Source organism: Phytophthora cinnamomi, assembly GCF_018691715.1.
Source record: "Phytophthora cinnamomi strain GKB4 chromosome Unknown Contig19, whole genome shotgun sequence".
Classification (NCBI taxonomy): domain Eukaryota; phylum Oomycota; class Peronosporomycetes; order Peronosporales; family Peronosporaceae; genus Phytophthora; species Phytophthora cinnamomi.
The window spans coordinates 960,853-1,032,051 of NW_027150952.1; the positions used below are offsets into that span (position 1 = coordinate 960,853).

The 71,199-nt window shown below is 52.4% G+C and overlaps 7 protein-coding genes across 8 annotated transcripts; 5 read left to right on the plus strand and 2 right to left on the minus strand.

Moving 5' to 3' along the window:
• Positions 1-183: 183 nt before the first annotated feature.
• IUM83_13083 (uncharacterized protein) lies at positions 184-1,077 on the plus strand (the record flags this gene model as incomplete). Its single annotated transcript, XM_067937741.1, has 1 exon — positions 184-1,077. One exon carries the CDS (start codon positions 184-186, stop codon positions 1,075-1,077), a length of 894 nt encoding a protein of 297 aa, XP_067795835.1.
• Positions 1,078-9,827: 8,750 nt separating this feature from the next.
• Positions 9,828-10,208, plus strand: IUM83_13084 (putative retroelement; the record flags this gene model as incomplete). The annotated part of the gene is made up of 1 exon (XM_067937742.1): positions 9,828-10,208. One exon carries the CDS (start codon positions 9,828-9,830, stop codon positions 10,206-10,208), a length of 381 nt encoding a protein of 126 aa, XP_067795708.1.
• Positions 10,209-25,010: 14,802 nt separating this feature from the next.
• Positions 25,011-25,418, plus strand: IUM83_13085 (putative secreted RxLR effector peptide protein; the record flags this gene model as incomplete). Its single annotated transcript, XM_067937743.1, has 1 exon — positions 25,011-25,418. One exon carries the CDS (start codon positions 25,011-25,013, stop codon positions 25,416-25,418), a length of 408 nt encoding a protein of 135 aa, XP_067795709.1.
• Positions 25,419-25,490: 72 nt separating this feature from the next.
• On the plus strand, positions 25,491-26,249 carry IUM83_13086 (Secreted RxLR effector peptide protein; the record flags this gene model as incomplete). The annotated part of the gene is made up of 1 exon (XM_067937744.1): positions 25,491-26,249. The coding sequence occupies one exon, from the start codon at positions 25,491-25,493 to the stop codon at positions 26,247-26,249; it is 759 nt and encodes a 252-aa protein (XP_067795707.1).
• A 288-nt stretch (positions 26,250-26,537) lies between these two features.
• Positions 26,538-29,879, plus strand: IUM83_13087 (ATP-dependent chaperone ClpB; the record flags this gene model as incomplete). Its single annotated transcript, XM_067937745.1, has 4 exons — positions 26,538-28,766; positions 28,866-29,046; positions 29,124-29,177; positions 29,269-29,879. 4 exons carry the CDS (start codon positions 26,538-26,540, stop codon positions 29,877-29,879), a joined length of 3,075 nt encoding a protein of 1,024 aa, XP_067795837.1.
• Positions 29,880-30,841: 962 nt separating this feature from the next.
• On the minus strand, positions 30,842-52,628 carry IUM83_13088 (the record flags this gene model as incomplete). Of its 2 annotated transcripts, XM_067937747.1 has the most annotated exons (3): positions 30,842-31,141; positions 51,476-51,504; positions 51,578-52,628. In XM_067937747.1, 3 exons carry the CDS (start codon positions 52,626-52,628, stop codon positions 30,842-30,844), a joined length of 1,380 nt encoding a protein of 459 aa, XP_067795833.1. The 2 variants fall into 2 exon arrangements, with proteins under 2 accessions (XP_067795833.1, XP_067795834.1); XM_067937746.1 differs by lacking the exons at positions 51,476-51,504; positions 51,578-52,628 and adding an exon at positions 31,264-31,588 and having other exon boundaries at positions 30,842-31,116.
• A 13,583-nt stretch (positions 52,629-66,211) lies between these two features.
• IUM83_13089 (putative secreted RxLR effector protein) lies at positions 66,212-67,591 on the minus strand (the record flags this gene model as incomplete). The annotated part of the gene is made up of 1 exon (XM_067937748.1): positions 66,212-67,591. The coding sequence occupies one exon, from the start codon at positions 67,589-67,591 to the stop codon at positions 66,212-66,214; it is 1,380 nt and encodes a 459-aa protein (XP_067795705.1).
• Between the last annotated feature and the right edge of the window lie 3,608 nt (positions 67,592-71,199).

Consider the following 71,199-nt stretch of genomic DNA (forward strand, 5'->3'; position numbering starts at 1 on the left):
GCGTCCTCCCCAATTGTGGCCCGCGGCCTCACTGACCTGGACGCTTCCTCAATTAAACGGCTTCTGAGAACACACACGACAACTAACGCTGAAGAGGGTGAAGAGAGAGGGATCTTAGGTATCAACCTCTTTGATGACATTGTCAGTGGCGTGATGAAGAAAATAGACGATATCAGCGACAACATGCACGTGACGAGTCTGCTCAACGGCTTAAATCAGGAAAACACGCACCCGAACAAGGCCTTCAATGCACTGGAGGTGGGCAAGGTGGAAGGCAATCTTCTCGCGAGTAAGGAGTTCCAGTTGTTGCAGAGATACGTGAAGATGAGCAATAAACAAGACCCCGAGGAAATTATCGCCGCGGCAATTACGGCCAATCTAGGCGGTGATGGCTTCTCGCAAAAGATGGCTGAGGCGATGAAGAATCCAAACACCAAGGAACTCGCCACATCACTTGAGGCAGCGCAGCTTAGGCGTTGGTTGGAGAGTGACTTCCCTCCACTTGACGTACTGAAGACGCAGAAGCTGGACAAGGCTACGGGTGCGCTGTTTGACAGCCCACAGTTTGCTACGTGGTCAAACTACCTCGCGCCATACAACAAAAAGAATCCCAGGAAGGCGATGACTCAGTTGGACGCCTTCACGGAGACCTATGGAGAAGACGGTATCGTTAAGCTTTTGGGTACATTGGATGGCGGTCCCGGCGCCACGAAGTTTAAGGACGAGGTGGCGACCTCGCTGGCTAATCCAGAGCACGTAGATATCGTTAAGCGGTTGTGTACATTGGATGACGGAACGAAGTACCAGGACGAGATGGTGACGAGCTGGCTCGCTAGCCCAGACAACCCAATTAACATGTTTGAGCGCCTTAAACTTGACAAGGCTGGAGATGACCTCTTCACTAGTCCACTTCTCGATATTTGGGCCAGGTACTGGGAGGTGTTCAACGATAAGTATCCGTTCTATAAATCGACGATGCTCGAGACGTTCGAAAAGTTCTACAGTGAGAAGTCGGAGACAATGATTAAAGAGGCCATAAAAAATCCGGAGACTGAGCAGCTGGCGACATTTATATGAAAAACCCGGAGGCTAAGCGGCTTACGAAGAAGCTGCAGAACGCTCCCTCGTTCAAGGACTGGATGAGTCTGTAGAGCTCTCCTTCGTTCAAGCACTGGACGTCCTAAAACAAGACCCCGGACGTCATCTCCATGAAGGTACTGAAGCTGGAGTCCGAACGCTGACATTTGGCGAGCGTACTATAATGCGTACCCCGGCAAGGTTTTTCTCATCCAACCCGTAAGATACGGAAGCACTGCCAAATAGATCCGTACTGTATTGTGTTTCAAACCTCGAGTACCATAATATATTCGTGATGAAGATCCTGTAGTGTACTCCGCAAACATGTATACACTAACTGGCTACGTAAGTGTTGTTTGCATACGTGTTGGGCCCTGAGATTGCCTCCATATCGGCTCCGAATTATTTGTCCGAGATCACAACTTGAAGTAGTACTTTCGTATTCAAGTATATGTCCCTTATGGAGGACGATGCGCGCAGCCATCAGGGGCATCTGTACCAAGTGCAGCGAACTTGATCTAAAACATATCCACATGTCTCCCAAGAAGTGCTTGTGGACTAGAGAGAGCTACAGGTTAAACCCGTCTAACTCCACCAACACGTTAGTAGTTTTTGCTGGACAGTAACAAACAGTTTGCAAACGCTAGCGTTTGCTATACCAGTGTTTGTTCGAACGCTATAGCAGATAATTATTACTTCGAAGTAGCTATTAAGCTGGTGATCCGGGCATACGCAAAGTACATGGATAATGAAGAAGTTGCTGCAACTTGAGTTTAAGTCCACAACGCTCACCTTGCCACAACCGCAGGTTGTATAATGTAGTTTCTTGTATCTACCCGTGTGCTCAGCATACGTCAAGTCCGCATTTCACACGGGGTCTGGCACCCGACTGCAATCTCTGCTACTAACATGCACACGGGGACCGCACAAATGTAGCAACAGACAGCATGCACCAACGGAAACTATTACTTTGAAGTATATTCAAAGGAAAGATGTGCTGAATAAGCGTTCAAAGTTTAGCATTTATTCGTCCTGTGATCCATTACGAAATGGTGTTTCCCACGATTGTCTACAGTACAAGCCTGCACACGAGGAGCAACATAGAATGTGCTGCGCGTGTGACTGAGTATACGGCGAGGACGGCGTTACTACAACATAATTTCGACAAGACGAAACGCCTTGCCGCACCATAGTGGGGCATGTTTACACAACAAGCACCACAGCATGCAACCTAGTGCTGGGTTCATCGTGATCTATCGAGAGTAGGTTATGGGCCTAACTTGGCTCACTACTTTAGCTTACACGTTGCCCTACGTGTATGAAGAAGCGTAGGTATTAGTAATAAATTGAGTTAATTATACTTGAGTACACAAGTATAATATAAGACTCCAAGTAGCTAGTTTAAGGTAAAATGAGAACTGTATTGTTGGTAAATTGATATTCCTCCTAAACTTCTCTGGATATTTATTATCCAGAGCTTTAGGTGGGATCGCAGACCCTCGCCAAACTTGTTTAAATAGATATTGCAGTACACACTGTAATTTAACGAAATTTGTCTTTCTATTGTGAGAAATCGAAAGCAGTCGGGAAATCGAATATCTGTCTCGATTTTTATCGCAAATGGGTGAATGTTGACCCATCCGGACTCTAACGACCTTCGTACGACCTATCATCAGGCAACATTTGTGCAGCTTACCGACAGCCGCGATCGAGACCCGCTCAGCGTGTTAGTGAGCGTCAAACTGACCGACGGCCTGCTTGCTTCGGCCGAGATTACTGTTGTTAGGGGCGAAGATCGCAGGTGAGGATGTGCAACACGCACTTCCATGGCGGAGATGCCACAATGGCGAGACAGTACTACACGCTGCGTACTGACTGCGTGCTCGATGGTGGCCTCGGGTGTTTATTCAAGAAGTATAACCACCTGTCCCGCAGGGTCAATTGAGAGTGTGCGAATGAGGCTTGGTAGTTGAGTGAGTAGTTGGAAGGAAATCCGAAAGTGAGCTCGATTTAGGTTAGTGTCTTTACCAGCTAGCAGTCCCTACTGTATGCAATGTTCCCTAGTAGGTGAGGCTTGTAGATGTGGTCCAAACGATCTCGGCTGCGGTCCAAACGAAGTTGCCAGTCGTAAGACTGATCCGCCTAGTCACGGCTGCGGCTCAAAACGGTTGACTCAACACATGCAAATCATAAGCACCCAAATTGAAGTTGTCGTCCAATCACATTCCAGTATCAGAGATAGTCCAGCCAATCAGGTTGCGAGATCTTCCCATCTTCAACCACAGACCCCGGTGGCACGTGCCAGCACGCGTAGGCCGTCTGCCTCGCGGTAGGGATCCAGTCGATCAGACAGCGAAGTGCAACCTCAACACCCCCACTCAATTCTATGTCTCGAGCTTGGGTCCAACGTTGCTACACACATCAAGTAGCAGAGCGTCTTCGACGATAGACCCTTCGTCATGAAGTCAGCGAGCTGGTTCTTGGTCTCCACATACTCCAGCGCGACTTCGTTGCTCACCACCTTCTCGCGAATGAAGTGGTAGCGTATGTCGATGTGCTTCGTGCGAGCTTGGTATCCAACATTCTTCGTCAGTGCCGTCGCGCCTTGGTTGTCTTCGTAGATCACCGTAGTCCCCACTTGTTCAGTGCCAATGTCCTTCAATAGACGGCGCATCCAGACACATTCCTTCACGCATTCGCTCAGCGCCATATACTCGGCCTCTGTAGAACTTAACCCGACAGTCTTCTGATACGTCGAACGCCACACCACAGGAGCACCGCACATCATTAACATCATCCCGCTTACGGAACGACGGTCGTCGCGGCTGCCGGCCCAGTCCGCATCCGAGTAGGCGACGATCTCGGTTCCACGTAACCCATCGTACGTGATGCCCACGTCCTTGGTCTTCAGTAGATAGCGCACTACCTTGATTCCGGCGTCCCAGTGCTTCTGGCCAGGGTTCTCCGAGAAACGGCTCAACTTGGCAACCGCGACCGAAATGTCAGGTCGTGTTCCACATGCCAGGTACATCAGGCTGCCCACCAGCGATCGGTAGGGCTTCGACTTCATCTTGGTCTTCTCTTCTTCCGCCTGCGGTTCGTCGGCCTTGGTCAGATGAACTCCATCTTCCATAGGCGACGTGCACGACTTCGCGTTCTCTTGCCCAAACTTCTTGATGATCGACTCGGTGTAAGCTTGTTGAGAGATCCTCAGTGTCTTGTGATCCATGTTATAATCGATCTCAATTCCAAGAATGAAACGTGCGCGCCCGAGGTCCTTGATTCGAAACTTTTCCGCGATTCCAGCCTTCACCGATGTAATCACCGCATTATCCCGCGATGCGATCAGCATGTCGTCCACGTAGAGACATACAATGCAGTGGTCGCCTCCATCCCCTCTTGTGTACACACACGGGTCGGCATCATCAGGTTTGAATCACATCACTTTGAGGTGCGCGTCAATCGTTTCGTTCCATACTCGTGACGCCTGCTTGAGTCTGTACAGACTTTGCAGCAACATACAAACGACATCCTCTTCACCATCTTCTTCGGCAAGTGTCAAGAGGTCTCGGAGTCCCTTTGGCAAGTCCATGTAGATCTCTTCTTCTAGCTTGCCGTACAGGAACGCGGTGCCGACATCGCATTGCTCGATGTCGTATCCATCTACGACGCACTTTGCCAACTTAGCACGAATCGAGTTCAGGTAGGCCACCGACGCGTCTCTTCATAGTCCACTCCGTGACGTTGCGAGTAACCCTTGGCTACGAGACGGGCCTTGTGACGAATGACTTGTCCCTTCTCGTTGCGTTTCAATGCGAATACCCAACGACAGCCGATCGGTCGTTGGTTAGCTGGTCTCGGCACCAGCTTCCATGTCTTGTTTGCTACGAGCGACTTCAACTCGCTCTGCATAGCCCTCTTCCATTCCACTTGGTCCACACTCACCATAGTTCTTCATATGACGTCGGGACCTCTTCCGTTGCAGCCATTGCTTGGCCACCTTCAATTGCATGTTGGTCCTCGTTAACCTGAACTCTGTCTTGAATCATCTTCTGGCGCTTCGTGCCAGTAGTCGACGGTGCCACGACTTGCTTCTTGCGAGCGCCTGCCTCTTCAAGATCCGTTGTCTCGTCAATGCGGCGAGCACGTGATTGGGTAATCATATGATGTGTCGATCCGAATGGCACGATCGCATCGTTTATGCCCATGTCACGTTGAAGTGGGATAACGTCCCCAACTTCAGAATCCATTGGCACGACTTGTTCTGAGTCGTCCGGTTGATACCCACCATGGCTGGGCTGCTCCACCTTGACTTCATCGTCATTCAGCCCCATTTCCTCCGCCATGTCATCCAGACTTGTAGTTTCCACGAACTTCACGGTGCGCACGATTTGCACCTTTCCCGTCGCCACGTTGAGTACTCGGTATCCCTTGACACCATCCTCGTAGCCCACGAAACGACACTTGAAGGCCTTGGCATCAAACTTGCGGCGCTTCTCGTCGGGAATGTGCGCGTAGCCGACTGAACCAAATACCTTCATGTTCTTAAGCTGCGGCTTGGTTCCATGCACAATTTCGTAGGGCGTCTTGACGTTCACCGAGTTGGGGAGCTGGTTGATGATCCACGCAGCCGTGTTTACGGCTTCGGCCCACCACTTTTTCTCGATGGCTTCGTGGTAGAGAATACAGCGCGCCATCTCCACCAAACTTCGGTTCATGCGCTCAGCCAGTCCATTCTGCTGAGGCGTGTATGGCACCGTCTTTTCATGCTTGATGCCACTGCGGTCGAGGTAGGCCTTGAACTGCTTGCCCGTGTACTCGCCGCCATTGTCAGAACGTAGGCGCTTAATCGTCTTGCCTGTTGCGTTCTCCATTGCTGCCTTGAAGACCTTGAACTTCAACAGCGCTTCCGATTTGGCCTTCATGAAGTAGATGGTCACGTGACGTGAGTAGTCATCAATGAAGGTTACCACATACGTGCAGCCACCGGGTGTCTTGGTCTGCATCGGACCCATGACGTCCGTGTGCACCAGATCCAGTACGCCTGCACTATCGACGAGCTTCTCCGGGTGTCGCGGATAGTCGTCCGCTCTCATCTTGCCCATGCAGCAGCCTGCGCAGACGGCACCACTTGTGACACCATCCGAAACGCAAGGCACTCCGTCTGCCATGGTCAACAGCTGTTCGTAACGTTTGAACGGGATGTGGCCGAGACGGGCGTGCACAACGGCCCATGGCTCCTTACGAGATGCCGTCGCCGCACGACACACCTCGCCCCCCACTGTCTTCAACTTGTAGACGTTTCCAAAACGCTTGGACTCCATGACGGTAGCATCGCCATAGCGAAAGACACATTTGTCGTTGCTGAACTGCGCGACGACGTTCTTCTCGGCCAGCTTCGCAACCGAGATGAGGTTTCCATCAACTTCAGGGATGTACAGCACATCCGACAGCGCAACAGACGTTCCGTCCATCAGCTTCATTCCGACGGTGCCCTTTGCAACTGCGTCGATCTTCGTGCCATCCGCGATCGTGACGCGGACTGGCGTCTTCAGCTCCTTCATGGACACGAACTTGTCCCGGATGCTGGTCATGTGTGAGCTGGCACCGGAGTCCACGAGCCACTCCGACTTGTCCATCGCACCCGTTGCCGTAAACGCGAAGTCGGACGCAGCTTGCGCGACTTGCCCACGTTCGTTATCGACCTTCTTCTTGCGGCACTCGAATTCCTTGTGGCCAGTCTTCTTGCAGTAGAAGCACTTGCCGTTGAACCGATGCTTGAAATTCTCCTTCTTCTTCGTAGCAAACGCCTTCTCTTGAGCCGATGACGATTCATCCGAGGCTTCAACGCCAGCGAGCGCTTGGATCGCGTACGAGAGCGTCATGTTCGGCGTGTTCTCGAGCACGGTACTGATCATCCGGTACTCATCGGTCAAACTGCCGAGCAGCAGCACGAGTTGGCGGGTCTCGTCGAGAGGCTCACCAATCGTCTCCATTTGGAGCACGATTTCCTTGAATCGGTCCACGTGCATCGTGAACCGCGTACCGGGCTCCATCTTGAAGTTATGCAGCTTCTTGGTGACGAGGAGTCGGTTCTTGAGCGTGCTCCGGTTGAACTGCTCCTGGAGCATGGTCCATGCGTCCATCGCAGTCATCGCACCACGGATGTAGACTTGGAATGTGAGGCAGACGTCGCCAGCGATCACCCCAAGGGCTTTCAGATCGTCGGTCTTCCATGCATCCGTGGCGCGGTTGCTCACCGGGTCGAACTCCGCCTTGATGATGTGAGGCAGCCGTCCCTTGCGCGAGAGCTTCATCCGCATGTTGAACTCCCAGTGGAAGTAGTTATCTTCCACGAGCTTGACGGTGTCCGTGTAGGTTGGGCTCATAACCAATTGAGAGTGTGCGAATGAGGCTTGGTAGTCGAGTGAGTAGTTGGAAGGAAATCCGAAAGTGAGCTCGATTTAGGTTAGTGTGTTTGCCAGCTAGCAGTCCTTACTGTATGCAATGTTCCCTAGTAGGTGAGGCTTGTAGATGTGGTCCAAACGATCTCGGCTGCGGTCCAAACGAAGTTGCCAGTCGTAAGACTGATCCGCCTAGTCACGGCTGCGGCTCAAAACGGTTGACTCAACACATGCAAATCATAAGCACCCAAATTGAAGTTGTCGTCCAATCACATTCCAGTATCAGAGATAGTCCAGCCAATCAGGTTGCGAGATCTTCCCATCTTCAACCACAGACCCCGGTGGCACGTGCCAGCACGCGTAGGCCGTCTGCCTCGCGGTAGGGATCCAGTCGATCAGACAGCGAAGTGCAAGCTCAACACATATTCCTGCTTCAAAGTACAACGAACTTTACGTGTACAGTTTCGTGGGTCAGAAGTGGTTTGCGGTGTATCCTTCTATCGTAGTACATATTGTGAGGCACCACTAGCGCGTAGCTACGGCATATTACAGTATGATTTGCTGCAGAGCTCGATACTTGTTCTCTGAAATTTATTTCAGGGTTGAAATCCCTGGTCTGATTAATCGATTACAGTAGCGACTTGATTGGGGGGCAGACTTGCTTGTGTTATTTAATAGATAAGCATTAACGAGGCTGCTTGGGCTGCATTTACTCTGTCCCCACGTGTTTTTCGAAGGCGGCTCAAAAAATGTCACTCTTGCCTTCCGTTCGTGTAGTAACTCAAGTGGTTTCAGGAAGAGTGCTGACAAAGGCTACTGTTGTTGTTAAGTGGCCTTCTATTTGAGCTTATTCACTGGTCTATAGAAGCCTTATATGTAGGGAGACGTGCCTGCGTGCTGGTCGTCTTTGGATGAGTTTGTTACTGTTATATCTGGGGTGTGGAGTCGGCAATTTCTTTCCTGGGCATTGGTTTGAAGATCGAAGCTCCTCGAATGTTATTGAATGTCGGAGATGATCGTAGTCCTTGTTCTTGCCATGAGTGTCACTGCTCGGAGCGCTGTTCCAGTTCGTTTCCCCCACTGCACGAAAAAAAAAGAGTTGATATTCTGGGCGAGTGTAGCTACTGACCCGAGGCTCGATTTTCCTTGATTTGTTCGAGCTGCACCTGCAATTTCTTGTCAAGGCTGTCGATGTGGGTAAGTCGCACCCGAAGTGGTCACCGGTATGAGTTCTGTGGCTCCGTGGTTCAGCGTCCGTGCCATGCCGACCATTGTTGTAGTTTTATACCCCATGGATAGGTTTCCTGCTGTTGTGGTCACCCATTTTCGCGTGACTGCTTGATGATACACGACCCATCCTCCTGTTTTTCGTGGGTTGTGTGCTGAAATGGATGTTTCGGACGCCTAGGTCTGGAGTCTCGCCGTCTGAGTTGAGATCATGATGCTGTTGCAAATTTCAAGACAAAGACCTTGAATTCACTTTGCCGGTTGCTTTTCCACGCACTGGCAATCACCCGTGCCTGGCACGCTCGTGCAGTCTTGATGGCCGCTCGTCTCTCTCGTTGGTTAACTTGTCCTTAAGACCACGTCGTTGAAAAGTCGCCAGAGTAGTGCTAGTTTTACGGTTGCTCATATCTGCCATAGGAGCTTCATTGCTTCCATGCCATCGGCCGATGCTTTGGTGCGCTTTGACCAGTGGTGCTATTCTCACTGCTGTAGCAGCTCGACGTTCTGCTTCTTGGCCTGGTTGGGTCGAGTATCCCTGTAGTGTTCGCCGATGCCGGGGGCGTCAGCCGGCTGCTAGTCCAATGAAGTGTTCGGGTATGAGTCCAAGCGGGGCGTCTACGAGTACCCAGGACCGTGGGAGGACTGTCAGTGTGTCAATCGACACGCCTACTTGCCAATCAGACGGAGGCCGAGCGCGACAGCACGAGGACAGCAGTGATCACAGGGACGTGGGCGATGCAGAGCAAGAGGGCGACAGATCACGCGGGCAGCGTCACCAGCGGTCTCCAGCCTGCTGTCCATCTACATGAATGCATGTTACTGATCTTCACAAGACGTAGGTCGCTAGAGGTAGCGGGGCTTAGGACTTACAATCTAATTGATTCTGCAATTCTCTGTCTGGAGCACAAGCGACACTACACTTGGTAGCACTTGCTTCGCGGTGGGGAAGGGATTCCCGTCTTCGGCTCCGTTCTTCGGGTGACTCGGTTGCCACTTTACTCACTTCTGACTTCAGGGAAGTCACGGCTAGTTGACTACCCGGACTTTCAACCAATCAGCAACGCCGCTTGGTGTATTTTGACCAATCCGTGAACTTCAACTTCAACTTTGGCGTGTACCATGGCGGACGCCAACATGGAGCACAATGCTGGGGGCATGCAACCGGACCAGTTCAGGCAGGCTATTGAGCATGTCGCAGCAAGTCTGAGCCAGGAGAACGCCCAGATCTATCAAGATTTTCAAGATTTTCAGGCGTACCTGCAAGGCTACCAACAACAAGTGCAGCAACAGTTGCAGGCACATTCAGGGCAGCGCGAGCACAAGATCGAGGGCGTCACCATGCCTACGTACCACGGTCGTCCACTCGAATCCGTGGACGAGTTCATCTTTCGGGCGAAGCTCTTCATGCAAGGGAAGTGCATCGACTTCACGAACCTACACAACGGGCCGCGCGTTGTGGCTATGCTCGCCGCCAACTTTCGTGACGACGCAGCGTCATGATATCATGCGAAAGTTATGGTTGAGTATGTTACCTACGCTATTTTGGATGAGCTGCACGCAGCACTTCCGACTGCGTTGTGAGCTGCGCCAGTGCAAGCAATATGGCTCCGTGGACGACTTTGTAACGGGGTTACACACACAAGTGACAACTGTCACTTGTGCATGACAATTGTCACTTATGGTTTAACAGATAAATATATGTTAAAGGTTTTAGATACTTCCTCACATTGGTGTAAAGCACACCAATGGATACATTGAAGTGGGCCACCACAATGAGTGGTCCACACCTACCCAAAGATCCTATTGGTAGAAAGCAGCATCTTTCTACCAATTAGAGACGTGCATATTGCCGAGGCTCTGACAGCCAGCCGCTGCCAACCCCTTGCATAGATGATAAACAGTTTAAGCAGATTTAGGAGGAAGATCAACTTACAAACAATACAGTTCTCATTTTACCTAATCTAAGTCACTTGGAGTCTTATCTGATTTAAATTATATTTGTGTATTAAAATATAATTAACCTAAGTAATTACTAAGTACTTACGCTTCCTCATACACGTAGCGCGACGTGTAAGCTAAGTAGTGAGTCAAGTTGGACCTACTACACCTGGTAGCACTTTGTAGTCCGTCCAACGACCGACTGCTTGACGTTCGTACGAGGTGTACGAACGCGGAGCCGAGAACCACATGAGCACGGAGGTGCCCATGGAGAGCTCCAACACGCCTGCAACGCATGTTGCACGCGCTGACTGCCTCCACCGGTCGGACCCAGAGTGGGAGGCCCTCCAACGACTGTCAACAATCATTGGGGAAGCGGCGATAGCTACAATGCTGCGTACGCTATCGCCGACGGAACAACATGGTGTTGCTCTGGGGTTCATCATGAAGGAGCAGCGTGATGCTGCTTCCTCAGTGACGGCGTCGTCAGGGACGACACCGTGTGCTCAACCAAAGTTGAGCGTAAGCAATTACGTGGGAAGAGAGGGCGAGCCTCTCCTCCGATGGCTTGTCGAGCTCGACACAGCCATAGCGGCTCGACGCATCGTCGACCCGCTGTCGAAGGTCGCGTTCGCCATGTGCTGCCTTGGAGGACGCGCAAGGAGTTGGGTGAATGGGCGCCGACTCTCCGATCCTACGTGCTTCAGCACGTACGATGTGTTCAAAGAGGAGCTCAGACAAGCGTTTGAGCCCCCGCAAAACGAGTTCCGGTCGAGGGCGGAGTTCCTCGACCTTCAGCAGGGTAGGCATGATGTCCATGCTTACGCGCAGCGCGCACGATACTTGGTATCAAATATCGTGACTAACCCGATTGACGAGGCGACCAAGGTCGTCACGTTCATGAAGGGACTTAGAGGTGGGCCCGTGAAGACCTATCTCTTCCGAGAGTACCCGAGTACTCTCGAAGCTGCGATTACTCTCGCAATGCAAGAAGTGTTTAGCCTGCGGCAGGCTAAACTGCATGCGAACGTGCAGAGGTCGCAACCACGCCCGGTAGTGAGCACGGGAGGTCCGGAACCAATGGACCTCTCGAATGCAACGGCTGCTGGTCACCAGCAGCACGGAAGTATTGTACGATGCTTCCGTTGCGGAAGGATCGGTCACTTTGCCAGAGAGTGCACGGCTCCCGTGCACTACAATGGTGGCCGTCGTGGCGATGCCGGGCATCGCCGCGAACAAACAATAAACTTGAACATCCAGTAGGCGCGGGGCGCCCTACTGGTAATGCAGTCACGCGTGCCGACATCGGGCACGCGACACTGAGGACTGCAGCCCCCAGTGAGACTAGCTCTCGCTGCAAGAAACAAGATGACAGGCCGAACCTGGTCATCTTGAAGGTAACGTCGAAGAGAGCGAGTGACTCTCTTCGAGCTTTGGTGGATTCAGGCGCGTCGAACAACTTTGGTCGACTGCGGGGTTTACCGAGACTTGACTTCGAGGAGGTACATGTACCTCGAAGTCTTCTGGAAGTACGACTGGCAACAGGTGCCATCGTGAAGACCGAGAAGCGCGTCGTGAACGTGCTCTTCTCGTACAAACAACGAGTGTTTGTCGAACACTTTATCGTCCTGAACCTGGACGATACTTCCGATATTGTTATGGGAATGCCTTGGCTTGCACGGCATGATCCGGTGATAGACTGGAAGAAGCGCACGCTCGTGCGCTTCGATCGCGACAGCGGGACAGAGAGCGACGACCGTATTACCGCAGCTCACGCACCAGCAGGTGCGCGCGGCTCGCCAGTCGAGACAGCGCTTTATGCTGCTGTCCCGGGGTGCCCCGGGAGTGCGCAAGGGCGCACACAAGCGAGACCCACGTCGGCAATGCTGCCGACGTCGGAAGAAAAAGATGTGTTGGTTCCGGGAACCAACACCCACGTTCAAGCGTGTAAGGGACAGTCCCTGACCCGAAGAGGTCAGGTCGACGACGACGCGTCGGCACCGGGAGCCGACGCACCCTCGGTCGTGAGGGGCTCCGCCAATGAATGGCGTCGAGGTTACGAAGGCGTGTCAACTCCGGGAGTTGACGCTGCAAACAGTGCGGACGGTTGCAAACGCACCGCACTGACGAAATTTGCATGCTGTCGTGCAGCCGGGCTGCAAGACGAAGCTCCATGCGATCAAGCCGGGCTTGATACCGCGCGCCCGCGGACAGGGTCCGCCGGCGAACAACCGTCCATGGCCGGGCCTGGACCAGAAGGACCACCGTGCGGAGCCGGGCTCCGCACAACAAGAAGACGGCGCAAGCGGAAAACGCTGCGCAAGTCTCGGTCCGGGACCGAGACACAACAAGAACAGTCTGCTGGGCAGACTGAGGCGGTGACGCCGGATGTCGAGACGCTAAGCGTACCGATACTGGATTCCAGTATCGTGAGATGGAACTCGCTAGTCCTCCGACGACGGCGTCGGAGTTGACTTCGCTTCCAGCCAGGAGCTGGAACCGCTTCACGCGCGACTTGCACGATGGATGCATCGAGCAGGTCTGCGTTATTTCGGACAGCGAAAGAACGAAAAGCGAGAGCGAAGAGCTGAAGCAGCTCTTCATGGGAAGTACCACTGAGAGTGAAGACACTCTCAGTGCGAAGACGAAGCGAGAGCGCTTCGAGGAACAAGGTTGGGACTCGCTGAAGTCGAGTCCCGATTACGAATTGTTGAGGGAGTACAAAGACGTACTCCCTGAAGCGATTCCTGCGGAGCTTCCGCAGGATAAGGGCATTCAGCACGAGATTGATCTCGTGCCGGACACAAAGTACTGTGTCACGCGGCAGTGGCCACTGCCGCGAGAGCAAGTGAAATCGATCGACGACTTCTTTGAAAGTCGTCGTAAAGCAGGGCAAGTGTGGGAATCAAAGTCCCCGCACAGTGCTCCGACGTTCTGTGTCAAGAAGCCACAGGGCGGATGGCGCATCGTTCATTCCTACAACAAGCTGAACGATGCGACGGTACCGGCGCAGACGCCGATACCACGAAAAGATGTTATCATCGATTTGATGGCCGGGAGCACCGTTTACAGTGCTCTCGACTTGCGAGATGGATTTTATCAAATCCTAATGCGTGAGAGCGACATCCCTCTCACGGCAGTGAGCACGCCAAGTGGCATGCTCTGGGAGTGGCTAGTAATGCCGCAGGGGCTTTAGAACGCCCCTGCGACCTTCAACAGGTGCGTGACGCACTTGTTGCGCTCGGTGCGCGACTTCGCGCCGAGCTACTTCGATGATGTATTCATCCACAGCCGGGCTGTGGACGGGAAGACCGACGTAGAGCTGCACAGGGTGCATCTCCGGAAGCTACTTGAGCTTATGCGAAAACATAAGCTCTACGCGAACCTGAAGAAGTGTATCTTCGGGGCGAGCGAGATACCCGTTCTCGGGTGTCTTGTAGGAAAGAATGGCGTTCGCCCTGACCCAGAAAAGGTCAGAGTGATAAATGAATGTCCAACGCCTTCAAGTGTCAAGGAACTGAGGCAGTTCCTTGGCTTGGCCACGTACTTGTGCAAGTACGTGGAGGACTATGCTGGCAAGATCCGCCCGCTGACACAGCTTCTCAAGAAGGAAGCTGTGTGGAATTGGACAACCGATTGCCAAAAGGCATTCGATGCAGTCAAGCGAGGCTTGACTGAGGCGCCGATCTTGGCAGTGGCTGACCAAGATCGCCCATTTCACGTAGTGTGTGACGCATCCGATTTCGCGATCGGATGCGCGTTGATGCAGCACGATCACGAGGGCCGTGATCGTGTCGTCTACTACCAATCGCGTCAGCTGAAGCCAGCTGAGCGCAACTATCTGGTGCATGACAAGGAACTCCTTGCCATGAAGTATGCACTCGCAAAGTTCCGAGTGTATTTGCTTGGGAGTAGACCATTTGTAGTCTACACCGATCATGCATCACTGCACACCGCAGTGAAGTCACCACACATATCACAAAGAATGGCGAGATGGCTCTCATTCTTTGCGGAGTATAACTTCCGGGTCGAATACAAACCCGGAAGATTGAATGTAGTGGCCGACGCGTTATCACGTCGGCCGGAGTATGCAGAAGCTATTGACGTCAATGCCATTGGCGCCATGCGATCGAGCAAACCCACATCATCTCTGTTGGATGATGTGAAGGCCGCGTACGCGCACGACGCGGACGCGAAGCTCTTGCTGGCCTATGGCACAGCGCCTTCTGACAAGTCCCGTCAGAAGCTGCCCAAACACCTTCGTGCGCGTGCACACCGATATCGGGTGCACGGCAAACCGCTTCCTTATAATGCAGTCGACGGCAACGCGGACCGCGTTGCCGTGCCAAGTGACCATGACCTGTGCCTCAGGATCATTTACGAGATCATGATGCCCCGTCTGCGGGGACATCTCGGACGTGAGAAGACATACGTCCTTCTCACGCGTGACTTCTACTGGCACCACCAGTATAAGTGGGTGCGCAAGTACATCCGTGCTTGCGAGGTATGTCAACGCGTAAAGCCTGCGCCATTCGCGCAGGCTCCGTTACAATCACTACCGACTCCGTCGGAGTGTTGGAACTCCATGTCTTTGGACTTCATCTTTGGTCTTCCCCCGGACAGCGGAGGGAATACCGGTGTTGTGGTCTTCGTCGACCGCTTCAGCAAGATGGTACATCTTGCTGCGGTGCCGGCAGAAGTGACCGCGTAGCAGACGGCCCGTCTGTTCGTCGACATGGTGTTTAAACACCATGGCATGCCGACCGACATCGTGTCGGACAGAGACCCGCGCTTCACAGCGTACCTGTGGCAAGAAGTGTTTACACTTCTTGGGAGCCAGCTTTCAATGCCGGCTGCGGATCATCCGCAGACGGACGGTCAAACCGAGCGCGTGAACCGCGTGCTTGTCAACATTCTGAAGGGCTACGCTCACTCGTTCCAATACTGGAGCGATTGTTTGTCGATGGCGGAATTCGCCATCAATAACTCGGTGCATGTCTCGACCGGACATACACCGTTCTACGTGAATGCCATGCGGCATCCCCGTCTGCCGAGCTTACTCGGAGTGGTGGCTCCCACTTTAAGTGGGGGAGGATCTACGACTGCAACACAGCAGCCGCAGAAAACCGCTGACACTTGCACAGTGTCAGCTGCAACAATGAGCAAAACGCATGAGTCTGCGCAGGGCGCAGACTCCTCCAACAACAAGGACAAAGACCACGGGTCTGCGCAGGGCGCAGACACCGCGAAGAACCACGCAGAGGCCGGACCTCTAGCGGAAAGAGAGCTGAATGACTTCAGCTCGGATGCAATCAATTTCATCACCAAAAGACAAGCCGTAATTCGGTTTGTCCAAGATGTAATAGCAGCTTCTGTTAACCAACAGAAGCTGAACGCAGACGATGTGGGCAGAGGCAACACAAATGAATTCAAGGTTAGTTCATTGGTTTTGTTAGCTGCGCAAAACCTGCTAAACATGCAGTTTCGGATTTCGGAGCAAGCAAGCTTGCTCCGCGCTTCATCGGGCCGTTCACTGTATTGGCACGGCACGGCAACGGTTACACGCTAGACATACCGTCTAGCATGCGCCTCCATCCGACCTTTTACGTCAGACGGCTGAAGCCATACCTGCAGCACGAGCCATCTAGCTCGGCTGACCCGAAGCCTCGGCAGGAGCCGAGGCAGAAGCGGAGGACTTGGCCTCGGCGACGAGCAGCCTCTCCTCCAGCGCGCGGACGCGCGGCAGCAACCCCTTCATCTGAGTCCTCAACTCGACCTGGATATTCGAGGCGGTCTGCGAGACCGCCACGACTTGGGCCTTCTGGTTCGCCAGCTCCTATTTCAGGGCGGCGAACTCAGCGCCCTGCAGACGCTCCACGGCGGTCACCCGGTCGTGGAGAGGCGCGTACTGATCAGCCCGGGGCTGACCATACCCGGGGCGTGTTCCCACCCCCGCCACCGCCGATCCGTGACGCCCGTGGCTCAACCCGCTGGATTGTTGAGCGGATTGTTGACCATAGCATCCCGAAAACGAACCCTCAAGGGGCTCGTTTTCGTATTCGTTGGAGAGGATTTCCTCCCCATCGAGATACATGGGAGCCGCGGAACGTCTTGCTGAGGACGTTCCGGAAATGGTGAGGGCGTACGAAGAGCAGTACGCGCTGGCGCAGCGGAAGTAACACGAGCGCTGCGATCATCGCTAGCGCCCGAACCCTCACGTGCTAAGAACTTAGCACGGAGCTCTTTGAGACTCTCGGGCACACGGAACGACGTGTACCCGTTCAGGTCGCGGTCGCTCAAGCGGACCGCGCCTGGAAAGCACTTCGCGCACTGAAAGCCCTCGGGCACAGCACACGGCACATTAGTCTCCTCCGCAGCAACATTAAGTTGCTTCAACTTTCCACGGTTCGAGTACGTCTCGAGGCGATCACGCGCTTGCTTAATCCGATCACGGTAAGCACTCGGCTTCTTGTTGGAGTTCTCAACAAAAGCGTTCCAACTTTGACAAAGTGCCTGCCACTCGGGCCCTTTGCTGCGAGAAGATGTCTTCTTGCTTTGAAACCATCGGAGCTCATGAAAGAGTTCGATGTAGTAATCGCGCCTTTGATGCGTTTCCTCATCAAAGTGCAGCTCGGCAGCCACGGCGTCATCTTTGATGGCACTGCATACGTATAGCGGCACCTCATTCGGAGGTACCGAGTTCCCATACCGGTCTGAGATCTCGGACGCGGGCGGCATCCACGGATCGCGCGCTGCAGGCGCAGCGCGCAGAGAGCCTTGAGCTTTGGAATCACGCGCTACAGTTGCAGCGCGCGGAGAACAGAGAGCCCCAGCGGAAGCGAGTGGGGTATCACTCTCAGTTCGCGAACGCTTCGAGCTCGAAGCGTCCGATTCGTCCCCTCCACGCGGGCGAACGTTCTTGACGTGGGAGTCGAGCGATTCGCTCGACACTGAGTCTCTGCGCTTTGAGGACGAATCCATCTGGTCCTCCATGTCTTCATCGTCGTCGACTTCGGCGACGACGTCGCCATACTTCGCCTTCTGGCGCTCGAAGTAGTCATCGATGGAGAGATGACTTTCCACCGACTTCGGAGTCTTCTTTTCTTGAGGCGCGCTCATCGTTGAATGAGCGCAGGTTTCTTCTCCAAACGCGGAGAATTGACGAATGGTCAATTCAGAGGTTGACGTGCGGGGACCCCGCGCGTCTGACCTTAATGGGGGGATGGTGTAACGGGGTTACACGCACAAGTGGCTGCAAGCCAATTGTGATTTTAACAGATAAGATATCTGGTAAAAGTTTTAGATACTTCCTCACCTTGGTGTAAGTCACACCAATGGATACATTGAAGTGGGCCACCACAATGAGTGGTCCACACCTACCCAAAGATCCTATTGGTAGAAAGCAGCATCTTTCTACCAATTAGAGACGTGCATATTGGCGAGGCTCTGACAGCCAGTCGCTGCCAACCCCTTTCATAGATGATAAACAGTTTAAGCAGATTTAGGAGGAAGATCAATTTACAAGCAATACAGTTCTCATTTTACCTAACCAAAGTCACTTGGAGCCTTATCGGATTTAGATTATACTTGTGTAGTCAAGTATAATTAACCTAAGTTATTACTAAGTACCTACGCTTCCTCATACACGTAGCGCGACGTGTAAGCAAAAGTAGTGAGTCAAGTTAGACCCACTACAAAGGGGCTAGGCGGTAGAACAAGTGGGCAAGGCCAGGGCGCGGGGCAGGGAAATGGTTTGGCTCGGCGGACGTAAGTGGAGCGTTTGTCGAGCCTCGACAGCCAAAATCTCCTATACCCACGGAAACATCGACGATTGAGATCATGGAACTCTCGACACTCCAAGCGGGCCCTAGCACACCTTTCATCTAGACGGTCTACATCGCGGACAAACGGCTACGCATGCTGATCGACTCGGGTGCGTCTCACTGCATCCTGAAAGACGGAGTAATGGACACAACACTGATGCCTATCATTCAGGTGTCCGCACGTGGATTTGATGGGGTGCTCAACAGCGGCTGGTCCCATCATGTGAGCTCACGGTGGAATGTGATTCGGCCAATTGTCGTGTGCCGTTCATATTTTGGCCAATGACGTACGCCTACAATGGTATTTTGGGTCGCCCATCGTTCGAGCAGTGCTATCCTGTGATTGTGGGCGAGCCAATCGCTCACATTTCCCGGCTCTAACGCTAATCAGCCTATAGTACCTCCATTCCTACGCCATGAAGAGCTGAGCGAGGTCACATTCGAAGATTTCCGGTGACGACTGGAGGCCGGAGAGTACGCCGAAGTCTACGCGGTGGAAACGGCACGCCACGAAGGTTCGAAACCGGTGGCGGCAGAGATTCGTGTCCTGCTGGAGGAGTTTCAAGATGTTTTGCCAGAGGAGCTCCCAGATCGATTGCCGCCAGAGCGGGACGTGGAGCACGAGATTGTGCTGCGCTCAGGTGCAGTCCCAGCGGCAAGAGCGCCATTTCACCACTCCCCGGTCGAGCGCACCGCGTAAGCAGCGTACGTCGCGGAACTACTAAGGAAGGGCTGGATTGAACAGTCTGATTCGCCGTGGACTTCCATTATTTTGCCGTCCCCATAAAGGACCCAGTCACGGGAGCGAGCGTTCGCAAGGTCGACTGGATTAGGGCTGGTGACATATCGCACCCTGTCCGTTGGGTCATCGATTACAGGTACCTAAATTCGCAAACTACGGTGCCGCGTGTTCCGCTCTCTCGAATTGACGACCTCCTCGACACTCTCTAAGGTGCGATGATTTTTAGCTGCATCGACCTGACGTCCGGGTATCAACAGATGAGGCTCAATCCTGGGTCACGACCGGCGACAGCGTTTCAAGCGGACGGTGAGCTTTTTCAGTGGGTGGTGGCGCCGATGGGGTTGGCGGGTATGCCAGGGTCTGATCGTGGGGTTCACTGCGGTCGCGAAGTCGGAAACGGCGATGGTCGAGTGCGAGACCCACCCGAGCGGCGACACGGAGAGACTGCGGTTGACGGAGAAGCCGACCAGGACGACGAAGTGCGCGCAGGGGCACCAGTGGAGAGCGTTCGAGGCAGAGGACGGCCTCGACGGCCACACCCAATGCCAGAACTGCTGCTAGTGGCGACGACAGGCTACATCGTCGAACGAGCACGGCGTCGAGTCCGAAACCGGGCAGGGCGATACGTCGTGGAGCATGAGGTGCAGTACGGAGTACGGCCAGGCGGACCGTCAGGCAGACGATGGCTGTCGGCGGACGAGTTCGAAGTGCTACTGGATGCCCACAAGATCGCGGACGATCTTGATGACGGGGATGGCGTGTAGTAGGGTGGCCTGTCACTGGTCGTCAGGGCGTGACTCAGTGCCGGTGAGCGACGGCTACGTCGAGATCGACTTGACGTAGTCGGTCGTGGGGAACACCAAGGACAAGTTGGCGACGGAGGTGTACGGCAAGCAGCAGACGGTGACCGTGGCGAGCCAGATGGCTACCGCCACCGCAGCGTGAACCAGGTTGAAGAAGGGAGTCCGTAGAAGATCGCTATGAGGGCGACCTGTCGAGCGAGACGGACGATGAGTATGCGAGATGCTTCACCCGCCAGCCCAAGCGTTTGTTTGTTGACCCTACTCGAGCCAAAGCCCGTGACCAACTTTATGCCCAAGTCAGTGCCCAAGTCCGCTCTCAAGCTCGTGCTCTAGTTCGTGCCTGTGCCCCCCCCATTTGTGCCGTTGACCTGACGTGCAATCATGTCCGCGTCCGAGGAGCTGCCCGTGACGAAATCACCGCAAGTGCCAGGGCCCATTATTTGTGCCGATTCGTTTCGGTGTCAGCTCAATTGGTATTAGTGACACGAGCTGTGGAGATTCTTTTGCATCGAGGTGGATTGAACTCAAGTTTATGTGGAGCTGTTTTGTGGAGTTTTCGTTTGAGTAGCGCGCATTACATTGATTGTGCTGTGTAACACCATGACGGACAACTCGCAGCAGGACTCACAAGCACAACTGCATTTATTCGATATGCCGCGCGTTCATAAGGCAGCACATTGGTAGTCCGTAAAGCTTGTAGCTCCAAGCGCACATCTCCCTCCAGGAAAAGTTAAGTGGTCGTCGTCGGATGCGTCTTCTGCGTACTGTACCGAGTGTAAAAATAGTTTCGTTTTCCTTTAAGTTAGGAAGCAGCGCTGATATTAGAAAGCATTTAAGTGAAAAGCACCCTGAGATTTTGATTAAAGCGAGGGGAGTGACGCAACGAAATTCTGCGGCCAAGCTGGTGTATGATGCAATCGCTTCTAAGAGGAAGTCTTCGATGCCGTTTCTGTCACCAACAAAGCGTTCTAAGAAGGCCTCGCCAGCCGAAGAAGAGATGATTACGCTTGTCCTCGTTAACTGGATCAGTAACAACTTGCGGCCGCTGGGTATCATAGAAGATTAGGAGCTCCGCTTTTTTTCAACATTGATAGAAGCTATCAACGGCATCTATGAGATGCCATCTCGTCGTACAATTACCTGGTGGCTACAGACTTACGCGCAGCAAAAACGAAATGACTTGAAAGTGGGAATCGTTGCAAGCGCCGTGTTCTACTGCCTCACCACCGACATCTGGACGTCTCGCACAACTGAAAGTTTCTTGGCCCTGACAATTCATTTCGTGACTGCCGTCTTCAAAATCAAAAGTCATACGCTGGAAATCGTTAGTTTCCCGGGGGAACACACTGGCGTTCAGATTGCAAATATGATAAGGAGCTTGATGCTCAAGGGGGGATTAGACCCTTTGAAGCTCACCAAAATTGTCCGTGACAATGGTTCCAATGTTGTTAAAGCATGTGACAAACTGGGCGTTGACCACTTCGGTTGCGTGTCACACTCATTGCATCTTGTTGTACCAGGCACCCTATCGAAGACAAGAGACGAAGTTGAAGACACAACGCTCGGACAAGCGCAAGGGGTCCATTTTGATGATCTTGCAGAGCCCGAACCTGGCGAAGAGCGATGGATAGAAGACTCAGAAGTTGAAATGCATACAATTGAAGAGTTGGAAAATAAAATTGAGCTACTACAGTTGGAAACTACGTCTTCGTCTGTTGCGTCTCCATACGAAGAATCGGTGGATATGCTGACTGATGACTCTCTTGATGAAGGGTTACTTGATGGTTGTCTTAGTGCTCGAGCTGCGGCTCAAATCATGAACGGAATGAAGCTAGCCGCGTCTGAAACGAGAAAACATGAAACTAGTTTCCGCAAGATTGTAACCTTTTTCAACAAGAGCACGAAAGGGAAGTCCAGGTTAAAGGCTCTGCAGAAGACTCATCAGTCTCTTACTGTGATTGCAGGCGTGGCAACTCGGTGGAACAGCACTCATCATATGCTTAGAAGATTTCTAGAGCTTCGACCAGCACTACACGATTTTCTGGAGTAAATACAAACCTCAGTAGGAAAGGAAGAGTTTAGTGATGTCAAGATAGCGCGGCCTACTGGGGAGATGTGGTTCCATATCCAATGCCTAGATAGGCTCCTTGTCAGCTTTGATGGCATGTCCAAACTTCTATCTGGTGAAACCTATGCAACTATGCCGCTTATACTACCGAGTCTCAGACTACTTGAGATGCGCTTGTAAAACAAAAAGTGTTCGCAAAAGTTGCCAGTGGGCACGAAGGTGAGCCATACTATGGACCTGCGATTAAGCGGATGCACTTGGTTCGTCGATTTTTTTCTGGTTCTACTCCGTAAGCGTTTTAGCAAATTACCCGCGGACGTAAAGTCCTGTTGTCTATTAGACCCTCCGTTTGCTCATGGAAAATACTACCGCGATGACGAAAAAGCTGCAGCGGAGTTGTTTGTAGAAAACGAAGCCTTGCGTCTTGCTGGTGCTGTTGTCGTTGATGTGGATCTTAGCATGAGTGTGGATATGAGTAGTGAGGATGAGGATGATTTTACAAGCGAGCTACTTGGCTGAACCCGCAAAGCATCAGACCAGGAGCATGAGTCTGCGGAGGATGTGACACTGCGTGACAAAGTGAAAGCTGAGCTAAAGATATACTTCGACAAATGCGAGCTCCTTGAAAAAACCAAGAGTCAGATCAGAGCACGTGAAAAGACAAAGCCAACGAAGCTCGAAAAACCTATGAAGTGGTGGAAGTCCAATGCAGGTGATTTTCCGCTGTTGTCCCCGGTAGTAAGAAAATATTTTGGAGTTGTTGCCTCATCGGTCCCATATGAGCGCTGTTTTTCAAGTGCTGGTAATGCCATCACCTCTCGCCGTAACAAGCTGACCGGCGACAACGTACGAGACATTATTTTCCTGCACAATAATCAAGCAAGCGATTCGGAGGATGATGAGAGTGATGCCTCGAGCAGCTAAAACTCCGGTCCCATAAAACAAAAAAAAATATTTCCGATAGTAGTATAGTTTTTAAACCACTATCTGTTCCCAACCTCAACTTCCAGGGTAGGTAGCTGTCTAAATAACAATAAATACAAATGCATTGGTCAGTATAATTACGATGCCGCATGTTTCAGCACATCTGCGGCCGAGTGCAACGCCAGCGTACCTGCCGTCGAGCGCGACGTCAGGCGCCACGCGCCTTCGAAGTGGGTACACGATAACATTTTTAATGTTTGCAAATTCGATATTACGTGTGATGAACGTAAATATTATTCCTCCTAAACTTGATTAAGTACGAAACGGGAACTCACGTAAACGCCAACGGGAACGGGAACAAGTCGACGGGAACGGGAACAACGCCAATTCACGTAAACTGGGTTTACGTCCCCATCACTAGTAGCGATAGGTAAGCGGGGACAGCGAGCTGCGGACTGGCAGCTCGATCCTCAGTTGCGATTTGTTGCAGGGCTGCAACAAGTTAAGACTACAATACACCGAAGACACAGGCTGCGGACTTTTAGTGCGGAACGAGGGCGACGACAAGTTGTCAGCAGTAAGAGGAGGTAAGCGATGGAGGGGCTCGCACAAAGATAAGAGGACAGTGGCGAGTAGGGCGGCGGGACCGTGGAGAGAGACCACGGGGGTTGAGGTGCACGAGTAGCGCCTTGGCCGAGGGGCGATGGGGACCGCGTGTGCCCTCGGGCGAAGGACACCCTCGTCCGCTGCATGTTGACCGGGTTTTGCTGGAAGCAGCTGGCGGGGCTACCCGACCGTCGGTGCCGACAACGCTTCCTCCCAGCCATCCCTATCCCCGTCTGGGCCAGTAGCTGCCTGGTCACCACTGTACTGCCTCGTGCTGGTAGCCGCCGGATCTAACGCTTCCCGCCTAGGTGTTTGTAAAAGGTCGACGATGCAATGTAATCGGTCAGCTGGCTGCCGACCCGTAATGGGAAAAGCAGCATAGGTGACGAGTTACCTACAGAATATTAGTTTTTTCTCACGACCTGTGGAGCCTACATTCATACCCAGTCCAGAAAGCTGGTCTCCCAGGATTACGGTATCTGTATATATAGCCGTGCTTAGAATCAAGTAATCGTGTTTCTTAACGCGAATTCTGTGCTAGATAAAAACGTGTGCTGCCAAACTACCATTATCAGGCAGATGCTTCGCGCTAATTGCGATTTCGATGTGTCCCAAACGTTACCTGTAATTGGGAATACATTTCGTGACGAATCAAAGTTTGTGAGGCTGGTAAACCAGCAAACTGTTCTCCAGGATTACGGTACATATACATGTATCTCTACACAGTGATATTCAGAGCACATCTTGTGATTATAAGGCAGGTGTTCTTGCCCCATCCAATACAGGCTCACACGAATCGAGTCTTCGTTGGAAGGGAGGTTGCAAACAGAAGACTCGCCAGTTTGCAACCTCCCGTCCAGCACACAAATGCGTGTGAGTTGCGTAAATTGTCTAGCTGCAGTTGCGCTTTTGGCAAACACTGTTACGTCGGCGGGACAAGATGACCTTGTGAACAGCGCCAACTTTCAAGCCCGGCCTCGTTTATACAATGTGAAGCAACAAATTGTATCTAGCTCGAGGTTCCTCAGGGTATATCCATACGACATCTCAGGCGAAGAGAGAGGGGGCGTTCCTTCTTCTGTTGTTGAAAAAGCCAAATCCATGGTAACAACAGTTTCGGCGAAAAAGCTTGCGGCTTAGCTCAACAAAGGGAAATCAATTGACGATGTTTTCATACGGCTGCGACTTGCCAAGGCGGGAGACAAACCGTTTGACAACCCGCAGTTCCTCACTTGGCTCAATTACGCGGACGACATAACTACGAGAACCGGAAAGGAAGTGTCACCTATCGCGACATTAACAGCTCAATATGGAGATTACGCGCTGGTAAAGGTTCTGGAAGCAGCGAAGAAGGTCGAAGCGACAAAGGGCACTGCTACAAGGCTAGAAGTTGAACAGATGCAGAGATGGCTAGCGGGTGGTAACACTGTCGACGACGTCTTCAAGCTGCTAAAACTGAACAAGGCAGGAGATGATCTACTCATCAGTCCCTTGCTGGATACGTGGAGCACCTACATGCAGATCGCTAACAAGGAGAACCCCGCCAAAAAGACGACACTATTCGCGACGCTGACAGCCCACTATAGTGACAACGGTCTGGCTCGGATGATTGAAGCGGCCAAGAAGGTGAAAAGCAAGGCGAATACTGCCAAACGAGTCGAGGTGACGCAGATACAAACATGGCTGGGGAATAAGCAAACCCCGGGCGACGTGTTCAAGTTGCTGAAGCTGAACAACGCAGTGGATGACGTATTGACCAGCCCAGCTTTGAACACGTGGAGCAACTACTTGAACGTGTTCAACTAGGAAAACCCCGACAAGAAAACGACGCTGATCGCGACGCTAACAGCTCATTACGGCGACGGAGGTGTGACCAGGATGCTTGACGCCGCAAAGAAGGTCGAAGCGACAAAGGCCATCGCGACGAATTTGGAGACTGCGCAGATTCAACACTGGCTAAGCAGCAGGAAAATGCCAGACAGCGTCTTCACGCTGCTAAACCTCGACACGGCCGGTGAGAATCTTCTTGCAAACCCGCTCTTCACAACCTTTACAAAATTCACAGATGCATTCCATGCGAAGAACTTGGGCTCGAAGATGGATACGATCTGGATTGTACGCGATCACTACGACGATTTTGACGTGGCTAAGATGATTCTTGCCGCGGAGAAAACCTCGAGCTCGGCAAGTGCTGCGAAGCGGATGGAGGGTGTGCTGTTCAAGAACTGGATGGCCTCCCCCAATACCCCGGACGATGCATTTAAGACACTAAAACTCGACCAAGTGGGGATTGACAAGCTGTTCGAGGACCCAATGTTCAACTACTGGATGAAATTCATGGACGACTACGTTAAAGCCTTCCCGGCGAAGAATAATAAACGGGCGATGTTGGTCACGACTTACAATGACCAACACCTTTGGAGATTGATTGAAGCCGCAAAAAATAACCCAGAGACAAAGGAGATGGGTGCCAAGTTGGAGGCCGAGACACTCAAGCAGTTCATTTTCGCTAAAAAGCAGCTGATCGACGTGGCGAAATTGATGAACGTGAAGGAGAAGACCGACGCGAACTGGAAGCTGTGGAAAAAGTACATGCAGGACTACCACAAGTACTATGTGAGAGAGATCACGACGTAACTTCGATCAACCCCCGCTCGTCAGACAGCTTCACCGACTTCCTGACAACAACAAAAATAGAGCTTGCTTTTTGCTTGTCATATCTCGAGAAGAACACCAACATTGCTCCTTCGAACATTCTCGTCTTCCCGTCATTGGTCGCTCTCGTCGAACATTCTGGATCCGTCGACCTCTGATTGGCTCCTCTCTCCCAACATTCAAGATACTGCTTCCCACCCAGGTCAGTCTGCAATCTGCGGCCTCGCACTCACTTGACTTCAAGATACCCGAGCGACCATCACTCTTTCCATGCTGCTCGCCCTCTCTCGCGCCGCCCTGCGCCCTTCCTCGCGGCTGGTGCTGGCGCGCCGCGGCCTGGCCTCCATGGGCGCGTCGCAGCCCTGGATCAACCCGCAGAACGTGCCGCAGGGCGAGAGCCTGGCCAAGTACGGGCGCGACCTGACGGCCGTGGCCAGGGCCGGCGACCTGGACCCGGTCATCGGGCGCGAGGACGCCATCCGCCGCGCCACGCAGATCCTGTCGCGCCGCACCAAGAACAACCCGATCCTGATCGGCGAGCCGGGCGTGGGCAAGACGGCGGTGGCCGAGGGCCTGGCGCAGCGCATCGCGCTGGGGGAGGTGCCCGACAGCCTCAAGGACAAGAAGGTGGTGGCGCTGGATCTGGCGGCGCTCGTGGCCGGCGCCAAGTTCCGCGGCGAGTTCGAGGAGCGGCTCAAGGCCGTGCTGAAGGACGTGGACGAGAGCCAGGGCCAGGTGATCCTCTTCATCGACGAGCTGCACACGCTCGTGGGCGCCGGCGGCAATGAAGGCTCCACGGACGCCGCCAACATGCTCAAACCGGCGCTGGCTCGCGGCGCGCTGCACTGCATGGGCGCCACCACGCTGGACGAGTACCGAAAGTACATCGAGAAGGACGCGGCGCTGGCCAGGCGCTTCCAGCCCGTGCTCATCTCGGAGCCCAGCGTCGAGGACACGGTCACGATCCTGCGCGGACTCAAGGAGAAGTACGAGGTGCACCACGGCGTCCGGATCGCCGACAGCACGCTCGTGGGCGCCGGCGGCAATGAAGGCTCCACGGACGCCGCCAACATGCTCAAACCGGCGCTGGCTCGCGGCGCGCTGCACTGCATGGGCGCCACCACGCTGGACGAGTACCGAAAGTACATCGAGAAGGACGCGGCGCTGGCCAGGCGCTTCCAGCCCGTGCTCATCTCGGAGCCCAGCGTCGAGGACACGGTCACGATCCTGCGCGGACTCAAGGAGAAGTACGAGGTGCACCACGGCGTCCGGATCGCCGACAGCACGCTCGTGGGCGCCGGCGGCAATGAAGGCTCCACGGACGCCGCCAACATGCTCAAACCGGCGCTGGCTCGCGGCGCGCTGCACTGCATGGGCGCCACCACGCTGGACGAGTACCGAAAGTACATCGAGAAGGACGCGGCGCTGGCCAGGCGCTTCCAGCCCGTGCTCATCTCGGAGCCCAGCGTCGAGGACACGGTCACGATCCTGCGCGGACTCAAGGAGAAGTACGAGGTGCACCACGGCGTCCGGATCGCCGACAGCACGCTCGTGGGCGCCGGCGGCAATGAAGGCTCCACGGACGCCGCCAACATGCTCAAACCGGCGCTGGCTCGCGGCGCGCTGCACTGCATGGGCGCCACCACGCTGGACGAGTACCGAAAGTACATCGAGAAGGACGCGGCGCTGGCCAGGCGCTTCCAGCCCGTGCTCATCTCGGAGCCCAGCGTCGAGGACACGGTCACGATCCTGCGCGGACTCAAGGAGAAGTACGAGGTGCACCACGGCGTCCGGATCGCCGACAGCACGCTCGTGGGCGCCGGCGGCAATGAAGGCTCCACGGACGCCGCCAACATGCTCAAACCGGCGCTGGCTCGCGGCGCGCTGCACTGCATGGGCGCCACCACGCTGGACGAGTACCGAAAGTACATCGAGAAGGACGCGGCGCTGGCCAGGCGCTTCCAGCCCGTGCTCATCTCGGAGCCCAGCGTCGAGGACACGGTCACGATCCTGCGCGGACTCAAGGAGAAGTACGAGGTGCACCACGGCGTCCGGATCGCCGACAGCGCGCTCGTGGCGGCCGCGACGCTGGCCAACAGGTACCTGACGGAGCGCAAGATGCCGGATAAGGCCATTGACCTGATGGATGAGGCCGCATCGAGGCTGAGGCTGCAGCAGGAGAGCAAGCCCGAGCCCATCGAGAAGCTGGACAGGGAAATTATCCTGCGACGCATTGAGATCGAGGCGCTGCGCAAGGAGACGGACGCGGCGTCCAAGAAGCGCATGGCCGCGCTGGAAGAGGAGGTGAAGAAGGCGTCCGAGGAGCTGCGCGTGCTGATGGACGAGTGGAACGCGGAGAAGCACAAGCTCGAGGAGATGCAGCAGGCCAAGCGCAAGTTGGAGGAGGCGCGTCGGGATCTCGTGGCGGCACAGAATACTGGCAACTACGCCCGGGCGGGCGAGTTGATGCACTCGGTCATCCCGAAGCTGGAGGCCGAGGTGGCCCATGAAGAGCAGGAGGAAGAGCAGATCAAGAAATCGGCGACGAAGAGTAGGACTGCGCTCGGAGATGCTGTGACGTCGGATCACGTGGCCGAGGTAGTGGCGCAGACGACAGGCATCCCCGCATCAACACTCATGGAAGGCGAGAAGCAGCGCCTGCTCAAGATGGAGGATCAACTCAACCAGCATGTAATCGGCCAGGAGGAGGCGGTGAAGGCTGTAAGCGATTGCGTGCGTCTTGCTCGCGCCGGACTTCACGCGCACAACCGCCCGCTGGGTGTGTTTATGTTCTTGGGCCCTACTGGCGTCGGCAAGACCGAGCTGACAAAGTCACTGTCGGAATTCCTATTTCAGACTCCGCAGGCGCTAACCCGCATCGACATGTCGGAATACATGGAGAAATTCAACGTTAGCCGTCTAATCGGCGCCGCTCCGGGATACATTGGGTATGAAGAGGGCGGTCAGCTCACGGAAGCTGTACGCCGTCGCCCCTATCAAGTTGTCCTGTTCGATGAATTCGAGAAGGCACACCGAGACGTTAGCAACATGTTGCTACAGGTTCTCGATGAAGGTCGTCTGACTGATTCGCAAGGCCGAGTGGTAGACTTCCGCAACACGGTGATCATTCTGACAAGCAACCTGGGCTCGGAGATCCTGGCTGGGCTGCCAGAAGGCGCTCCGAGCTCCATGGCCGAGAGCGAAGTCGTGAGTGTTGTGCGCTCTCACTACGCACCCGAGTTCCTCAACCGTATCGACGAGCTCGTACTGTTCAACCGTCTGAAGAGAGAGGACATTCGCTCGATCGTAGATCTGCAGTTGCGCCAAGTCGATGCGCTGTTGGAGGAGAAGGAGCTGGCGATGAAGGTAGACACGGAGGCGGAGGACTGGCTGGCGGACGCTGGCTATAGTCCTCTGTACGGAGCACGTCCGCTCAAGCGCCTGATTCAGCAATACGTGCTGAACCCAATGGCCGTGAAGCTGCTCGAGGGCTCAGTTGCACCGGGGCAGTCCCTTGTTGTGAGGGCAAACCCGACTTTCGACGAGGACCTTGTGAAGAACGCGAAGACTGCCAAGCCTTTGCTCCGTTTCGGCCGAGTAAGAAAGCATTGAGACTTTCGTGAGTGTATCGATGCAGACAGGAAAATAAAATTTTGTTGCAGGCTAGGCTTCCCTTGCGAGGAGCGAATAAAATATACAAAAAGTTGCGTAGCACGGATGTAGCATAATACATATTCTACTAGTAAGTAAAAATGATAAAGCCACGACTATTTCCTGACCAAATAGGGGTCTAAGCCTTGGAACCTCGAACCTGAAAAAAATAGTGACATTTTCCAGGTTCGAAGGGAAATCACCATCACGTTTTGTACCTTTCGCACATTTTGGCTAAGTCGATGTCTTAAACTGAGAATAAGATACAAAGCCGTTCTTCGCCCGGAACAGCTCTGGATTTTGCGATGAGCGTGCGAAAAGGAGTATGTTATTATTAATATATCATTTTATGATAATACAGTGAATCGCTAATACTAGATCGCTGTCACTTAAACCGGGAGGGCTGTTCGACTTAGCTACGAATCCGATGGTTGCTAATAGAATTGGGTGAGATGTATAATAACCAAGAGCGCTGTGGTGCGTGACCCCCGGTGATTTCCTAGTTCGGCAAGATGAAACTGTGCGTGACCGCCATGATGGATTGCCTAGTAGGAGATTGAGACTCTCAAAGGCACTGCGCTCGTGTGGGCGCTGCCAAGGTCAACACTGCACAGACCACTAAATCGTGTGGTGGCGTCCGTGAAGGTAAGCTAGGAAACACCAATACAGTGCTGGCGGATAGTATACTGCCACCCCGTTTTTTGCTTTATTTTATCCAATACGAGGCGTTTTGCGACGCGCTTTTGTCCAATCGAAAGGGCGCTCTAATACGAAGCGAACGCTACTCGATTCATTTCAATCTGACACGTACTTGCGATGCAACCGTAAAAAATGTTGAAGTTGAAGTTGACGTACCTGGCGGTTACAATACTGCCAGTTCGGTTTGCGCGACTTGTACTGGTTGTTTGACGGTTGAATTGCACTCAGTACTTGGTCTTAGCCCCATAGAGCTCCAGCGTAGCGATGCACCTCTTTGGCTTAGACTCAACCAGTTTTGTGATGAGGTCCTGCCCGATCGCAGCCCACGATGCCTTGATCGTCTCGATGAGGTCTTCACGTGTCTGAAATTGTCGTCCGTGAGCGTAGACAGCACGAGTCAGGACCCCCCACATGTTCTCTATGGGGTTCAGGTCGGGCGACTGTGCTGGCCAGTCCATCACGTCCACGTTTTCCTCCTTCAGGAACTCCTTCGTGGCTCCTGAAGTATGGATTGAGGCGTTGTCCTGTTGAAAGACACACTCTCGGCCGTACACGCGGTCAATGAACGGCAGCTAATACTCTGAGAGAGTATAGATGTACCGCTCACTGCTTTGATTTCCCTCTAAAATCACTAATTCAGACTTACGGCTAGCACAAAATGCAGCCCAAACCATGACACTTCCTCCGCCACTTTGGCGAGTAGAGTAGATCTCGGGTTCGCGGCGCAAATCGTGCCAATAGTGCTGCATGTAGTCTGGCCCGTCCAGATTGAACTTCTTTTCGTCTGAAAAGACGCAGTTTCCCCATTTTGTCATGTCCCAGGTCACCTTAGCTCGGGCCCACGTGAGACGAGCCTCCTTGTGCTTCTTAGTCAACACAGGCGAAGCTTTACGCTTTTCGTAGTTCATGTTAGGATCCGCCTGAAGGATTTCACGGATCCGCCGCGCACTTACAGGTAGCTCCAGCGCCATTTTGAGCTCCGCAGAGCTGAGTTGACCCTTCGAAGCTTCACGAAGCAGCCGGCGACGTGCCTTCGGCGTGAGCTTTTTGGGTCTTCCCGATCGTTTAACCTTGGTGTAGCCCTCTGGATCAGATAGGAAGGCGTGTACTACGGGTCTAGAACGCTGCACACGTGTCGCTATAGCTCTTTCGCTCAGTCCTGCCTCAGAGAAGGCCGTTATCCGGTGCTGCTCTCCTTCGCTAAGTTTGGTCCCCCTGGGCATGCTGCTAACACGAATACATGACAAACAATACAATAGCATATGCACATTTAATTGCAAACAATACAATAGCATATGCACATTTAATTGCTGATCACAGGGCTAGAAGCGGATGCGAAAGCAACGCCTCCATATCAGTAAAATACGCACCGGCTGTATACTGACCGCCAGCACTGCCAAGCGCGTGAGGCGTTTAATTGCGGTTGCGCAGTGAGCAAGAAGCGGAGTGAGCTGAATCGAGTGGCGTTCGCTTCGTATTAGAGCGCTCTTTCGATTGGACAAAAGCGCGTCGCAAAACGCCTCGTATTGGATAAAATAAAGCAAAAAATCGGGGTGGCAGTATACTATCCGCCAGCACTGTATGCTCGGTTCAACTGAAAATCAAGAATGACTCGTGTTCTTCCATTGTTGTTGTGTAGGGGAAAGCTTCGCAAGCGTCAAAACCCCCGTAGACCTACTTTGACTATACTGGTCCCTGTTTAGTGGGAGCGCACTCATGCACGAGTGTAGTGGGTCTAACTTGACTCACTACTTTAGCTTACACGTCGCGCTACGTGTATGAGGAAGCGGAAGTACTTTGTAATTACTTAGGTTAATTATATATTGAATACACAAATATAATTTAACTTAGATAAGACTCCAAGTAGCTAGTTTAAGGTAAAATGAGAACTGTATTGTTTGTGAATTGATCTTCCTCCTAAATCTGCTAAAAATGTTTATCATCTAGGAAAGGGGTTGACAGCGGCTAGCTGTCAGAGCCCCGCTAATATGCACGTCTCTAATTGGTAGAAAGATGCCAATAGGATCTTTGGGTATGTGTGGACCACTCATTGTGGTGGCCCACTTCAATGTATTCATTGGTGTGACTTGCACCAAGGTGAGGAAGTATCTAAAACTTTCACCAGATATCTTATCTGTTAAAATCACAAGTGGCTACAAGCCACTTGTGCGTGTAACCCCGTTACACCATCCCCCCTTAAGGTCAGACGCGCGGGGTCCCCGCGCGTCAATCTCTGAATTGACCATTCGTCAATTCTCCGCGTTTGGAGAAGAAACCTGCGCTCATTCAACGATGAGCGCGCCTCAAGCAAAGAAGACTCCGAAGTCGGTGGAGAGTCATCTCTCCATCGATGACTACTTCGAGCGCCAGAAGGCGAAGTATGGCTACGTCATCGCCGAAGTCGACGACGATGAAGATATGGAGGGCGAAGAGGACTCGCCCTCATAGCGTAAAGACTCAGTGTCGAGCGAATCGCCCGACCCTCACGCCAAGAACATTCGCCCGCGTGAAGGGGACGAATCGGACGCTTCGAGTTCGAAGCGTTCGCGTACTGAGAGCGACACCCCACTCGCTTCCGCTGGGGCTCTCAGTACTCCGCGCGCTCCTGCTGCAGCGCGTGATTCCAATGCTCAAGGCTCTCCGCGCGCTGCAGGCGCAGCGCGCGATCCGGGGATGCCGTCCGCGTCCGAGATCTCGGACCGTTATGGGAACTCGGTACCTCCGAATGAGGTACCGCTGTACGTACGCAGCGCCATCAAAGATGACGCTGTGGCTGCCGAGCTGCACTTTGATGCGGAAACGCATCAAAGGCGCGATTACTACATCGGACTCTTTCATGAGCTCCGATGGTTTCAAAGCAACAAGACCTCTTCTCGCAGCAAAGTGCCCGAGTGGCAGGCACTTTGTCAAAGTTGGAACGCTTTTGTTGATAACTTCAACAAGAAGCCGAGTGCTTACCGTGATCGGATTAAGCATGCGCGTGATCGTTTCGAGACGTACTCGAAGCGTGGAAAGCTGGAGCAACTTCATGTTGCTGCGGAGGAGGCAAATGTGCCGTGCTCTGTGCCCGAGGGCTTTCAGTGCGCGAAGTGCTTCCCAGGCGCGGTCCGCTTGAGCGACCGCGACCTGAACGGGTACACGTCGTTCCGTGTGCCCGAAAGTCTCAAAGAGCTCCGTGCTAAGTTCTTAGCACGTGAGGGCTCGGGCGCTAGCAATGACCGCAGCGCTCGTATTACTTCCGCTGCGCCAGCGCGTACTGCTCCTCGTACGCCCCCACCATTTCCGGAACGTCCTCCAGCAAGACGTTCCGCGGCTCCCATGTATCTTGATGGGGAGGAAATCTTCTCCAACGAATACGAAAACGAGCCCCTTGAGGATTCGTTTTCGGGATACTATGGTCAACAATCCGCTCAACAATCCAGCGGGTTGAGCCGCGGGCGTCACGGATCGGCGGTGGCGGGGTGGGAACACGCCCCGGGTATGATCAGCCCCGCGCAAGTCAGTATGCGCCTCTCCGCGACCGAGTGACCACCGTGGAGCGTTTGCAGGGCGCTGAGTTCGCCGCCCTGAAATAGGAGCTGGCGAACCAGAAGGCCCAAGTCGTGGCGGTCTCGCAGACCGCCTCGAATATCCAGGTCGAGTTGAGGACTCAGATGAAGGGGTTGCTGCAGCGCGTCCGCGCGCTGGAGGAGAGGCTGCTCGTCGCCGAGGCCAAGTCCTCCGCTTCTGCCTCGGCTCCTGCCGAGGCTTCGGGTCAGCCGAGCTAGATGGCTCGTGCTGCAGGTATGGCTTCAGCCGTCCGACGTAAAAGGTCGGATGGAGGCGCATGCTAGACGGTATGTCTAGCGTGTAACCGTTGCCGTGCCATGCCAATACAGTGAACGGCCCGATGAAGCGCGGAGCAAGCTTGCTTGCTCCGAAATCCGAAACTGCATGTTTAGGCAGGTTTTGCGCAGCTAACAAAACCAATGAACTAACCTTGAATTCATTTGTGTTGCCTCTGCCCACATTGTCTGCGTTCAGCCTCTGTTGGTCAACAGAAGCTGCTATTGCGTCTTGGACAAACCGAATTACGGCTTGTCTTTTGGTGATGAAATGGATTGCATCCGAGCTGAAGTCATTCAGCTCGCTCTCCGCTAGAGGCCCGGCCTCTGCGTGGTTCTTCGCGGTGTCTGCGCTCTGCGCAGACCCGTGGTCGTTGTCCTTGTTGTTGGAGGAGTCTGCGCCCTGCGCAAACTCATGTGGTTTGTCCATTATTGCAGCTGACATCGTGCAAGTGTCAGCGGTTTTCTGCGGCTGCTGTATTGCGGTCGTAGATCCTCCCCCACTTAAAGTGGGAGCCATCACTCCGAGTAAACTCGGCAGACGGGGATGCCGCATGGCATTCACGTAGAACGGTGTATGCCCGGTCGAGGCATGCACTGAGTTATTGATGGCAAACTCTGCCATCGATAAGCACTCGCTCCAGTATTGGAACGAGTGAGCGTAGCTCTTCAACATATCGACGAGCACGCGATTCACGCGCTCGGTTTGACCGTCCGTCTGCGGATGATCCGCAGTCGACATGGAAAGCTGGCTCCCAAGAAGTGTAAACACTTCTTGCCACAGGTTCGCTGTGAAGCGCGGGTCTCTGCCCGACACGATGTCGGACGGCATGCCATGGTGTTTGAACACCATGTCGACGAACAGACGGGCCGTCTGCTTCGCGGTCACTTCTGCCGGCACCGCAGCAAGATGTACCATCTTGCTGAAGCGGTCGACGAAGACCACAACACCGGTATTCCCTCCGCTGTCCGGGGGAAGACCAAAGATGAAGTCCAAAGACATGGAGTTCCAACACTCCGACGGAGTCGGTAGTGATTGTAACGGAGCCTGCGCGAATGGCGCAGGCTTTACGCGTTGATATACCTCGCAAGCACGGATGTACTTGCGCACCCACTTATACTGGTGGTGCCAGTAGAAGTCGCGCGTGAGAAGGACGTATGTCTTCTCACGTCCGAGATGTCCCGCAGTCGGGGCATCATGATATTCGTACATGATCCTGAGTCGCAGGTCATGGTCATTCGACACGACAACGCGGTCCGCGTTGTCGTCGACTGCATTATAAAGAAGCAGTCCGTCGTGCACCGATATCGGTGTGCACGCGCGCGAAGGTGTTTGGGCAACTTCTGACGAGCCTTGTCAGAAGGTGTTGTGCCATAGGCCAACAAGGGCTTCGCGTCCGCATTGTGCGCGTACGCGGCCTTCACATCATCCAACAGGGACGATGTGGGTTTGCTTGATCGCATGACGTCAATAGCATTGACGTCAGCAGCTTCTGCGTAGTCCGGCCGACGTGATAACGCGTCGGCCACCACATTCAATCTTCTGGGTTTGTATTCGACCCGGAAGTTATACTCCGCAAAGAATGAGAGACATCTCGCCATTCTTTGTGATATGTGTGGCGACTTCACTGCGGTGCCCAGTGATGCATGGTCGGTGTAGACCACAAACGGTCTACTCCCAAGCAAGTACACTCGGAACTTTGCGAGTGCATACTTCATGGCAAGGAGTTCCTTGTCATGCACCGGATAGTTGCGCTCAGCTGGCTTCAGCTGACGCGACTGGTAGACGACACGATCACGGCCCTCGTGATCGTGCTGCTAACGCGCATCCGATCGCGAAATCGGATGCGTCACACACTACGTGAAATGGGCGATCTTGTTCAGCCACTGCCAAGATCGGCGCCTCAGTCAAGCCCCGCTTGACTGCATCGAATGCCTTTTGGCAATCGGGTGTCCAATTCCACACAGCTTCTTTCTTAAGAAGCTGTGACAGCGGGCGGATCTTGCCCGCATAGTCCTCCACGTACTTGCACAAGTACGTGGCTGCTTCAAGGAAGTGCCTCAGTTCCTTGACACTTGAAGGCGGTGGCCATTCATTAATCACTCTGACCTTTTCCGGGTCAGGGCGAACACCATTCTTCCCTACGAGACACCCGAGGACGGGTATATCGCTCGCCCCGAAGATACACTTCTTCAGGTTCGCGTAGAGCTTATGCTTTCGCATAAGCTCAAGTAGCTTCCGGAGATGCACCCTGTGCATCGCTACGTCGGTCTTCCCGTCCACAGCCCCGGCTGTGGATGAATACATCATCGAAGTAGCTCGGTGCGAAGTCGCGCACCGAGCGCAACAAGTGCGTCACGCACCTGTTGAAAGTCGCAGGGGGCTTCTTAAACCCCTGCGGCATTACTAGCCATTCCCAGAGCATGCCGCTTGGCGTGCTCACTGCCGTGAGGGATATCGCTCTCACGCATTAGGATTTGATAAAATCCATCTCGCAAGTCGAGAGCACTGTAAACGGTGCTCCCGGCCATCGAATCGATGATGACATCTTTTCGCGGTATCGGCGTCTGTGCCGGTACCGTCGCATCGTTCAGCTTGTTGTAGGCATGAACGATGCGCCATCCGCCCTTTGGCTTTTTGACACATAACGTCGGAGCGCTGTGCGGGGACTTCGATTCCCGCACTTGTCCAGCTTTGCGACAACTTTCAAAGAAGTCGTCGATCGCCTCCACTTGATCTCGCGGCAGTGGCCACTGCCGCGTGACACAGTACTTCGTGCCCGGCACGAGATCAATCTCGTGCTGAATGCCCTTATCCTGCGGAAGTTCCGCAGGAATCGCTTCAGGGAGTACGTCTTTGTACTCCCTCAACAATTCGTAATCGGGACTCGACTTCAGCGAGTCCCAACCTTGTTCCTCGAAGCGCTCTCGCTTCGTCTTCGCACTGAGAGTGTCTTCACTCTCAGTGGTACTTCCCATGAAGAGCTGCTTCAGCTCTTCGCTCTCGCTTTTCGTTCTTTCGCTGTCCGAAATAACGCAGACCTGCTCGATGCATCCATCGTGCAAGTCGCGCGTGAAGCACTTCCAGCTCATGGTTGGAAGCGAAGTCAACTCCGACGCCGTCGTCGGAGGACTAGCGAGTTCCATGTCACGATACTTGAATCCAGTATCGGTACGCTTAGCGTCTCGACATCCGGCGTCACCGCCTCAGTCTGCCCAGCAGACTGTTCTTGTTGTGTCTCGGTCCCGGACCGAGACTTGCGCAGCGTTTTTCGCTTGCGCCGCCTTCTTGTTGTGCGGAGCCCGGCTCCGCACAGTTGTTCTTCTGGTCCAGGCCCGGCCGTGGACAGTTGTTCGCCGGCGGACCCTGTCCGCGGGTGCGCGGTATCAAACCTGGCTTGACCGCATTTTCCTTCGTGCAACCCGGCTGCACGGTAATGTGTCCTTTCGCCGGCAGACCCTGTCTGCGGGCGCGCGATATCAAGCCCGGCTTGATCGCATGGCGCTTCGTCGTGCAGCCCGGCTGCACGACAGCATGCAAATTGCGTCAGTGCGGTACGTTTGCAACCGTCCGCACTGTTTGCAGCGTCAACTCCCGGAGTTGACACGCCTTCGTCACCTCGACGCCATTCATTGGCGGAGCCCCTCACGACCGAGGGTGCGTCGGCTCCCGGAGCCGACGCGTCGTTGTTGACCTGACCTCTTCGGGTCAGGGACTGTCCCATGCGTACTTGAACGCGAGTGTTGGTTCCCGGAACCGACACATCCTCATCTTCCGACGTCGGCAGCACCGCCGACGTGGATCCCACTTGTGCGCATCCTCGCGCACCCCTTGGGCACTCCGGGACAGCAGCATTAAGCGCCGTCTCGACTCGTAAGCCGCGCGCACTTGCTGGTGCGTGCGCTGCGGTAACAGGGCCATCGCTCTCTGTTCCGCTGTCGCGGCCGAAGCGCACGAGCGTGCGCTTCTTCCAGTCTATCATCGGATCATGCCGTGCAAGCCACGGCATGCCCATAACAACGTCGAACTTATCGTCCAGGTCCAGGACAATAAAGTGTTCGACAAACACTTGTTGTTTGTACGAGAAGCGCACGTTCACGACGCGCTTCTCGGTTTTTACGATGGCACCTGTTGCCAATCGTACCTCCAGAAGACTTCGAGGTATATCTACCTCCTCGAAGTCAAGTCTCGACAGGCTTCGTAGTCGAACAAAGTTGTTCGACGCGCCTGAGTCTACCAAAGCTCGAAGAGAGTCACTCGCTCTCTTCGAGTAAACCTTCAAGATGACCAGGTTCGGCCTGTCATCTTGTTCCTGGCAGTGAGAGTTGGTCTCACTGGGGGCTGCAGTCCTCAGTGTCGCGTGCCCGATGTCGGCACGCGTGACTGCATTACCAGTACGGCGCCCCGCGCCTACTGGATGTTCGCTTTTTTTGTTGGTCCGCGGCGATGCCTAGCATCGCCACGACGGCCACCTCCAGGGGGCATGTGCAACGGGGTTACACACAGAAGTGACAACTGTCACTTGTGCATGACATTTGTCACTTGTGGTTTAACAGATAAATATCTGTTAAAGGTTTTAGATACTTCCTCACATTGGTGTAAGACACACCAATGGATACATTGAAGTGGGCCACCACAATTAGTGGTCCACACATACCCAAAGATCCTATTGGTAGAAAGCAGCATCTTTCTACCAATCAGAGTCATGCATATTAGCGGGGCTCTGACAGCCAGCCGCTGTCAACCCTTTCATAGATGATAAACAGTTTTTAGCAGATTTTAGAGGAAGATCAATTTACAAACAATACAGTTCTCATTTTACCTTAAACTAGCTACTTGGAGTCTTGTCTAAGTTAACTTATATTTGTGTATTCAAATATAATTAACCTAAGTAATTACTAAGTACTTACGCTTCCTCATACACGTTGCGCAACGTGTAAGCTAAAGTAGTGAGTCAAGTTAGACCCACTACACCTGGTAGAACTTTGTAGTCCGTCCAACGACCGACGGCTTGACGTTCGTACGAGGTGTACGAACGCGGAGCCGAGAGCCACATGAGCACGGAGGTGCCCATGGAGAGATCCAACACGCCTGCAACGCATGTTGCACGCGCGGACTGCCCCCACCCGTCTGACCCAGAGTGGGAGGCCCTCCAACGACTGTCAACAGTCATCAGAGAAGCGGCGATAGCTACGATGCTGCGTACGCTATCGCCGACGGAGCAACATGGTGTTGCTCTGGGGTTCATCATGAAGGAGCAGCGTGACGCTGCTTCCTCAGTGACGGCGTCGTCAGGGACGACACCGCGTGCTCAACCATTAAAGTTGAGCGTAAGCAATTACGTGGAAGAGAGGGCGAACCTCACCTCCGATGGCTTGTCGAACTCGACACAGCCATAGCGGCTCGACGCATCGTCGACCCGCTGTCGAAGGTCGCGTTCGCCATGTCCTGCCTTGGCGGACGCGCAAGGAGTTGGGCGTATGGACGCCGACTCTCCGATCCTACGTGCTTCAGCACGTACGAAGTGTTCAAAGAGGAGCTCAAACAAGCGTTTGAGCCCCCGCAAAACGAGTTCCGGTCGAGGGCGGAGTTCCTCGACCTTCAGCAGGGTAAGCATGACGTCCATGCTTATGCGCAGCGCGCACGATATTTGGTATCAAATATCGTGACTAACCCGATTGACGAGGCGACTAAGGTCGTCACGTTCATGAAAGGGCTTAGAGATGGGCCTGTGAAGACCTATCTCTTCCGAGAGTACCCGAGTACTCTCGAAGCTGCGATCACTCTTGCCATGCAAGAAGAGTTTAGCCTGCGGCAGGCTAAACTCCATGTGAACGTGCCGAGGCCGCAACCGCGCCCGGTAGCGAGGTCGGGAGGTCCAGAACCAATGGACCTCTCGAATGCAACAACTGCTGGTTACCAGCAGCAGGGAGGCAACGTGCGATGCCTCCGTTGCGGACGGATCGGTCACTTTGCACGGGAGTGAACAGCTCCCATGCCCCCTGGAGATGGCCGTCGTGGCGATGTTAGGCATCGCCGCGGACCAACAAAAAACGCGAACATCCAGTAGGCGCGGGGCGCCGTACTGGTAATGCAGTCGCGCGTGCCGACATCGGGCACGCGACACTGAGGACTGCAGCCCCCAGTGAGACCAGCTCTCACTGCAAGAAACAAGATGACAGGCGAAACCTAGTCATCTTGAAGGTTTACTCGAAGAGAGCGAGTGACTCTCTTCGAGCTTTGGTAGACTCAGGCGCGTCGAACAACTTTGTTCGACTACGAAGCCTGTCGAGACTTGACTTCGAGGAGGTAGATATACCTCGAAGTCTTCTGGAGGTACGATTGGCAACAGGTGCCATCGTAAAAACCGAGAAGCGCGTCGTGAACGTGCGCTTCTCGTACAAACAACAAGTGTTTGTCGAACACTTTATTGTCCTGGACCTGGACGATAAGTTCGACGTTGTTATGGGCATGCCGTGGCTTGCACGGCATGATCCGATGATAGACTGGAAGAAGCGCACGCTCGTGCGCTTCGGCCGCGACAGCGGAACAGAGAGCGATGGCCCTGTTACCGCAGCGCACGCACCAGCAAGTGCGCGCGGCTTACGAGTCGAGACGGCGCTTAATGCTGCTGTCCCGGAGTGCCCAAGGGGTGCGCGAGGATGCGCACAAGTGGGATCCACGTCGGCGGTGCTGCCGACGTCGGAAGATGAGGATGTGTCGGTTCCGGGAACCAACACTCGCGTTCAAGTACGCATGGGACAGTCCCTGACCCGAAGAGGTCAGGTCAACAACGACGCGTCGGCTCCGGGAGCCGACGCACCCTCGGTCGTGAGGGGCTCCGCCAATGAATGGCGTCGAGGTGACGAAGGCGTGTCAACTCCGGGAGTTGACGCTGCAAACAGTGCGGACGGTTGCAAACGTACCGCACTGACGCAATTTGCATGCTGTCGTGCAGCCGGGCTGCACGACGAAGCGCCATGCGATCAAGCCGGGCTTGATATCGCGCGCCCGCAGACAGGGTCTGCCGGCGAAAGGACACATTACCGTGCAGCCGGGTTGCACGAAGGAAAATGCGGTCAAGCCAGGTTTGATACCGCGCACCCGCGGACAGGGTCCGCCGGCGAACAACTGTCCACGGCCGGGCCTGGACCAGAAGAACAACTGTGCGGAGCCGGGCTCCGCACAACAAGAAGGCGGCGCAAGCGAAAAACGCTGCGCAAGTCTCGGTCCGGGACCGAGACACAACAAGAACAGTCTGCTGGGCAGACTGAGGCGGTGACGCCGGATGTCGAGACGCTAAGCGTACCGATACTGGATTCAAGTATCGTGACATGGAACTCGCTAGTCCTCCGACGGCGGCGTCGGAGTTGACTTCGCTTCCAACCATGAGCTGGAAGTGCTTCACGCGCGACTTCCACGATGGACGAATCGAGCAGGTCTGCGTTCTTTCGGACAGCGAAAGAACGGAGAGCGAGAGCGAAGAGCTGAGGCAGCTCTTCATGGGAAGTACCACTGAGAGTGAAGACACTCTCAGTGCGAAGACGAAGCGAGAGCGCTTCGAGGAACAAGGTTGGGACTCGCTGAAGTCGAGTCCCGATTACGAATTGTTGAGGGAGTACAAAGACGTACTCCCTGAAGCGATTCCTGCGGAACTTCCGCAGGATAAGGGCATTCAGCACGAGATTGATCTCGTGCCGGGCACGAAGTACTGTGTCACGCGGCAGTGGCCACTGCCGCGAGATCAAGTGGAGGCGATCGACGACTTCTTTGAAAGTTGTCGCAAAGCTGGACAAGTGCGGGAATCGAAGTCCCCGCACAGTGCTCCGACGTTATGTGTCAAAAAGCCAAAGGGCGGATGGCGCATCGTTCATGCCTACAACAAGCTGAACGATGCGACGGTACCGGCGCAGACGCCGATACCACGAAAAGATGTTATCATCGATTCGATGGCCGGGAGCACCGTTTACAGTGCTCTCGACTTGCGAGATGGATTTTATCAAATCCTAATGCGTGAGAGCGATATCCCTCACGGCAGTGAGCACGCCAAGCGGCATGCTCTGGGAATGGCTAGTAATGCCGCAGGGGTTTAAGAAGCCCCCTGCGACTTTCAACAGGTGCGTGACGCACTTGTTGCGCTCGGTGCGCGACTTCGCACCGAGCTACTTCGATGATGTATTCATCCACAGCCGGGGCTGTGGACGGGAAGACCGACGTAGCGATGCACAGGGTGCATCTCCGGAAGCTACTTGAGCTTATGCGAAAGCATAAGCTCTACGCGAACCTGAAGAAGTGTATCTTCGGGGCGAGCGATATACCCGTCCTCGGGTGTCTCGTAGGGAAGAATGGTGTTCGCCCTGACCCGGAAAAGGTCAGAGTGATTAATGAATGGCCACCGCCTTCAAGTGTCAAGGAACTGAGGCACTTCCTTGGCTTGGCCACGTACTTGTGCAAGTACGTGGAGGACTATGCGGGCAAGATCCGCCCGCTGTCACAGCTTCTTAAGAAAGAAGCTGTGTGGAATTGGACACCCGATTGCCAAAAGGCATTCGATGCAGTCAAGCGGGGCTTGACTGAGGCGCCGATCTTGGCAGTGGCTGAACAAGATCGCCCATTTCACGTAGTGTGTGACGCATCCGATTTCGCGATCGGATGCGCGTTAATGCAGCACGATCACGAGGGCCGTGATCGTGTCGTCTACTACCAGTCGCGTCAGCTGAAGCCAGCTGAGCGCAACTATCCGGTGCATGACAAGGAACTCCTTGCCATGAAGTATGCACTCGCAAAGTTCCGAGTGTACTTGCTTGGGAGTAGACCATTTGTGGTCTACACCGACCATGCATCACTGGGCACCGCAGTGAAGTCGCCACACATATCACAAAGAATGGCGAGATGTCTCTCATTCTTTGCGGAGTATAACTTCCGGGTCGAATATAAACCCGGAAGATTGAATGTGGTGGCCGACGCGTTATCACGTCGGCCGGACTATGCAGAAGCTGCAGACGTCAATGCCATTGACGTCATGCGATCGAGCAAACCCACATCATCTCTGTTGGATGATGTGAAGGCCGCGTACGCGCACAATGCGGACGCGAAGCCCTTGTTGGCCTATGGCACAACACCTTCTGACAAGGCTCGTCAGAAGTTGCCCAAACACCTTCGCGCGCGTGCACACCGCTTTCGTGTGCACGAAGGACTACTACTTTACAACGCAGTCGACGACAACGCGGATCGCGTTGTCGTGCCAAATGACCATGACCTGCGACTCAGGATCATGTACGAGTATCACGATGCCCCGACTGCGGGACATCTCGGACGTGAGAAGACTTACGTCCTTCTCACGCGCGACTTCTACTGGCACCACCAGTATAAGTGGGTGCGCAAGTACATCCGTGCTTGCGAGGTATATCAACGCGTAAAGCCTGCGCCATTCGCGCAGGCTCCGTTACAATCACTACCGACTCCGTCGGAGTGTTGGAACTCCATGTCTTTGGACTTCATCTTTGGTCTTCCCCCGGACAGCGGAGGGAATACCGGTGTTGTGGTCTTCGTCGACCGCTTCAGCAAGATGGTACATCTTGCTGCGGTGCCGGCAGAAGTGACCGCGAAGCAGACGGCCCGTCTGTTCGTCGACATGGTGTTCAAACACCATGGCATGCCGTCCGACATCGTGTCGGGCAGAGACCCGCGCTTCACAGCGAACCTGTGGCAAGAAGTGTTTACACTTCTTGGGAGCCAGCTTTCCATGTCGACTGCGGATCATCCGCAGACGGACGGTCAAACCGAGCGCGTGAATCGCGTGCTCGTCGATATGTTGAAGAGCTACGCTCACTCGTTCCAATACTGGAGCGAGTGCTTATCGATGGTAGAGTTTGCCATCAATAACTCAGTGCATGCGTCGACCGGACATACACCGTTTTATGTGAATGCCATGCGGCATCCCCGTCTGCCGAGTTTACTCGGAGTGGTGGCTCCCACTTTAAGTGGGGGAGGATCTACGACCGCAATACAGCAGCCGCAGAAAACCGCTGACACTTGCACGATGTCAGCTGCAATAATGGACAAACCACATGAGTTTGCGCAGGGCGCAGACTCCTCCAACAACAAGGACAACGACCACGGGTCTGCGCAGAGCGCAGACACCGCGAAGAACCACGCAGAGGCCGGGCCTCTAGCGGAGAGCGAGCTGAATGACTTCAGCTCGGATGCAATCCATTTCATCACCAAAAGACAAGCCGTAATTCGGTTTGTCCAAGACGCAATAGCAGCTTCTGTTGACCAACAGAGGCTGAACGCAGACAATGTGGGCAGAGGCAACACAAATGAATTCAAGGTTAGTTCATTGGTTTTGTTAGCTGCGCAAAACCTGCCTAAACATGCAGTTTCGGATTTCGGAGCAAGCAAGCTTGCTCCGCGCTTCATCGGGCCGTTCACTGTATTGGCATGGCACGGCAACGGTTACACGCTAGACATACCGTCTAGCATGCGCCTCCATCCGACCTTTTACGTCGGACGGCTGAAGCCATACCTGCAGCACGAGCCATCTAGCTCGGCTGACCCGAAGCCTCGGCAGGAGCCGAGGCAGAAGCGGAGGACTTGGCCTCGGCGACGAGCAGCCTCTCCTCCAGCGCGCGGACGCGCTGCAGCAACCCCTTCATCTGAGTCCTCAACTCGACCTGGATATTCGAGGCGGTCTGCGAGACCGCCACGACTTGGGCCTTCTGGTTCGCCAGCTCCTATTTCAGGGCGGCGAACTCAGCGCCCTGCAAACGCTCCACGGTGGTCACTCGGTCGTGGAGAGGCACATACTGATCAGCCCGGGGCTGATCATGCCCGGGGCGTGTTCCCACCCCCGCCACCGCCGATCCGTGACGCCCGCGGCTCAACCCGCTGGATTGTTGAGCGGATTGTTGACCATAGTATCCCGAAAACGAATCCTCAAGGGGCTCGTTTTCGTATTCGTTGGAGAAGATTTCCTCCCCATCAAGATACATGGGAGCCGCGGAACGTCTTGCTGGAGGACGTTCCGGAAATGGTGGGGGCGTACGAGGAGCAGTACGCGCTGGCGCAGCGGAAGTAATACGAGCGCTGCGGTCATTGCTAGCGCCCGAGCCCTCACGTGCTAAGAACTTAGCACGGAGCTCTTTGAGACTTTCGGGCACACGGAACGACGTGTACCCGTTCAGGTCGCGGTCGCTCAAGCGGACCGCGCCTGGGAAGCACTTCGCGCACTGAAAGCCCTCGGGCACAGAGCACGGCACATTTGCCTCCTCCGCAGCAACATGAAGTTGCTCCAGCTTTCCACGCTTCGAGTACGTCTCGAAACGATCACGCGCATGCTTAATCCGATCACGGTAAGCATTCGGCTTCTTGTTGAAGTTATCAACAAAAGCGTTCCAGCTTTGACAAAGTGCCTGCCATTCGGGCACTTTGCTGCGAGAAGAGGTCTTCTTGCTTTGAAACCATCGGAGCTCATGAAAGAGTCCGATGTAGTAATCGCGCCTTTGATGCGTTTCCGCATCAAAGTGCAGCTCGGCAGCCACAGCGTCATCTTTGATGGCGCTGCATACGTACAGCGGCACCTCATTCGGAGGTACCGAGTTCCCAAACCGGTCCGCGATCTCGGACGCGGACGGCATCCATGGATCGCGCGCTGCAGGCGCAGCGCGCGGAGAGCCTTGAGCTTTAACATCACGCGCTGCAGCAGCAGCACGCGGAGTACTGAGAGCCCCAGTAGAAGCGAGTGGAGTATCGCTCTCAGTACGCGAACGCTTCGAACTCGAAGCGTCCGATTCGTCCCCTTCACGCGGGCGAACGTTCTTGGCGTGAGGGTCGAGCGATTCGCTCGACACTGAGTCTTTACGCTTTGAGGGCGAGTCCTCCTCGCCCTCCATGTCTTCATCGTCGAAGTCGAAGTCGACGACGTCGCCGTACTTCGCCTTCTGGCGTTCGAAGTAGTCGTCGATGGAGAGATGACTCCCCACCGACTTTGCGGACTTCTTCTGAGGCGCGCTCATCGTTGAATGAGCGCGGGTTCTTCTCCAAACGCGGAGAATTGACGAATGGTCAATTTCAAAAGATTGACGTGCGGGGACCCCGCGCGTCTGACCTTAAGGGGGGGATGGTGTCACGGGGTTACACACACAAGTGACAACTGTCACTTGTGCATGACATTTGTCACTTATGGTTTAACAGATAAGTATCTGTTAAAGGTTTTAGATACTTCCTCACATTGGTGTAAGACACACCAATGGATACATTGAAGTGGGCCACCACAATTAGTGGTCCACACATACCCAAAGATCCTATTGGTAGAAAACAGCATCTTTCTACCAATCAGAGACATGCATATTAGCGGGGCTCTGACAGCCAGCCGCTGCCAACCCTTTCATAGATGATAAACAGTTTTTAGCAGATTTTAGAGGAAGATCAATTTACAAACAATACAGTTCTCATTTTACCTTAAACTAGCTACTTGGAGTCTTGTCTAAGTTAACTTATATTTGTGTATTCAAATATAATTAACCTAAGTAATTACAAAGTACTTACGCATCCTCATACACGTAGCGCAACGTGTAAGCTAAAGTAGTGAGTCAAGTTAGACCCACTACAGCATGGGAGCTGTGCACTCCCGTGCAAAGTGACCGATCCGTCCGCAACGGAAGCATCGCACGTTGCCTCCCTGCTGCTGGTAACCAGCAGTTGTTTCGTTCGAGAGGTCTATTGGTTCTGGACCTCCCGTCCTCGCTACCGGGCGCGGTTGCGGCCTCGGCACGTTCACATGGAGTTTAGCCTGCCGCAGGCTAAACTCTTCTTGCATGGCAAGAGTGATCGCAGCTTCGAGAGTACTCGGGTACTCTCGGAAGAGATAGGTCTTCACAGGCCCATCTCTAAGCCCTTTCATGAACGTGACGACCTTAGTCGCCTCGTCAATCGGGTTAGTCACGATATTTGATACCAAATATCGTGCGCGCTGCGCGTAAGCATGGACGTCATGCTTACCCTGCTGAAGGTCGAGGAACTCCGCCCTCGACCGGAACTCGTTTTGCGGGGGCTCAAACGCTTGTTTGAGCTCCTCTTTGAACACTTCGTACGTGCTGAAGCACGTAGGATCGGAGAGTCGGCGTCCATACGCCCAACTCCTTGCGCGTCCGCCAAGGCAGTACATGGCGAACGCGACCTTCGACAGCGGGTCGACGATGTGTCGAGCCGCTATGGCTGTGTCGAGTTCGACAAGCCATCGGAGGAGAGGTTCGCCCTCTCTTCCACGTAATTGCTTACGCTCAACTTTAATGGTTGAGCACGCGGTGTCGTCCCTGACGACACCGTCACTGAGGAAGCAGCGTCACGCTGCTCCTTCATGATGAACCCCAGAGCAACACCATGTTGCTCCGTCGGCGATAGCGTACGCAGCATCGTAGCTATCGCCGCTTCTCTGATGACTGTTGACAGTCGCTGGAGGGCCTCCCACTCTGGGTCAGACGGGTGGGGGCAGTCCGCGCGTGCAACATGCGTTGCAGGCGTGTTGGATCTCTCCATGGGCACCTCCGTGCTCATGTGGCTCTCGGCTCCGCGTTCGTACACCTCGTACGAACGTCAAGCCGTCGGTCGTTGGACGGACTACAAAGTTCTACCAGGTGTAGTGGGTCTAATTTGGCAGACAGGAAAATAAAATTTTGTTGCAGGCTGGGCTTCCCTTGCGAGGAGCGAATAAAATATACAAAAAGTTGCGTAGCACGGATGTAGCATAATACATATTCTACTAGTAAGTAAAAATGATAAAGCCACGACTATTTCCTGACCAAATAGGGGTCTAAGCCTTGGAACCTCGAACCTGAAAAAAATAGTGACATTTTCCAGGTTCGAAGGGAAATCACCATCACGTTTTGTACCTTTCGCACATTTTGGCTAAGTCGATGTCTTAAACTGAGAATAAGATACAAAGCCGTTCTTCGCCCGGAACAGCTCTGGATTTTGCGATGAGCGTGCGAAAAGGAGTATGTTATTATTAATATATCATTTTATGATAATACAGTGAATCGCTAATACTAGATCGCTGTCACTTAAACCGGGAGGGCTGTTCGACTTAGCTACGAATCCGATGGTTGCTAATAGAATTGGGTGAGATGTATAATAACCAAGAGCGCTGTGGTGCGTGACCCCCGGTGATTTCCTAGTTCGGCAAGATGAAACTGTGCGTGACCGCCATGGTCGATTGCCTAGTAGGAGATTGAGACTCTCAAAGGCACTGCGCTCGTGTGGGCGCTGCCAAGGTAAACACTGCACAGACCACTAAATCGTGTGGTGGCGTCCGTGAAGGTAAGCTAGGAAACACCAATATGCTCGGTTCAACTGAAAATCAAGAATGACTCGTGTTCGTCAATTGTTGTTGTGTAGGGGAAAGCTTCGCAAGCGTCAAAACCCCCGTAGACCTACTTTGACTATACTGGTCCCTGTTTAGTGGGAGCGCACTCATGCACGAGTGTAGTGGGTCTAACTTGACTCACTACTTTAGCTTACACGTCGCGCTACGTGTATGAGGAAGCGGAAGTACTTTGTAATTACTTTGGTTAATTATATATTGAATACACAAATATAATTTAACTTAGACAAGACTCCAAGTAGCTAGTTTAAGGTAAAATGAGAACTGTATTGTTTGTGAATTGATCTTCCTCCTAAATCTGCTAAAAATGTTTATCATCTATGAAAGGGGTTGACAGCGGCTAGCTGTCAGAGCCCCGCTAATATGCACGTCTCTAATTGGTAGAAAGGTGCCAATAGGATCTTTGGGTATGTGTGGACCACTAATTGTGGTGGCCCACTTCAATGTATCCATTGGTGTGTCTTACACCAAGGTGAGGAAGTATCTAAAACTTTTACCAGATATCTTATCTATTAAAATCACAAGTGGCTTGTAGCCACTTGTACGTGTAACCCCGTTACAACGAGCAATTCCGGGAAGTCCGCGGACTTTTCTTTGGAATTCTCCCTCGCAGTCACCGTCACTCACAACCACCACTTCAACCTAACTGCCGGACACACACTCCGCAAGTATGTTTATGCAACCGTAGCGATCTAGCTCGCAGCCAAGTCTCGTACCTAGTTATGCAAGATGAAACTTGTGCGTGACCACCATGAACGTACTCGAGTAGAAGAACCTACATGCATTCGAAAGGAAAACACAACTGCACCTTGCACTCACAAAATCTGGTTTGCCATCTGGTGAAGGCAACAACATTCCTCCCTTCATGCCTCAGCGCACACACGTATTCTCTATCAACGCTGCTGCCAAGCTTTTCGGACATCTTCTATGTTGAGGCGGTCGCGCAGACGCTCAAACACACACGGTCCCAATGCTTTGGTAAAAATGTCCGCAACACTCTTTGCGCTCGGCACATACTCCAGCGCCAGCTTGCCACGGTCCACCCATTCCGCAATATATCTTGTCTTCTTGGCTAGGTGTTTCTGATTTTGGGAGTTGCCGTTGTTTTTCACCTCATGAATGACACTCTGGTTATCCCAAAACAGGGTTGCTTGCTTCTTCTGTGGCACCTGAATGTCCTTCAACAGTAGTTGGACCCACTTGATCTCCTTAGTACACTTGTGCGCGGCAATCAACTCTGCGGCACATGTGTCATCAGCTACACTGCCCTGCTTCTTGCTCTGTCCGTGCCAGGCATTTCCGTTCAAGCACAGCACCCATCCGCTCACAGACTTACTGTCTGGGCATCCGGCATGATCCGCATCCGTAAATGCATCAATTACCACACCTTCGCTTCCAATAGCTTAATAGCGATACACTAATCCCAGATCTTTGGTACCTCGCAGGTACCGCAGTGTTCGATGAGCCAACCGGAAATTTTCGTTGGTATATGCACTGCCGTATTTCCCAAGTGTTCTCACCACATTAGCCAAATCCGGTCGAGTACAGTGCACCAGGTATTGCAAGGAGCCAACTATTTCGCAAAATGGTAGCTTCGGGTTGTTGATCAAAGCTGGATCCTTCTCCATTTTGAGTGTCGGCTCGTTTTGCATCTGCGGAGATCTCACTGTTCTCGCCTCTGTCATACCAAACTTCTCTAGCAACCGTTCTACGTAGGACGTCTGCGATATGGATAACATTTTTCCTGGTTCATAATTGATCTCCATGCCAAGTAGGAATCTAACACAACCCAAATCTTTAAGCTTGAATTATGCGCCAAGGTCCGTTGCCACCCTTTCAATATCCGCAGTGTCGCCGACGATCACCAAGTCATCGACATAGACTGTCACGTAGATGATGTTGCTATCACCTCGCTTCCAGTATATTCCAACATCGAACGTACATTTCTGAAATCCTAGTGTTTCCAAGTGCTTGTGAAGGATTTGGTTCCATATGCGTGATGCCTGCTTCAGACCGTAGAGGCCTTTCAACAGCAAACACACTCTATCAGTACCGTCGTCGTAACCCTCAGGTTGTTCCATATAAATGTTCACACCACTCAGCACTCCATTCAGAAACGCTGTGATGAAATCTATCTGTCGAGCATCCAACCCAAGTAGTAGAGCTAGAAGCAAGATCAATCGCACAGACTCAATCCGTACTACCGGAGAATATGTCTCCAAGTAATCTATGTCATACTTCTGTCTGTATCCTTTTATCGCGAGTCGCGCCTTATGCCTATCAATCATCCCCCTTTCATTCCGTTTTAGCGCCAACACCCAAATGCAACTTAGAACGTTCACAGGATTGTACGGTATTGACTTCGGTCTCGGCACCAATATCCACGCTTCATTCTGCATGAGGGACTGGTACTCATCATCCATTGCACGCTTCCACTGAGTTGCATGCTCAGACGCAAGCGCCTCTTGCACACTCGTTGGGTTCAACAGGCTACTCACGACGGCAATCATCATACACTGCAAAATTGTCTGCGCCATGGTCCATCTGCGCGGACTGTACCTCTGGGTCTGACGGCGAACTCGGGTTGATCTACGCGTAGGAGTTCCATAAATCTTTCGCTGTCCAGATCTCCCACTAACTCTGGGCGTACGATCAGCATGAACATTGCCAGATCTCCCACTAACATCGGCCATACGGCGTGCATCAGCACTTCCAGTATTAGCACGCCCAGCGCTCCCGTTAGTAGCAATACCAGTGTCAGGCGCCACACTCCCACTATCACCAACGTCTTGAGGTCCGGCAAGGTGATCATCGTACACGCCGGCCATTGCATCGCTGAAGCCATCATCATAATCATCGAAATCGCTATCGTTATCACTGCTGTCACTGTCGTTGTAACCCTTATCGATTGCTGAGTCGTCTTCACTGCCACCGCGGGCATAATAAAACTCCTCATCGACCTCCATAGGTTCCGGTTCCTTGGTTATCACTTCGTCATCGATGTCGATTTGCATATCATCGGGTAGGAGCACACTGCTCACGGGTATGTTCACAAAATCAATAGCTGTGGGTAGCTCTACATCTTTCCCGAAGTAAGTTTTATCCACTAAGTCTCTGACATAGTTTGGCTCAGCGGTAATGTCTTCGTGGAACACCACGTCCCGGCGCCCAATCAATTTCCCCGTACGCAAATCGAGTATTCGGTAGCCCAGCGATGACTTCGCGTATCCAAGAAAGAGCAGGGTCGGCGCGCATATGCAACTTACTTTTCCGTTTCTTCTTCGGAATGTGGTGAAATACTTCGCATCCACAAACGTGTAGATCACTTCTGGATTCTGGCCGTAAAGTTTCTCAAACGGGGTAATCCCGTTGAGGGCTTTGGTCGCACTCATGTTGTCGACTTCTATCACATACCCCAACACTTCACCCCACAGGCAGAATGGAAGAGCAGCTGCTTCACCTTCACCAATCGCTCGAATTTTATCCATAAGGGTGCAGTTCAACTTCTCCACCAAACAGTTTTCTTCAGGAGTGTAGCCATTGGTCGTAAGAAGCTCAATTCCATGACCACCAAGAAATTTCTCTAGAGCTTTGTTTACAAATTCTTTCCCTTGGTCGCTCGAAAAGACCTTGATTTCGTCCTCCTTCTCCAGCTTACGAATTAACTTAATAATATTTGGGGAGGCTTCATCCTTGGACTTTAGCAGGAAGCACCATTTAAATCGCGAAGCTTCATCTTGAATGATCTGGAAATACATGTTTCCTCCAGGTGTGAGCTCACCAACGTAACACACATCAGACATTATTCGAGCAAAACACTGTTTTTGTCGCTTTTGGTGCCGTTTGTATACCATTCGCGTTGCTTGGCACGCTGACACGCAATACATCGAAACGGAGCCTTGAAATCCCCTAACGTAAGAGATGTCATTCCCTCTACCATATTCCTCTCAACCATTTTCCTCATTGCTTCAATATTTTGGTGAGCGAACCGCATGTGCCACAACATAAGCCTGTCTTGTGCCGACGTGACGGCTGAGAGAGTCAAATGCAGATTCAGACGTGCAGACATGTACCCCAGTACCAGTGTCCAACATCCACTCTTGTGGATGAAGATTCTTAGTAGTAGCCATGACCGCACGGTCCTCCACCGCTTGGATCATGCCAATACTTTCACCTCGGACCGAATTCTTCGTCCATCGCATCAACCCCATGGTTTCAGACTTCTTCTATTTTTTCTTTGCTGGGGCACTTCCTGCATTATTATCGTCGTCGTTGTCCGAATTGTTCTGCTTCTTTTTTTTAATTCAGCTAGACGAAATTTGCAGATAGCCTGCAAGTGACCCTTCTTGCCGCAATAATGACATTTACGGGTCTCCACATAAGCCTTCTTTCCTCCCCCCTTCTTCTTTAGTAATTTGCCCATTTGTGGTTGTTTACCCTTGCCACGCTTCATCGACCCTATCAGCTTCTTGTTCTCCTCATCACCCTCCTTGTCGACCAAACGCTCATTTTCCGCGTTGTCGATCTCAGCTTCCCCTCGCAGAGTATTCAAAACTCTGTTCACGTCGGGAGGATTACCATCCTGGTTGAACATCCGAACAACCGTCCTATGGGTCGACTCCACTGCTGTCAAGATGCTAGCCATTTCTTCATCATCTATAGGTCTACTCATATTTCTCAATTGCCGCCTGAGATCCTCCAGGTCTTCAAGAAATTTATCCATGTTCAAGCCTTTATTGTACCTCGTACCATACAGCTTTGCACGGACACGAATACTGTTCGCATAATCAATCTTCGTCTTGTCACGCACAAAAGGCGTCCACATTTCACTAGCCCGGGTCAACGTGCAAATTTTCTTAGCATCCTTGGACAGGTGCCCAGACAATAAAGTATCGCGAGCAAAAAGATTTCGCTCCTCATACAACCTATTTCGCAATGCATTGTTCGCATCTGGCCCTTCATCACCGGTAACCACTTGCCAGCAATCGCGTTGCCTCAACAAAAGACTCCAAACGCGCCCGATACAAGTCGAATCCACCTTCCTCGTCATACGTCGGTGCTTTTCCTCCTCCAGCAACCTTCCTCACAGCTTGTTGTGGCGGTCTTGCCGATCTTGCTGCTGCTGTTGGCCTCCACCATTTTGGAAATCTCCGTATTCCATATTGCACTTAGTTCAATACCTCGTTCGCTACGGAAACTCCTTTGGGCTCATAACCTAGGAGATTGAGACTCTCAAAAGCACTGCGCTCGTGTGGGTGCTGCCAAGGTAAACACTGCACAGACCACTAAATCGTGTGGTGGTGTCCGTGAAGGTAAGTTAGGAAACACCAATATGCTCGGTTCAACTGAAAATCAAGAATGACTCGTGTTCTTCAAGTGTTGTTGTGAAGGGGAAAGCTTCGCAAGCGTCAAAACCCCCGTAGACCTACTTTGACTATACTGGTCCCTGTTTAGTGGGAGCGCACTCATGCACGAGCAATTCCGGGAAGTCCGCGGACTTCTCTTTGGAATTCTCCCTCGCAGTCACCGTCACTCACAACCACCACTTCAACCTAACTGCCGGACACACACTCCGCAAGTATGTTTATGCAACCATAGCGACCTAGCTCGCAGCCAAGTCTCGTACCTAGTTTGGCAAGATGAAACTTGTGCGTGACCGCCATGATGAGGTGCGGCAGAAGTGGATGAAGATGCCGCAATATCCTTCTTTTGAAGTTTTTGTGTGCTACAGTGTGTGTTCCAACCGAATTGATCGTCGATACATTTCCGGCGCTAGTCGAATTCAAGAGTTATGACGGCCAGGGATTGGTAGCAAAATCACGATTAGTACTAAACACTACTAATAGAATTATACTATTAGTAATATTATAAACTCCACGAAAATACGTTAGTCCTAATATATACTAAGTAGGACAAACATTAAGCAGGTTGGTACTCGAGAGTGTCTTTCATGTTAGAGTCAAGTTCATGCTAGTTACCTGTGCGCGACGTCTCGGCAGCGCAACGCACACACTCCCTTCTGCTACTCTTCGTCGAGCCTCCAGGTCCGCAGTAGCGAAGTGTCCTCCAGGGCCTCGTCGCGCGTCCGCGATCTTACGGAACCACTAGGTGCTGGTACCGGTCGAATCCACCTGTATCTTCACCGCGAGCGCGTTGGAGTGAACTCGATGGCGTTGACGCGCCGCCGCCTTCATTGACGACTATTCGTGGCATTTATCTGTCAAGCAGTGCGGTCCATGTGTCCTATTCATCTGCTGCCACCGAGCTGTGTTGTTAGTGATAACGTATCGCCACCGTGAGAATCTAAGTGTACAGTAAGTACGGTAGTCAGGAATTGGTAGTAAAATCACGACTAGTACTATGCAATACTAACATTACTATATAATTAGAAATAGCAATATTACAATTCCAAGTACAGCGGTTAGTACTAACATAAACGTAGTAGGAACAAAAATCACGATATTAGTACTAAAAACTACTGAATATCCAACTAAATTACAGGTTGAAGTTCAAGGTCAATATTTTCAAAGGACGGGCGCAATGGGTAGTTGTCGAGCTGTTCTGTCGTATTCTCCCGATCATTTGCGTTTTCCTCCCTGAAGATCGCAACCGGGTTCGACGAGGTGCTCCAAGGCCGATTGCTGTTTGCATGATGTGACGGAAACGGCGCCGTGTTGCATCTGCAGTCATCCTGTTCATCATGTCTACTCTGGGGTGGGGCTGATCATTCCAAACGGTACGGCTAGCAGCACTACTAGGGTCCGTGATTTGCTGGCATCTAACGCGGCCGCCTCTATGCGTAGCTTGTGCAGTCCAGGGTGCGTTCTAACCTTCAGAAATAAAGATCAACCGGACTGTGAGCCCTCACCAGCAAGCTGTCAAGGGATATCTGTGTCGAGTCAGGTTACGGAGGTGAATGAAGCTACTCTCGCGGAACCTGACATCCGTACTCAAGCAACAGCGAGGCGGAAATGCGATGTTGGGATTCTGGCCGATTGGCCATTACAAATCCTCCGGAGCTGAGGACGCCCGTTGCTCCTCAACAACTTTTCGAGTCTTTTCGACAGATTCGTTTGTATTGACCCCTCTCCGCATACACACGAACAATGAGGGAGCCCAACGTCAGCTAATTTTTCATCACAACGACGTAGAGATTGAGCGGATGAGGCAACGCAAGCGGAATCTGTGTCAAGGGCGTTTTAGTAGTTTGATCTTACTTTTAGCAACTATTTTTATTAATACTAGATTTTCCACGCACACAATTGGTAATATTAATACAATTAGTAAATCCAAATCGTCTCCCAAATTATTAATATTACTTTAAGTGCGAAATCGATATTACTACCAATCCTTTATGGCGGCACTGAACCGAGATGATGAATGAAATCTTTGATACGAGGGTCGTCACTTATAGAGATGGGAAATAGGGTTAACATAGGTGACATCTATTGTTGCACCAACTAGTGTGGTGAAGTGGTTCTCGAAGAATTGGGAAATGTGATCATGAGGGATCCGGACCACGTCAGAAAACGGGAAGACTGACATAGCTGGATCCAGATCCAAGGGGCGACAGCAGATTATTACAAGGCGTGGATATGGGCTATGGAGGACGCAAAAAATTACATGAAGTGTGTGGATATGACATTCAAGGGCTCCTGAAGGCAGTGCGGGGCATGGGAAGGCTAGATCCAAGGGTTAGATGAATTTGGATCCAGGCCCAGTCTGGATCCAGAATCAGTTGGATCTGGTCTGATTCCTGGATCCAACCTGGATCTGGAGTTATGCGGTGGATCTACAGCTGGGGCCTGTCAGAAGTAATCAAGGACACGCAAGGAAGGTAGACAGGCCATGTAGAGTCGGTAGACAGTGATGGGAAGATTGGATCCATAGGGATGATAGGACTTTGGGATTGGACCGAACTTAACGGTAATCAGACCTGAATTTGCTTTGGACATCGCAAGACCTCCCTCCCTCGCCTGGATCCGGGAACTACATTGGCCCGACACGGCGTAGAGAAGTTAGCGGTAGGATATCTAGTGTTGGTAATTAATTCTGGATAATATATTGGCCAGATCCAACCTCCTAGAGATCCATCCTAAGCCTAGATCCAAGATCCACCGGATTTACCTACTTTGGCCGGCGGATCCACTCAGCTCTCACAACCCAAGATCCCGTCATAGGAGACGGCAAGTACGACAAAGGAAGACCTGCGAAGGCAAGAAAAGGCGCCACAAGCACACCCAAGGCAACCCTTCGGCCGGATCCAGATCCATGCCGCCACATCCAAGTACACGGGTATTGGATCTGGAGCATATACCGCGAGCAGCGTGAGGATTTCCGCACTGCTCCACCCGGATCCCCGCGTCTCGCCAAGACATTCCTTCTCCACCGCTTGGACTCTTTGGAAGTTGCCAGAGGAGCAAGATCCAGCCCTACCGACGGATACACAAGGTGAGAAGTTCAGCACAGATCACGGATCATCGGGGGACCCCCTCCGTTAGTCGGTGTCCGGGCGCTGTTGGGAAGTTGGATCTAGCGATCTCCCAGATTTCGCGGATCCCGCTACACCCCAATGGTGCACGTGCCCGGATCTTCTAGTGACTCGGGATTTCACCGTGAGTCCCAAGAAGATGTTCAAGTGAAGAAGGAACAAGGGGACCAGGCGTCGTCAGAGTTTGGATCTACGACAACGCCGCTGAATGAAGCTAGATCCACGGATCGACAGAGGGCTGGGAGGACCTCTGTCGACGGAAATGAGGAAGATCCAGATTTGGATCTAGAATATAAACGTCAAATTCCTCCCCAGGTCCCTTCGGGGACCCCGGTGGATCTAGACATGGATCTAGATCCACCAACAAAAAACAAACGAAGGCAGGTGTGGATTGGTATATATTTGCTGACTCACCAATTAAATCCAAGCCATACCCCTACAAGTCGCCGCTCTCCACGCCGGTAGACAAAGAACAGATGAAGAAGTCGGTGGCGCGATCGAAGAAGCGAGCCCCGGATCTGGACGAAGAGGATCCTTTGGATCCTCTTCGTCCAGATACGTTGAAGATCCAAGGGGCCCTGGATCTGGGTGGTTTGAAGCTACGCTCGAGTATGCGTTCCGCCAGGCCGAGCTACGCGACTTCATCGTCCAAGATCCAGTCATGCGGATCCTAGATCTGAAGCAGATCGGAGATCCACTTGGCCCTGTTACTGCTCCCGCAATGACAGGCAACAAGTTGGCTGTGGTGAAGAATCTGATGCATCTACTGCGGGAGGCCGGACTTGGATCTGGCCAGTTCAACCCTCAGGATCTCTTCGAGCTGGATCTGGAGGTGATACAATCTTCGGTCCAAGGGGTCTTCGACAAGCTGAAGGCCTGGTTGGGCGAGATCCCGGCAATCGCAGCTCCGACGGCTCTGGATCCAGTATCACCCTTACCTCAGCCGGGATCCACAGGATACCCGACCTCGTCACCTTATGTGTCCACCGCCGAAGATGGATCCGACACCTCGTCCGAGCCGCCACGCATGTCGCGTGGACCATCAGCTGCCTCATTGATCCAAGCGAGAGCCCAGATCCAACGTGAAGGAAGGCCGCAGCCTAGATCCAAGACACAGACCACAACTTCGGTGGATCCTGTAGTGGGCCTACTTTGGCTCACTACTTTAGCTTACACGTCGCGCTACGTGTATGAGGAAGCGTAGGAGTTTAATAATAATTCGAATTAATTATACTTGAGTCCACAAGTATAATATAAATCAAATAAAACACCAAGTAGCTAGTTTAAGGTAAAATGAGAACTGTATTGTTTGTAAATTGATCTTCCTCTAAAATCTGCTAAAAACTGTTTATCATCTATGAAAGGGTTGACAGCGGCTGGCTGTCAGAGCCCCGCTAATATGCATGTCTCCAATTGGTAGAAAGATGCTGCTTTCTACCAATAGGATCTTTGGGTATGTGTGGACCACTCATTGTGGTGGCCCACTTCAATGTATCCATTGGTGTGACTTACGCCGATGTGACGAAGTATCTAAAACATTTAACAGATATTTATCTGTTAAACCATAAGTGACAAATGTCATGCACAAGTGACAGTTGTCACTTGTGACCGTTGTCATGCACAAGTAACTGTTGCCACTTGTGTGCGTAACCCCGTTACAGCAGAAGTCCCAGGACGCAGAGCGAGAACCCTGGACCAAGACGGGCTCAAGCCGAGCCAACTCTCGGGGCCACCCTTAGGTCGGCGGAGGGGGGGGGGGGTGAAGACCTGTTACGCGGCTTACAGTCTGAGCCGCAGGAGGAGGTGTCGTGACTGGAAGCGACTCGAAGCCGGAGTCGCTGAGCAAGGAGGAGGCTGTTAAGGCCCAGAGTCCAAGGGCCTGTGAAGAGAAGTGGATTACGTGTGTGTGGTGTCGTGCCTGGATATTCAAGGGGGTGAATCGGGCGAAGACACGTGCGGACTGAGACTTGCCAAGCGAGGTACAAGTTTCGTCTGGGAACACTTGGAGATTTTCGGGATCGGGGGTAGCTGGTGTGGCAGACGCAAGTCTGGGCCGACAGCGTAGCCCTAGGAAGGACCGCACAAGGGATCACACGAGTGAGGAAGCAACAGACGCCTCGCCCACCTCGAACTGGGCTGAGCGAAGCCGTGCTGAGCTTTGCTGAAGTGGCGCTGAGCTGACCAAGCTGAGCGGTGCGGGAAGAGAGCTGAGCGGTGCAGAAGGAGAGCTGAGCTGAGCTGTGCCGAGCTGAGCCAAGTCCGTGGTTGTGCGATTTGAGCGTCTTACCTGTTTCGTTGAGAGGCGCTTCGCCACATAAAAACAGCGCGGTGTCATCTACGTGAAGATGAGACGACGGGAACGCGTCAATATTGCTGTGCTTTCATCAGAAGAGAAGTATTGCTACGCTAAAGCTGTGTTCGAGCCTGGGATGGAACACCTTGCTGGGTTGGCAACTCCTGCCTTTGTCGCAGCCTTGAAGCCGTGGAAGGTATTGTCCACAAAGGCTTACATACCGTTGAAGATGTGCAGGGATGCACGGATACTACAACAGGTCCCGTTGAAGGCAGTGAAAGTGATGAATCCGGCGATTCGAATGCTTTCGACACCTCATCCGACATTGCACCCGCTGATTTGATCGATAGCATGACCTTTATCAATGAGCTGGAGCAAAGCAAAATCATACCAGACGCCACTAACAACAGAATTGTCCAGGGGAAAGTGGGTGAACAAAGCGAGGCAATACAGTAGCAAAAGCCGGTAATTTGGGCAAGGATACTGATACCAACCTAAAGCTGCCGAAATCTGTAGCAACGCCGAGGAGCCCATTGGGTCAAAACACGATGCCTCAAAAGAAATACTACCCGACCAAAGCGGGCAACTCACGGACAAGCTAAACAGCCTTCAGCGAAATTTTCAAGCAAAGACGGAATTCTTGAGGTGCTTCGCATTCCGCAACCTAAGCCGAGACACAATACCAGACCCAAGTTGAAACAAACCTGGTTGACAAAGTCGGCTAATCCCCAAAAGTTGGCAGCTATTTATCTTCCCAACAAGTGTGTTCCCTCACTTTCGCGTGTTTTGGAATGGGCAAGAAACACTATCGACCGCAACCATGCCAGTGAAATCATTGCCAGGTACCCCACTATCACGAATGACGACTTTATGAACGCACGCGTCGCACGCTGTCACCGCGATCACGTCTACCCAGACGATTACGACTATAACTTTGTGATTCCGAAGAGCCTTGTCATCAAACTGGACGCGGTGGTAGGTTCAGAGAAGAAAAAGCGTCCGAAGTCCAAGTACTTCAACCCTATCGTAGATGGCGAGTATCCGGAGGGAACTGCTAAGGAAATCTTGACCTATTTTCCGGGTGAGACACCGAAGTTTACGAGGTTTGTAATCGCTTTAGAATGTTTCTTTGTGCTAATCTTATTGTGTTGCTCTGTGTGTAACAAACTGTGTTGCTCGTTGTGTTGCCTGTTTTATTGCTATATCGCAGCGAGGCGATCTACAGCATGCATGAATTTTACAGCACAGTTAATAAGTTCAACGCATGGAAGGCAGATGTGGAATGGCTAACATCGACCAACTGGGACGACATGTCAGTCAACCCGAAGCTGTCCTATGCTGAAACTGATTCGGACGACCTATCCTCCGACAACACGGGGGAGAAGCGCAAGGCGTTAGCAAATGAAGTTGTAAAGCAGCTTGAAGGGGCTTGCCTGAACTCTAGCTACCGATTATCGAGTGGCGTAGGCATCGTGAAGCTTGAAGGGATGGTTGGGATGATTGCGCGCGATCGAATGCTCTCTGATACTATCGTCAATTTCAGTATCACGTGCATCTGCGACGCGCTAGAAGATTGCTACGCATTGGACTCTTTCGCGGTGACTCTGTGCTGTCCAGACCCACCAATGACATGAATTTCAAGCGCGCATTATGTTGTGTTGCCGATCCATCTATGCAACATACACTGGGGTGTCGTTATCGTCAGCATCTCGTACATGACGGAAACTCCGTGTCACGATATTCTCGTGGAATCTCGCGAGCTGATCAAAATACCACACAAGACTTGTTACTGTAAATATTGCAGTAGCGTCAAGATGGTGCGGTTTCAGCAACATTAGCCGCAGTCAGCCGAAGGGTCGGTGCTCTTTACGAGCAACCATCGCAGTGAACCCGTCGAGACCTAGGAATGCATGTAAAAACAGAGTTAGAGTATGGAGCAGTGAATGAGCGGCAGGCTCATTCCGGAATCAACAGAGAATAAAGTCAACCTGCTCTGGCCAAGTAAGGTGGGCTCTCATCTTGGTGATCTCGAGAGCAAATCTCGGACACCTTAGCAGCAATCATCGGAGTGCTTTCAAGACGTGAGCTCGGGCATCTCTACAAACAACAACAAACGACTTCCTCTGTTCAAGTGCTACCATACACTCTTCCAGCTCACTAATAGTGAGTTGGAAAAGTGCGACACTCCGTCTGTCAGTCCTTACTACTACGATCCACTGTGCGAGGGCGCGAACAGTGACACACTAGAATCGACCTACGAGGAGAAGGTGTTGCCGTTTTTGTGTAATTGGCATCGGAATACAATACCCGATGTCGAGTACCCAATAGAGAAGAGCGGAGTTTGGCCCGATGCGCCAAGGCAGCCTGATGGCACATCGTGTGGAGTTCTTGTCATTGCCCAAGTGTATTCTATGCTGAGACACAGTTTTCGCTTTACTAAGGCCACTATGGCAGAATATGACGTTGCCGTGAAGCGGCTACGCATTATGTGGATAATATTAATGCAATCTGAAGTAAGCATCATGGCGAATAAAGTAGCGAAGGCAGTAGAAGCAACATATCTCGAATTATTGGCGTCTGTTAAGACATAAATGAAAACTAATTGCTAACTCAAAAAACCTCAGGTGCATTCCTTCATCTTTAGGCTAATGATTCCCATGACTGCGCCTAATTTGGCTAGTCTTGCTCCAGCCGGGCCTCGCAACAATGCTGCAGCATCACAGAGTACAATAGCACATACTCAGTGTTATGCACCGACACCCCGAGAGCCGCGGCCAGCCGAATAGTCTCATCTTTTTCGTCGGCGATCATCGCAGCTAGCTCGTCGCGCTCGTTCAATAGCTTGAAGGAATACTTCGAAATTCTCTCCAGCCTGTCTTCCATGGCCTCAATCATCTTGATCTTAGACCTCAGCAGTCCCTTGCACAACTTCGCCCTTTGAGTCCTGGACAGGCTCGTGCCTTCGTTGCTTTAGGGCGGATGCGCCGAAGGCGGCGACATTGCGTTAGTGCCAGCGCCCTCTGGGTCCATTTTCGTTTTGCACGAACAGCCACTTGGGGTCTAATGCGAATTTCTCTAAAAGAGTCGGTAACTTTTGGAGTTTCCGTAATTAATACGAACCTACTCTCGATAGATTACGGCGAACTCAACACTAGGTTGCATGCTGTGGTGCTTGTCGTGGTAACATGCCTCACTATGGTGCAGCAAGACGTGTCCTCTTGTCGAAATTATGTTGCAGTAACGCCGTCCTTCCGGTGATTGTGGCAGAGCAGATATGAATACCCCGGTAAACGGGGCGCATTCCAACCAGGGTTCGGTAGTAGTGGGAATATTGGCTATTACTACTATCCAAATTCGGGTAATAGTAGAATGTTGTATCTATTAGTAGTGAGGTATCGACGGTACCAATATGACTACTAATATCACTGAGTTCAAGCTACCATATATACCGCTTACTGGCCTCCGTACGCCTGATCTCCTACCAGTTGTGGCGAAGTATGAGCTGCTGCTGCGCACGGTCGTTTTCGATTCTCGTCGTTAGAGGAGTCATCACGAAAAAATTCGGTTAAGAAAAGCGTCCATGGCACGTGATTCCTATTTCCTCTGTTGATTGAGCAATTCGCCAACTCGGACTCGTACACCTGATCCTCTATGTCCTAACCGGAACGGCGAATACGGCCGCTACGATCCGCCATCCAACACTTTGAGATAAAGTTGAAGCGCGAATATTATGACATACTCAGAGTACTCATAGGATCGTCGCGTGTTGGCCTACGTCAAAGTCCTGGACGATACCCTAGGTCTCGCTGACTTGGAATCGCTATCGGTATAGTTGTTATCGTTGTGCGCCATGCATTATGCGATAATTGGTCGCTTTCATCCTCATCTATTGGTGTGTTTCATCATCTTAGGTAAGCTTACTGTCTTATGCGTGAGTAAAGCGACACTCAGTGAGCTGCCTCTAGCAGACCTGTGATGGGCATGTAACATATCTAATAGCCACATCTTGACACATTAGCTCAAGTTGCTTGGGCATATGAGACTTGCTTTTGCTAGTGCCTCGTGGCTTGGTAAACGCTGCAATAATAATTTCAATTACATTGTGGAAAATTTACTTATTCAGCGTCGTAGTAATAGAAGCATGTCAAAATGCTCAATACCGTCAGTACGCGGTATACTTCGCAGCACACTAACGTGTCATCGGTTTTGCACCTCTATTTCATTTCGACATAAGCATAACAACTTCTGGTTGAGCTGTGTAACTCAACTACTCACGAACTAATCTCTATTTCCTTCTCTACCTCTCCTCCCCCTTGCCATCATCCTCCAACACCTCCTACTACGGCTTCTCGCCCTCCCATATCTCGTGTATTTAAACAGCAACTTCTGCGGCGGTGTTGTGTGGTGTAACTGAGTACTGGTCGTGCCAAGCACGAGTAGTTGTAGAAATTTCCGCTTATTTTGTCCACGGCGCCCAATTCGCCATTTCGCTCAAATCAACCGACTTCATCTGCGAGCAATGCAGTCCAAGGCGTAAGCGCAAGGCACCGTGCCCCGTCGTGTCCGCCATGAGCAACTGGACAGCATTTACTTTTGTTGCAGAAGCCGTGATGAGTACATGTGCGACAGCATCTGTTTGTTGACTATCGTCGTCCTACCATCGTGGGACGAAGCGACGGTAAACATTAGTGTTTGCTTGACTTTGGTACACAGTTCACGGCTGCCTAATGATAGCACAGAACAAGGAGAGGTCTCCGACATGGCGCTCTGGTGACGAAATCGAGGGTTGAGGGGTCCTAACAGCAGCGGAGATCACGATCATACGTATGGGTACATTAGTAGTGATAATAGCACTACTATCCGCGTTTGTATGGACTACTATTCAATTAGTACTACTAATGGCTCCAACACCAGTACTATAGTAGTATTTATAGTAGTAGTAGTGATAACATGTCTACTAACGCTACTATTCTGGAGACTACTACCGAACCCTGATGGACAAATCATCAATGGTCATAATAGACATGACGTAATCGTATGATGATTACGCCGTATACGATTGATGATTTGTCCTAAACTAGTAGAGCATCACGAATACGTGTTGCTTGATGGGGCGACACCTCAAAATATGTGGACACATATTTTTGGCGACGCCCCCTCACGTTTCCTGGAACATCATCGCCGCCATGGCGAAAATGATGACGACACGCACAGGCAACACGAGGGGGCAGCGAACAGCTTAGCGGTGCGTGTTTTGTAATATGTGGCTGTAGCGTGATACGGTGTCGCGTGACGCAAGAGCACTCGGGATCTACCGCGGCTGCTATCGAGTTACTCTCGTCGCTCAAGCCATATACCATTCTCTAATGGGTCTAATCATTCGCTGATGCAAGGTGCTGTTGCGGTGGAAATGGCAGGCCTACACGCACAGGCATACTTCGCGCCAAGCCAAAGCCACAGGTTCCGCGGCCGTCAACGCACCACGCTCCCTGTGGTCCTCGATGCCGACCTCCGAACCCTTCCCGCCAACTACCACCTCCGACGATGTCGCGTGACGCAAGAGCACTCGGGATCTACCACGGCTGCTATCGAGTTACTCTCGTCGCTCAAGCCATATACCATTCTCTAATGGGTCTAATCATTCGCTGATGCAAGGTGCTGTTGTGGAAATGGCAGGCCTACACGCACAGGCATACTTCGCGCCAAGCCAAAGCCACAGGTTCCGCGGCCGTCAACGCACCACGCTCGCTGTGGTCCTCGATGCCGACCTCCGAACCCTTCCCGACAACTACCACCTCCGACGAGCTGCCGATCTTTATCTATTACGCTGTCACGCACAAGACCCGAATGAATTCGAGACGACTTACCCAGTCCCTCCTCGCCTACACACCTTCAGAAGAGAGAGATCTGACGTATGCGAGCGCTACACTAGCCAGGAGGCTCAATTAGTTGACTCTTAACTAGCGTAATGAACGCGAGACCACGTTTACTACTACTACACGCACAGGCAGTACTCCTCCACAACCTCTCCTCCCTGGAGCAGGTAGCACAGTGACACACCTCAGTCGTACTGTAGTAGTGCGACGGTCGCTGTTCGCAGCAGCCGCAGACTTTTTACACCTACTTCTTACGCAGCGCCGTTTTTACGAGATATATTAAGGATTGCAGTTTTTCCCGCTAAATCAGGTCATATTAAGCGGTCTTAACGGACCTTCAATTGTGCTAAATTTAGCGATTTAAGGCATTTCCGCGGACCCCTATAGTGAAGGCGTGTTTTCCTGTTTATTAACTTCGAACCTTGCGTTAACGTCATTTGGTCACTGTCGACGGTTCAGCTTGCGCAAGGGTACAACATTTTCAGCAAAGTGTCCCAATCCACAATGTTTGTAAACAGAGGGTTTTTTTCAAAAAACGGCCTCTAGTAGACAAGATTCTAAATTGTACACCTAACCCATTCTCAAAACTGATAAGTCCCTTCGTTAATAACGTAAATCAGAATGTAAATCAGAATGTAAATCAGAGTGATGTACCACACACAAATCCATATAACAGAGTCCATGATTGTAGGGGGGCTTCGCCCCAAAGACAGCAGTTATCTCCACCTAGGTCGATCTAACGTTATTCGCCCGAGTAAGCCTCCACTTCTTGATCAGATCGGCCTCCAAGTCAGTGGCCAGCTTCTTCGTTTTCGGAACCTTCTTCGCCTCTTGCAGCATTTTTGTCAGCGCCTTGTCACCGTAGTGGGTTGAGAATGTGCCGATCATAGTCGCCTGTGTTGTGAACGGGTTCTCCAACTTGTAGTTGGTCGCGTACTTGACCCAGATGCTTAGCATCGGGTTCGTAAGTAGGTTGTCCAGACCCTTGTCGAGTTGGAGTAGCTTAAAGACATTGTCTGGGAGTTCCTTCTTGTCCAGCCAGATCTTGATTTGCTGGCTCTGCAACCTGGCAGCGAATTTCTCCGTACTCGGGACTTTCTGAGCCGCAATAAGCAGTTGTGACAGCGTGTTATCGGAGAAATGGCTGCGCAGAGTGTTTAGCACCGTCGTCTTCTTGGCGGGGTTCTTGGCGTTGAAGTCGCCCAAGTACCTCATCCAGACGCTGAACACCGGGTTGGCGAAGATCTTGTCCACCCCATCGTCGAGATTCATTAATTTGAAGACATCATCACTGTCCAGTCCCATCTGCCTCCAGACATCGAACTGTTGCGCCTGCAGCCTCGCTGCGATACCCTTTGTATTTTCAACCTTCCTCGCCGTCTCAAGCATCTTCATGACTGCAACATCTCCGTAGCCTCTCGTGAGTATCTCGACCATCGTCGTGGACTGTTTAGGGTTCCGCGTGTTGAAATCAACCAGGTACTTGTTGAGTACCAACAGGTTCGGGTCCGTCAGCACGTTGTCCACCTTGCCGTTCAGCCTCAGCGCTCTGAAAACGTCGTCGGCGGACATTTGAAGCTCCTTCCAGTAGTCAAGCTGTTGAGTCTGCAGGCTTGTCGCAAGCCTTTTCGTGCTGGCGACCTTCGTCGCGGATTCGAGCATCTTGGCCACGACGTCGTCGCCAAAGTTCTTTGTCAACGTCGGAATCATCGACGTTACCTTGTCCGGGTTCTTCCTATTGTAGTCGCCCACGTATTTGGCCCATGCGAGGAACTTCTTGTTCTCGAACAGCTGCTCACCCGACACCTTGTTCAGCTTCATCTTGGTGAAGACGTCGTCCGCCACCTTCCCCTTCCTGAGCCAGATCGACGCCTTCTGCTCGTCCACAATGCTGGTGATCTTCTTGATGCCGGGGATCGAGTTCAAACTGATACCCCTCTCTTCGTCGTCCTCGTTCACCTCAGCCCCCACTCGCAGGAACCTCTCGTCATTTAAGACAGTCGTCGAGAATTCGGTGGTCTTGGTTTCTGTGTTTTCCACCTCCGAGACAGCATTACCAAGTGCCAAGATGGTGGCGGCCACCAGTACCCCACAATATAGACGCATGGTGTATCACTGCCGCAGCCGGACTCTCTGAAGTCTTTGCGGCTGAGAGCGAATTGCAAAATGGCGGAAGAGACAACCCAGACCAAGTTTACATAGGGTACGAAGAGATGTTCTGCGCCTTCGTCAGGTGGCAGTTTTGGAGTAATATTATCGACTCGAACAACAAGTTCCTTTTTCTCTCTCCCCTCTCTAAGTCGATTTGAAACGAGCAGCTACATGTACAACTCCACAAGCGGACTCTTGAGGTTTTAGCTCCTCGTGCTCGTTCCCGCGAGCAGTGTGAACACGCATACAGTTGCTGAGTATTGAACGGTTCAGTGCGGTCTTTTTTTTCTACGCACCCGATCCCAAAGTAGATCATGCTCCTGGTGCAGGATAGCAGTTCGTGATGGTATGAAGTATACAGTATGACTGTATGACTGGCAATCCTCTTCGCAGTGGTATCCCGCATATGTAGTGACACTCTGTATTAACAGGAGATCCAACCCATCGAGACGTGCACGTGGCTGAGCCATCTGTACCACTATCAAATGTCTCATACCTCCAAATCCCTACAAATGCTTCAAACAGCGCTAGTATCGACATGCTGTTTGCATGCCTTGCTATGGCACAACCAGTGCAGCTACGAAAGCCGGGCTTGATTCATTCGTCATTAGAAATTCTAGTTATGTTCCGACTAAAATTTCATTGAAATAGGACAATTTCCGTATTTAATTTTTTGTTTTGTTTTCCCCCAAAAAGTCCCCCTCTTAGCTGGATCGCCTGTTAAATGCAGTTACCAGTAGTGGGTTCTCCTGATAATCTATGGTGTGCACACTCAGTTCAAAACATCCTCTAAGATCATTACCGTAACTAACGTTACATATCGCCCAAGTCCGATTCGTGAACCACGTCTAGCAAAGTTCAGCGATACTATAAACTAGGTCGCTTGTGGAATCAATTTATTATATTCCAACGAAATGCCCATGCAGTTCATCTGTCGGATGCCTGGCCAAGTACAGCCAAATGCAGATTGTACCATCATAATGGTACAACGCCAGAGATCAATTTGTTCTCACGTCATCATTGTTTTTGACCACATGGTGGAAACAGTTGCTTTGTTGAACGCAGTCGCCATCCCTGGGAGTCGGACTCGGAGTCCGTGTGTGGATAAAGCCGCGGCTTTATTTTGGGTTTTTCGGCTTTATCGATTTTTTAGCCGATCGGCTTTATCGGTGGGGCAAGTGGCGGCCAATATCCGGACATTACCGGACAAATCGTACCTAATTGGGCGTGATATATTTTGTAGATTACACAGCCGAAGGAAGGAGAATCGCGCCATCACCGAGCTCTTGCGGGCTCCTACGCGGGCCACACCGCGCTGGAGAACAAGTTCCGCCTGGTGCCCACGGGCATCCTGAACCCGAACGTTATCTGAATATCGGCAACGGACGGCCTCCAACTCAAATCATGGCCACGGTGTCTCAAGCGTATTGCGCTCCATTTCGTTGAGCGCTGCTCGGCCTCATTTCTCATTTTGCACAAGCTCCTGCACATAAGTCTCCCCACCTCACCGCCAAGTCACCTCCCACGCACCCACCGAAAGCAGCATGAGGTTCTTCACCACTCGCTCGCCGTGTTCGTGCTGATCGCGACGCGCTCGCCCATGCTTCGCATGGAGACCAAGGGCAAGAAGGGCAAGTCTAAGACGGAGGTACCGGTCGTTCGACGCCGAACGCCATCTTGTTGCTTCAGCCACCTTGGGATTCCATTCGCAAAGGCAGTATCAATTCTCTCAATATTGATGTTGCCTCTCTCTCGCTGAAAAAATAACCGGTATCTCGCCCTATGACGATTTTGGGCGCGGGTGCAGGATCAGATCTTTGTTCGTCGCCGTAAGCTGCATGACAATGCTTGCACCAAAGCTGGAGCCTGCCGCCCTTCTTCGGTAAGTCCGTCTCAATGAACTGCTGCCGCTCGTAGCCCCCAATCGTGCCAGGGTAGGCTTGCTGTATGAGTAGGCTGGCTGTATGCTGGAACTTGAGGGGGGGGGGGGCTCACCTGAGCAGGAACTGTCCGAAACACAAACCCCACACAAATTAGCCGAGTATACAAGTAGGTATAGCCTTTCGTGTACCGCTGTATAGCCAATCTCGCGGAGTTATCTTCGGCTTTATAGGCCGGCTCTATTCGGCTTTTTGAATTTGCTTGCGGCTTTATCTAGCAAATCGCGACAGAGCCCTGGACGAAATAAAGCCGCAAGGGTGCGGCTTTATCCACACTGGTCCAGTCGTCTGGCGTCCGTACTTCACCCGGCTGGCTACAGTACCACTGTGGTACTACCATATTGACGTGAACAGGTGACAACTCGTCTTCCTCATGATGATGCGTCCTTTGACCGGACACAATCAAGTTCCTATGGAACCACCCGCCTCCGATTAGACACCCTTGATTCACTACTCGCTACGGTTCTATTGCGGTCCCATTATGGACCACATTCGATTAGTGAGTGATACACACACGTAAATGAAGATCGGGGACAGTCTCGTCCGAGTCTCCGAGATGCGTAAAACCTCGTTCTGAGAAACATTTCCGAGTCTACTGAGGACAGCTACGGGCGCTCAACTGTTCGTTACATATAGCCGGTATGGGCAATGTCACTCACTGGAGCGATTCCCGCAGCATTTTTTCCAAACCTAAATCCCGAGAAAGTACGGGAATAAAATTTGGCGCCAGATTTTTGGTTTCGAGAAACTGTCGTCTTGCTGTGGGACATGTAATTGTGGATGTACATATTATAGGCGTATGAATTGCGAATGCGCAGAATAATGAGTGGGGTGGCAGGAACGCGATCACAGAGATCAAGCCCTGGATCCGTTGCCCAGAAAACATGTCAAACACCATATGCTGACACATTTATGAATTTGTATATAAAACAAATCCCAAAATGTTAGCAGCTGCTCCTCACTGCCATAGGGGGATTGCTATATGTTATTTAATAATACAGTGCGCGTCAAAACTATAAGACCACACCTGTGCAGCATCACAACTCAATCAATCTTTATCATTTTGAGGTGGGGGTTCGACAGTAGTTGTGAAATACGCTGAGAAAGACCTGCTATGCGCTAACACTCGCGTTTTTCACTTTAACGGGTGGTTCGTATACAAGAAACTGGTTGTGCAAGGTCAACACAAATTAGGACCACCCCCATCCCTATACAAAATCCAATATTAACCGAAACCCTGAACAAGGCGATATGACTAGAGATTTGTTTGGGACATACTTTCGGGTGCTCGCACGTTGACACTAGCACTCTGGGATCTCGCTGTGACAATATCCTAGCATTGTAAATAGTGTTAGCTCTAGCAGTGGGGCATGACATAGCCTCATAAGCGATATTGAGCGTGAAGCGATCGCCAACGTAGATCTCAGTGGCAAGTCAGCAGTATCCCTATGATTTGCTATTGAACGATCAGTGAATGGGAGCTTCAGTCGACAGCTACTCGTACTTTAAAATCTACGCCTCAGTCCGACACCCCCGTTCGCGTCCGAGTGCACTTAATAGATTGCTTGTAGGATCGCGAGTAACCGTCGTGTTCTGCACGAGCTAACGCGTCTAACTAACTGC